The sequence below is a fragment of the Euphorbia lathyris genome, chromosome 6 (genome assembly GCF_963576675.1).
Source record: "Euphorbia lathyris chromosome 6, ddEupLath1.1, whole genome shotgun sequence".
NCBI lineage: Eukaryota > Viridiplantae > Streptophyta > Magnoliopsida > Malpighiales > Euphorbiaceae > Euphorbia > Euphorbia lathyris.
This window is the reverse complement of record NC_088915.1, coordinates 9,725,596-9,797,684: the sequence shown is the minus strand read 5'-3', so window position 1 is coordinate 9,797,684 and position 72,089 is coordinate 9,725,596. Positions and strand designations below refer to the sequence as shown.

Genomic DNA, 72,089 nt, shown 5'->3' with positions numbered 1-72,089 from the left:
TTGTTTTTATTAATTTTTTTATTATACTTTTAGCTTTTATAATTTATTTATTGAGTAATTTAAAACAGGCTAATATTAGACTTTTTACATACTAATAATAGTTCATCATAATTTTATTAATACTAATAATTAATCAGCTACTAATAAACATTAATAGACAATGAAATACAACAACAAACCACCATCAACTAACAGTTCAACCAAATAAATTCTTCATCGTGGTTACTAAAAGCGTTTTTTAGCATTTAATCTTAACTAATATTCGGATAATGTTTTCATTTTTGTTAATTTAATAAAACCTAATATACGCCAACCCTCTTAAATCTTTTAAAAACTGCAACTGACCTTTTAACTTCAAAACGTTATAACCTCTTCATGTTCTTTACTTGAGATAAATAATCCCTCAAATTGTTTATTGGAACAAATAAACTCAAAATAAAAAAAAAAACATTCAACATAACATTACAACATAAGTAAAAGATGTCCACAACATATGCTGTTACATCTACCTAATTCGCTGATACATCAAAATGAAAAAAAAAACTCCCAAAATCAAATATATTAATCTATTTGATGGATTATTTATTTCAAAGAACCAAGTTTAGGTGTTAGTTGTAATATTTTGAAGTTTAAGGGGTCAATTAATATTTTTAAACAACTTAAGGGGCTGGATTTTTTGTGAAGTATTTATGCACATAAATACGTTAACTGCTGAAAGATGTATATTATATAGTTTTTCTCATCTTGTTTCTCTCTAGTATGACTCCTAATAAAAGTGTCTAAATTATATATGTATGTTTATTTTGTCGGAATCAAATTAATATTTATAATATCAAGTGTGTTAATTATAAATGCAGTATATATGTTTATGTATGGTTTAACCCTATATACTTGTTAAAAAAAAAATCAAATGCTCTCTATATTTTAAAAATGTCGTATTTATTCCCTGAACTTGTTTAAACTGATTTACTAAATCTCTCAATTTACCGTCTAAATGTTCTAACAGTAGTCTACTGTTTCCCTAAACTTGCTTAAAGTGCTTGCACATCAACTTGTCCAAAATCTCATTTTGCTCTGCCACATGGATTTTAAAGGGTCAATGGATCACTTTCAGTAAATTGATGGAGTAAATAAAGCGATTTTAATGTGTAGGGTGCTAATTAGCTTTTCTAGACACGTACATATGAGATATGGAGAATACATGACTCATATGTGGGAGAGCCAATTTTATATCTATATAAATTTTTTTTCAATGCTATTACACTCCCAACCCCGCAGGGACAAAGAAGCTGAAACTATCTTATGCGGTTGAAGAATACTTCCACCCTAAAAGAAACTTCCAATCTGGAGATCAAATAACAAAATTTGGATTGAGAATCCTCAAAAATAAAATCAAAACAATTATACACTTGATCCAGAAAAGGGAAATGAGTAAGTGCACCGGTCCGTGGCTGGGTGGGGGGCCATAATTATCAAATGTGGCATTTCATGTAAATTTCTCTTAAAAGAATTGCAAATGAGCGTATACGAGATTTTTACGAACCAAATATTGCTTTTGTTACAGCAAGAAGCGAGTACTTAAAATGAATTAAAAACTTGTATCTCAAAATTGATAAAGGTTCAAGCTATAATTAACAAGTTTCGAAAAGCTTCCACATTTCGTTAACTACTACTCTTAGAAGCTCAAAATTCGGTTTCGAATCACGTTTCTATAATTTAAGAAAATTAGAAACGCGCTTCTAAAATAAAGCTCATTTAGAAAAGCAAACAAATGCTATTAACTAATCAATCCATCATTAGTCTTAAATCCCTAATGTTTTCAAAATCACCTCCCTCAAAGCTCAAACTATCAAAATGAGAATACATTCCTGTTTCAATTTCGGTTTTGTTAGAGTTCAATGAGAGATACCATATAAACGTAATTAAAGTCGATTGACCATGTAAATAGGAGAAAGTACATCCTCTTGATCCTGCAGAATAGGTACAGTTGAGCATATAACGAAGCTTTCGTCCATCTACGTAACCTTAGGATACTTCAATCCAGTGATAACTAAATTTGGATTCAAAATCATCAAAAATAAAATCAAAATATTAGTTCTGACACATCGTCAAAATCCCTCAAATTATCCTACAACGCTAACTCGTGATTATCATAAATCAGCAATACAGAATTCAAAAAAGAACGTACAAACGATAATCACTCCCAACTTAAACCTGCATCCACTCCGCTGGATGCAATTTTCGAATGAAACTCCCACGTTGGAACGACAACAAAATGGTCCCATGAATTTCAGATTCATAGTTTAATTGAACTGTGATAACATTGTGATATTATCTCAATGATCAAAAGTGATATTTGCTTAAAGAATGCCACGTGTTTGTCGCCTGATACAGGAATTCCGCGGCGTATCTAAGTAAAGAGATCCGACGGGCGGATCACCTAGAACTCGCCAAGAAAGACCCGCTAGCGAACCTGTGAGGCGGATCTCCATAAGCTCTCAATCCGCCATGAGAACGGCTGAGCCGACCTTGTAATAAAGACCATTAATGAGCTATCAATTAGCTAGTTATTGAGAGTTACAACTTCATGACTATATATAGCCTATGTCTCAGGCTATCAAGGTATACATTCACTTACCCTTTGTCAATTCAGTTTGCTCTCTTGTTCTTCCTTACTGACTTTGGCATCGGAGCTTCCTCCGTCGAACCCAACGACGCCCCCACAGGTACGGAAGCTAATCGGAATTTCTCCACTAGTCATCAAACTGAAAAACCGAGATAGCACAACACTGTATAAGCATAAATTTCTGAATTGAGTGAGGGAATTAAATCATACTGTAAAGGCATAGGAGGGATTCATTTCCATTTCAATTAAAATAACAAGTAAAGGCTGACTGATGACACATAGTTTAAAGAGAACCATACCATGATTGTTTCAAATTGTTATCAAAAGCAAAAGAACGAATGACACAAGTGATTTTGCCAACAAAAATAGGTAATCTTTAGCCATATCAGCTCTTGGCTTAGTTGTTCCTTTCGTTAGACTGATCAGGATGTAAGCAAAACGACTAAATAGAAGAATAATATCTTCCCCTGAAACAGATTAACTTCAACGTATTGAATAAACTCAATCGCAGAAAAATGCAACAAACAATGAAATGCACTTATCAACTAAGAGGAAGAATAACTCGCACTTCACAAAGCTCCCATTCCAATTTCAAAAAGCTGCTATACTTCAATGAAATAAAGATCAATTTCAACAAACACTAGATGCTCAAATAGCAAAAGCTATTGAACAAAGTTGTACACTTTATACACAAATATTATCATTAAGCTCAAATGTCTCTTTTACGAGCAAAAACATCCCATAAAAGAGTTGTGAATATGTACAATCAACTAGTAGCTTCACGCATTTAGTAATAAATATTCTCGTACAAATAATTTAAAATAGCAAAATAATCATTTATAAGCAAGTCTTGCATATGAAAATTTCAGCTCATCTTTCTGGCTGCTTATCCATAAACATATAAATTTACAGTAGTTTCAAGATGTCATTACTCTCTATTACTAGAGCTACTGTGGTATCATCTGCAGAGAAGCCCTTGTCACGCATTTCATGGATTAGTTGTGATGCCCTTGAAAAATCCTTGTGCCGGAGAAACCCATGGATAATGACGTTATAAGAGCAATTATCTGGTGAGATGCCATTCTCTTCCATTTTTCTGAAGACTCTGTATGCTTTATCCATTGATTTTCCGCTGCTTAGTCCATCAATTATTATATTGAATGTGTAGATATTAGGTTGCAATCCATCAGTAGAAAGCTTTACAATCAAATCCTTCCTTCTTTAAACAAGCTATCAATTAAGGTACTATATATGAATATAGAAGGCTTGAACTTGCTCATTTTCATTCTCTGAAATATGTCCAGTGCAATTTTAAGCTTTCCACATTTACAAAAACCATTTATCAAAGTTGAGTAAGTTACTACATCGGGAGGACAAACACTTGCACGCATGTATTTGAAAAGCTTTAGTGCTGCCCAAGGGTGCCCAACACTGAATAACCCATGGATAAGAGAATTATAAGTATGATGGTTGGGAATTATACCCTTATCAAGCATTTCTTCGAGAAGTTCCACTGCTGCATCTATCCTTTTATGCTTACAAAACCAATTAATCAAGATACTATAAGTCTGAACATTGGGCTTACAATCCTTCTTTACCATCACATGGAACACTTTGTTTGCTCTAAACATTAGTCCATGTAAGCCATACCCGTCTATTATAGAACTATAAGTTACGACATCAGGCACTATGCCGGTTTCAATCATCCTGCTGAGCATACATTGAGCCTTCAATATCATTCCTTCTTTAAAGAGTTCATCGACCAATATGTTGAAAGTAACAACTTTTGGAGCTACATTTGTATCCAACATTCTATTGAACAACATACTAAAGTTAGGTACCAAACTTTGAATTAGGATAAAATTTAGGTAGCATTGGTGTAATTTACTCATCAAATCAAATGACTAACCGATAAAATATACTAAATTGTCCTGTTATCGTTAATTATATTTTTGGATACCAAAATATAAATTAGGGTAAATATGAGTTTAATCCCATCTTAATAGAATAATGAGAAAACAATATATTTAGATTACACTTGAGGCAATTTTTATTCAAGGTGATCGTAATTTTGTAAATCTTTTTTAACAAATATATATGGGATAAACTGTAAAATACCCTAATGTTTACAGTTAGAAGTAAATTTATTCATAACGTTTTAAATGATGCAATTTTACCCATAATATTGGTAGCCAAGAGCAATTACTTCTAACGTCGACAAGTTGGGTCAATTTGAGAAATAATTCATCAAACGATCTTTTCGATCATAAATCTTGTCCTCTATACTTCATATGTGCGTCATTTGATTACTAATTAGTAACAGATAATAAACATATGATTGGATTGGATGTGAAACTAAAAAAAAAATACTGTTTTTGTACAAATTGAACAAAACTAATTCATATATTAATTTTTTTTTTAGAATCAACGGATATGTAATTGGTGTGTTTTATAATAATGTCTAAGATTGACACAATTAACTAATATTATGGATAAAATTGCTTTTTGATGCCAATATTAGGAGTAAAATTGCATCATTTTAGATGTTAAGGATAAAATTGCTTCTGGTTATAAACGTTAGAAGTACTTTTGTATCGTCTCCCAATATATATTTTATCGTGATGTTTTTAGATTAATGAATCAAATTGGAAACAAAACTGCGACAAATATCTATTAGGAAAAGAAAAACCTAACCTACTAGGATTTGGATTTAAATTCAATATCCAATTAGGATTTCTATTCGGATATATAATATTATTCTCAGATTAATTAGAGTCAAGATATTCCATACTTTTAATTCCAAAACAAGACTGCGTAAAGATATGGATGTTTTATGATCATGTGTTGTAACATTTGAGATTAAGAAGAAAAATTGCCCCGTTTGTCGGAGTTCGGTTCGCATAAATAGTATTAAGCAGGGTACTCGCAGTCGCTGTGATCTCAACGTTTAATTGACTTTCTTTTCATCATCAATCAGTAATGGATTAAGGATTTTCAGAGAGGGAATGTTTATTGTGTTTTATGGATGATAAATTGATGTTTTTTTTAGTGTTTTTAATAAATAAAAAATTTAAAAAATTCGGCATCAAGTAATGGCTTCTTTAGAAGAAAAGGTGTCCAATTTGTCGGAGTTCGGTTTTTGCTATTTTTATTATAAACGTAATTCTCCACCACCACCTTCGATAAGGCAGCCAAATATTTTTTCAGCAGTAGATGGCCAGACAGCCGATATTGGGAAATCCAAGTCGTGGTGGGAGTTGTATTTGGTACAAATAAACAGTACATTACTATAATGATTATGTAATATGTTTAATTCCTTATGTATCCACATATTAAGTCTATATTGAAAAAAAATTAAATTAATTATCACATCTATATGTCAAATATAAAAAATTGTGTAATGTGAAAAAAAAATCGATTAGTTTTAATTAAAAATGGGTTAAATGCAGGTTTTGAAAATCGGATGGACCTGCCGGTTCGACCGTGAACCGGCTATCAGTCCAGTCCGGCTATAAGTATTATGGTTTAACAATGTTAAATCGGAATGAACCAGTGTCAAACCGGGAACCAGTATCAAACCGACATCAAACGTAATTGACCATGGGCTTTTTGAAGATTTTTTTTAAAAATGGAAAAAACATAAAATTATAACTGATTAATGATAAAAAAAGATTAAATCTTAAATTAAAAATAAGAATAATGTATGTTGATTAACTTCAACTTTAATATTTATAAATCGTAAATTATGAATGATTTGTGTTAGTTAACTTCAACTTTAATATTTTTGTTGAGGTAAATTACACTCATTTCACATTGTGACTAATGAATTTCAATTCTTAACGGTATGATCACTAAATTTTATATTTTATAATATTAGTGGCCACCGGTATTAAAAAAGTGAAAAATTTAGTGGTTATACCGTTTAAAATTGAAGTTCAGTGATTATAATGTTAAAATAGATAATGCTTAATAGCCATAAATATAATTCGTGCATTTATGTTGTGTAAATCTTTTTTAACAAACATATATCGTGATATCTTTATATTAATGAATCAAATAGGAAAGACAAATATCTAGGGTAAATCATACCCATGGCTACTGACCTTTAACCATTTTAATATTGTGGCTACTAAACTTTAATTTTTAACGGTATGATTGTTGAATCTCTCATGAGGACTGTTGACAGTCTCAAAATAAATGATTTACAGAGTTAATGATATTCTAAGAAACTTTAATTCTTAAAAAAATCGTTTTGAGACCAGATAGTGAATTTTTAGAGAGAAAAAGCTCCAAAATGTGATTTTGGAAAATAAAAAATGCGGTTCATGGTAAATGTCATTCTGGACAACTTTAATTTTTGAATATTTTCATTTTGAGGTCGTTAACGGTCATTTTGTAGAGTTAGTTAAAGTTGAGTGACCATCAATGTTAAAAAATATAAAGTTCAGTGTTCATAACCGTTAAGAATTAAAATTTAATGTCTTTAATATTCAAATGGGTAAAGTTCAGGGCCCTGGATGTAATTTACCCAAATATAGTAATGATAATTAAAAAAGAAAAACCTAACCTACTAGGGTTTGGATTTAAATTCAATATCATAGGATTTCTATTGGACTCTCCCCTTCTCTTATATAAATTATTCTGAAGGATATTTCATAGTTTTAATTCCAAAACAAGACTGCCTACAGATATGAATATTTTATTACCATGTGTTGTAACATTTGAGATTTTTGCTTTTATTTTTCTTAATTTTCGTAGTTTGTTATTTTTGTTATAAATATAATTTTCCCCCACCACCTCAGATAAGGCAGCCAAATATTCCGTCAACAACAGATGGCTGGACAGCCGATCGGAAAATCCAAGGCATGACGAAAGTTGTATTTGGCACAAATAAACAGTACATGGATAACGTTTGCGCAATCTGCTTAGAAGAATTCGAAAGTAAGATAAAGGGTAAATTACACCCATGGCCACTGAATTTTATCTATTTTCACATTATGGCCACTGAACTTAATTTCTTCCCGGTATGGCCACTGAACTTCATACTTTTTAACATCGGTGGCCACTTAATTTTAACTAACTTCTCAAAATCACTTTAACGATCGTTAACGACCTCAAAATGAAAATATTCAAATTAAAGTTGTTCAGAATGACATTTACCATGAAATCACATTTTTTATTTTCGAAAATCACATTTTTTGGAGTTTTCTCTCTCTAAAAATTCATTTTCTCTCTCCTAACCAAACAACACTCAAATGACCTCAAAATGAAAACTTTCAAGAATTAAAGTTCCTTAGAATATCATTAACGCTTTGGATTTTTTATTTTTAACCATCAACGGCCGTTTTGAGACGTTAAGTGGCCACCGGTATTAAAAAGTGTAAAGTTCAGTGACCATACCGGGAAGAAATGAAGTTCAGTGGCCATAATGTGAAAATGGATAAAGTTCAGTGACTATGGGTGTAATTTACTCTAAAGATAAATATAGAGTTTTAAGTAGCTGCAAACATATTTTTCTTTCATCTTGTATCAAACAATTACTTCTTAAGAAGAAAAATTGCCCAGTTTGTCAGAGTTCGGTTTGCATAAATAGTATTAAGGGTGCTCGTAGTCGCGATGATCTCAACGTTTAATTGACTTTCTTTTCATCATCAATCAGTAATGGATTAAAGATTTTCGGAAAAAAGAATGCTTATTGTGATTTATGAATGATAGATTGATGTTTTTTTTAGTGTTTTTATATAAAAAAGAAATGGCAAAAAACATAATTAAGCTCCTGAACTTTACATGTTTTAAGAATCAAGTCCTTAACGAAAAAGTTAAATAAGGGCTTAATTCATAATAGAATCAATGATCAATGACTTAATGTCTAAAAATAAATTATCAATGGCTTAATCCTTAAAACGGTCAAAGTTCACGATCTTAATTATGGTTTTTGCCAAATGAAACTAACATCAAACAATAATGGCTTCTTAAGAAGAAAAAATGTCCAATTCGTCAGAGTTCGGTTTTTGCTATTTTTATTATAAACGTAATTCTCCACCACCACCTCCGACAAGGCAGTCAAATATTCCGTCAATAGCAGATGGTTGGACAGCCGATCGGGAAATCCAAATTGTGGTGGAAGTTGTATTTGGTACAAATAAACAATACATTGCTAATGATTGTGCAATCTGTTGGAAAATTTTGAATAAAATTATATATTAATTTAAATATCAATAAACACTTTCTTTCATAAACAGTTGTGACCGTCGTGAACATTCGTATTCGTACGTGAACATCGTGTCCGTCGTGAATAGTCGTGTTCGTTTGTAAATAGTCATGTCTATCCATGAACAATCGTGTTCATTCGTGAACAGACATAGATATAAATAAGGTGTTAGGTGTCTTGGGTTAGTTTTTGGTGTCGTTTCGTGCGCGTTTGGATAAGCCGGGTGGACCGAACGAAATCCTAAAACTAAGTTCTAGGGATGGGTCTCAGCGATACGGGTTTAGGACTCGTCGAGACCTACACAAAATAAATTTTTTGTTTTTTCTTTTCTTTTAATTTTTCTTTCATTTATTTAATTAAAACTTAATTCTAAAATTAAATATAAGTTATTATTTATATAATAAATAAAATTATTTTATTTAAATTAACAGTTAGGTGTCCTCTACGATTACTTTGTTTTTTACAAAGTACTGTTACTTGGTGTGGTTTTCACCATTGGATTGGAGTAAAATGCTATTGAATAAAAAGGGTAAAGTACACCCATGGACACTCAACTTTACCTATTTTTACATTATAGCCACTGATTCCGGTATGGCCACTGAACTTTATACTTTTTAACATCAGTGGTCACTTAACGTCTCAAAACGACCATTGACGGCTAAAAATAAAAAATCCAATGAGTTACTGATATTTTAAGGAACTTTAATTCTTGAAAATTTTCGATTTGAGGTCATTTAAGTGTTGTTTTGTTAGAAGAGATAAAGTGAATTTTTAGAGAGAGAAAGCTCCAAAAAATGTGATTTTCTAAAATAAAAAGAGTGGTTTTATGGGAAATATCGTTCTGAACAACTTTAATTCTTGAATGTTTTAATTTTGAGGTCGTTAACGGTAAGTTAGTTAAAAATGAGTAGCCACCAGTATTAAAAAGTGTAAAGTTCAGTGGTCATACCGGAAAAAATAAAGTTCAGTGGTCATAATATGAAAATGTATAAGGTTCAGTGACCATGAGTGTAATTTACCCTGAAACAAAAGCACAAAAGCACCCTATAGATGGCTTAATATATATACAAATTAGGGTTAAGGTGCAAAAATACCCCTAACGTTTTAGGTTAGGAGCAATTTTACCCCTAACGTCTAAAATGGTGCAATTTTACCCCTAATGTTTGTAGTCAGGAGCAATTTTACCCCTAACGTTGATAAATTGGGTCAATTTCAGAAATAATTCATCAAACTGTCTTCTCGGTCATAAATCTTATCATCTACACTTCACATGTGCGTCATTTTATCAATAACAAATCATAAACATATGTCGGGATGTGAAAAAAAAAATAAAAAAATAATAAAAAATATACTGTCTTTTGTACGAAGTAGACAAAAAAATTCAAAAAATTCACCGAATTTATAAATATTAATCTCAAATTCTATTATTAAATTACAAAAGACATGAAATCCTTTTTTTAGAATGAATTGATATGCAATTGGTGCAAAATAATAAACAAAAACATCTGTGTTTTATAATAGTGTCTGAAATTGACCCAAATTACCAATGTTAGGGGTAAAATTGCTCTTGGCTACAAACGTTAGGAGCAAAATTGCACCATTTTAAACGTTAGGGGTAAAATTGCTCCTGACCCAAAACATTAGGGGTATTTTTGCACCTTAACCCTACAAATTATATGGAAAACAAATAAATGCGGTAAATAAATGTGAAAAACATTTGGTAAATTACACCCATGGTCACTCGACTTTATCCATTTTAACATTATGACCACTGAACTTCAATTCTTAACAATATATGGCCACCGAACTTTACACTTTTAACACCGATGGCAATCCAATTTTAACTAGCTCCTCAAAATGACTGTTAACGATTTCAAAATAAAAATATTCAAGAATTAAAATTGTTCAAAACGACATTTATCATGAAACCATATATTTTATTTTCCAAGATCACATTTTTTGGAGATTTCTCTCTCTAATAATTTGTTCTCTCTCCTAACAAAACAACACGTAAATGATCTCAAAACAAAAAAATTCAATAAATTAAAGTTCCTTATATTATCATTAACGTTTTGAATTTTTATTTTTAGACCGTCAACGGTCGTTTTGAGGCGTTGAGTGGCCACCGATGTAAAAAAAATTGTAATATTCAATATCCATACTGTTAAGAATTGAAGTTCAATGACCATAATATTAAACGGGTAAAGTTCAATCAAAATTACTTATAAAGTTTAATTCTTATTTCTCGATGACGAGAAATCGGCCTTTCATTCCTAGAATCGCAGCATATTGTCCGGAAAAAGAGTGAGCGTGATACGACCTTGGCGGTGGTGGCGCAACCATAAGTGGCTGATCAACAATCTGAACTGAACTCAGATAATCAATTTTCTGGCAAGGAATATAAATAAACAACTTCTCATTAGAACAACTCCTTTTCTTAGAATAAAAAAGCTGCACACGACCTCTTCCGATCTCTGCTCCGGCAAGCCATAAATGCAGTTAAATCTAAGATCAAGTCTCTTCCGGTGAATCAACTCCGACATTCAGCTCTGATCTGAGTGTAATATTAAAATGGAAAAAATTCAGTGGCCATGGATGTAATTTACCCCCAAATACCGTAATGATAATTGGAAAAGAAAAACCTAACCTACTAGGATTTGGATTTACATCCATATCAATTAGGATTTCTATTGGGACTCTCCCCTTCTCTATATATATTATTCTCGGAAAGATATTCCATAGTTAAAACGAGACTGTATAAAGATATGAATGTTTTATTATAATGTGTCGTAACATTTGAGATTTTGCTTTTATTTTTCTTAATTTTCGTAGTTTGTTATTTTTGTTATAAATATAATTTTCTCCCACCACCTCCGATAAGGCAGCCAAATATTCCGTCAACAGAAGTTGATCGGAAAATCCAAAGCATGGTGGAAGTTGTATTTGATACAAATAAACAGTACATTGCTAATGATTGCGTAATCTGCTTAGAAGAATTCGAAAGTAAAGATAAATGTGGAGTTTTAAGTAGCTGCAAACATATTTTTCATTTATCTTGCATCAAACAATGGCTTCTTAAGAAGAAAAATTGCCCCGTTTGTCGGAGTTCAGTTCGCAGTCGCAGTGATCTGAACGTTTAATTAACTTTCTTTTCGTCATCAATCGGTAGTGGATTAAGGATTATCGGAGAGGGAATGCTTGTTGTGATAGCTCGGGGTTAGGCATAGGTATAAGTAGGGTGTTAGGTGTTGCGGGTTAGTTTTTGGTGTCGTTCGGTGTGCGTTTGGAGAAGCTGGGTGGACCGAACGAATGGGTAGGTCTCAGCGAGACGGTGAAATTATTATTTTTTTCTTTGTATACTTTTAATTTTTCTGTTATTTATTTAATTGAAACTTTATAATAAAATTAAGGCAAAAAGCATTATTAGGCTCTTTATCTTTCATTTTTTGGTTCTTTAAACCCATGATCTTTTATTTGGATACATTAGGCCCCTGGTCATTTATTTTTGGTCTCATTAAGCCATTGAAAACCAAATTAGTAAGTTGTGAACATCTAATTCTGTTAAAAATACGTTATTAACTTCATCCGTATTTGAAATTATTAAAAAAATATATTTTACAGGTTGAATTAAGATTTTTGCAGTTTTTCTATAGCCACATTACACATCTAACCCTGCTTTCAAAGTAGTAAAAGAATACAAATTTCGAATGCATGTGCAATGAATAACAGTCTGTTAATCGAATTTTATGTTCAAAATTACTTTTTTTTATCATCAACGACTTAGGTTCAAAATTACTTTTTTTTTGTCAAAATTACATTCATTCATTAATACTTTTTGCCTAAAATTAAATATAAGCTAGTATTATTTACATAAATAAATAAAATTTATTTACTTAGACTAACAGTTATATTTCCTGCTATTTGGAGTGAAATGCTAAATTTTTTTCCGAAAAATTGAAACAAACACACATTATACATGACTTAATATATATACAAATTATATGGAAAGCAAATAAATGCAATAAATAAATAAATGCGAAAAACATTTACTAAGCATATAATGCAAACAAAATTACTTAGGCTTAATATATATATATATATATATATATATATATATATATATATATTTAAAATCAACTATAGGTGTGCAATAGGTTTTTAAAGCCAACTATAGGTAAGCAATAGGTTATTTTAAAAGTTCAGAATGTCAATAGACAAAACGAGGCAAGTTGAAGGATGTAAATATACATTTCTATCCTAGAAGCGCAACATATTGTCCGGAAAAAGAGGGTGATACGACCCCGTAGCCTAAAAACGCAACATATTTTTATTATATCTCACTTACATTACCTTATTTTAATTACACTTCATCCAAACAAGGCCTTAACTACCTATAAAACTAATAATTATCCGGATGAAATGTAGAAAAGAGAATAATTGCAATCCAAAATCAGCAAAGTCTCAAAGTAAAGGTAAAAACTATAGAAAATTGACTTATCCATAAAATATAGAAAATTAACTAATTTTAACATTTTCATACAGTTCTATCTACTAAAATACACCACATTGATGATAAAAGGACATTCATTCTTTAAACCGACAATTAGTATTTCTTTTGTTACGCTATCTCCAAATTGATAAGGTTCAACCTAGATTTCAAAGAGTTTGCACGTTTCGATAACTACTATTCTTAGAAACTCGTATTCAGTTTCGAGTCGGATTTTTATACCCAAACATCAAAATTTCTCAAAGTATCCAAACATTTGCCGATAATCCTTAAATGCAGAGTTCAAAATATGTCTATCTCTGCTATAAAATACACCACATTGATGATAAAAAAAGGGACATTATCAGTATTCAAGGTAGGTAAAACTCAATCAAAAACATAAAACAAAAAAAACACCTTATTCTTTTCGTTGATAACATTCTAACCCAGACCCAGCTCAAAGTTATCCGAGAACTTATCAGATATTGACCTGCTAACTAAAATCCTTCACCCCTCGACTATTATATCACTTAAGAATTAAAAGAATCCATTTAAAAAAAACGCAGCAGCAGCAACAATCGGTCTTAATTAGAAGAGTGCTGAGTGCTGAAAAAAAGAAAGATATGTACCTGTAGGCTTTAAAGCGTGTTCATATTTCTCTCTATCTCTGTATCTCTAAAAACAGAAAATATGGGTAAACTGAATCGTGAAAGCAGAAATGGATAAAAAATCGGAAAAACGCAACACTCCTTCCAATTTTAACACGGACAAGTACTTAAATGACCTGAAAACTTGTATCTCCAAATTGATAAGGTTTAACCTATAATTAGCTAAAACTTTGATTTCGAACAGTTTGCAGGCTTCGATAACTTAAGAAAATTAGAAATCAGTTTTTAAAATAAATAGCAGTTATAAAAGCAAACAAATGCTATTAACTAATCAATCCATTATTCGTCTTATGTAAAAAGATAATAGATGCATCCTTAAAATTATAAAATTTAATAAACTACATTCCTATATTTTTATTATTTACATATTTCTTTGGGGAATACATTGCTGTTTCAATTTCTGTTTTCGTAGAGTTCAATGAGAGAGACCACGTAATGTAATTAAACTCGATTAAAAATTAAGTTCTTACGATTGATCTGGAGTCCATAATGGAAGCAACCAAGTCCTCTTCAGCGTGCAGATTAGGTACAGAGCACATAACATGTGTAGAGTCTACACATACAAAAACAAGTATGTTAGCTTGCCTATATAATGAACATACATACAGGTTAGTTCACAAATTGATAAGAATCACCTGCACTTCACGAAGCCGAGCCTCAATCTTCTCCCTATAGCTCAACGAATCACCACATGACCCTGCTCCTTTTTCCGTCTAAAACATACTCACAGAACCTTAGGCCCATTATGGGACTGCTCCTTATCATCAGACTTAACAGAAAACACTAGATGCTCAAATAGCATCAAATCCAATATACCAATAGCAGAAGCCATAGACAAAGTTGTACAAGTAAGACACATTCTTAAAAGAAAAAGATTATAATTAAGCTCAAAAGTCTCTTTTACGAGCAAAAACATCCTATAAAGAGTTGTGAATATATACAATCAACTAGTGGCTTTACGTACTTCGTAATAAATATTAAAGTACAAATAATTTACAATAGCAAAACATTCACGCACTTCTTAATAAACATTAAAGCACAAATAATTTACAATAGCAAAACAATCATTTGTAAGCAGGTCTTGAATATGAAATTTCAGCTCATCTTTCTCAGCTCATATAAATTTACAGTAGTTTCACGATGTCATTATTCTCTATTACCAGAGCTACTGTGGTATTATCTGCAGAGAAGCCATTGTCACGCATTTCATGGATTAGTTGTGATGCCCTTGAAAAATCCTTGTGCCGGAGAAACCCATGGATAATGACGTTATAAGAGCAATTATCCGGTGAGATGCCATTCTCTTCCATTTTTCTGAAGACTCTGTATGCTTTATCCATCGATTTTCCTCTGCTTAGTCCATCAATTATTATATTGAATGTGTAGATATTGGGTTGCAATCCATCAGTAGAAAGACTTGAAATCAAATCCTTTGCATCTTCAACCCTTCCATCTTTAAACAAGCTATCAATTAAGGTATTATATATGAATATACAAGGCTTGAACTTGCTCATTTTCATTCTTTGAAATATGCCCAGTGCAATTCTAAGCTGTCCACATTTACAAAAACCATTTATCAAAGTTGCGTAAGTTACTATATTCGGAGGACAAACACTTGTATGCATGTAGTTGAAAAGCTTTAGTGCTGCCCAAGGGTACCCAACACTGCATAACCCATGGATAAGAGAACTATAAGTATGATTGTTGGGAATTACACCTTTATCAAGCATTTCTTCCAGAAGTTCCACTGCCGCATCTATCCTTTTATGCTTACAAAACCAATTAATCAAGATACTATAAGTCCGAATATTGGGTTTACAATCCTTCTTCGCCATCACATGAAACACTTTGTTTGCTCTATACATTAGTCCATGTAAACCATACCCATCTATCAAACAATTATAAGTTACAACATCAGGCACTATGCCCCTTCCAATCATCATGCTGACCATACATTGAGCCTTCACTATCATTCCTTCTTTAAAGAGTTCATCGACCAATATGCTGAAAGTAACAACGTTTGGAGCTACATTTGTATCCAACATTCTATTGAACAACACGAAACCTTCTTTCCAATTATTGGACCAGCACAGACTTTGAATTAGAGAATTGTAGGTAATAACATCGGGAGCTACACTTCTATCCAGCATATCATTGAACAACACTAAAGCCTTTTTCCACTTGCTAATACAGCATAGACCATGAATTAAAGAATTATAAGTGATAACATCTGGCGAAATACCTCGACTCCTAAGCTTCATAAAGATGTCAAATGCTTCTGTAATTAAGTTATGCTTGCAAAGACCATCAATTATAGTGTTATAAGTGACCACATTAGGCTCGCAGCCTCTCTCATTCATTCTCTTCAGCAAGGAAATTGCAGCATACATATTACCAATTTTACTCAGCCCTTTGACAATAATATTGTATGTATATAAATTGGGTTGATAACCTAAAGCAGATATCTTATCAAACAAATCTACTGCATCACGGACTTTACCATCCATACATAACCCATTGATCAAAGTATTGAAGGTTATGATGTCAGGTTGAAAACCAAGCTTTAGCGCTTTAGCCAATACAGAGAACCCACAATTAAGGCGCTCTAAATGGCAGAAGCAATTAATTAGGATGTTAAAAGTATAAAGGTCAGGCTTAATTCTCACCGATTCCATCTGCTTCGACAACAAAATGGCAGACTGAAAATCTTTCATTCTAAAGAGTGCAGACAACAATTTGGTGAATTCAATGACAGAAGGTCGGGGCTTCATACGAAGAAGCTGATGAAAGGAAGCGATAACTTCAGTGGAGGCAGCTGTTGAATTGTGAGTATGAAGAGGAGAAATAAGAAAGCGTCTTGAGATGGAAGTGAGCATGGTGGCTGGAGTTGATGATCTGAGACTGAGGGACCAATTGGGATAGCAACGGCGGCGATCCGAAAGTGAAACCTAATATGACTGCAATGAAGGTTTGGTTTTGCAATGGGAGAACCAATAAATCGTTTTAAATTTAGGATAAATAATTATAAGGTCTTGTGTTTTTACCCTGTAGTTTTAGAAATGATTATATAGTCCTTCAGTTTTTATTTCGTCAACTCTTTAGTCCTTATATTTGAGTGAATGGTCAAATTAGACTAAATAATGTTTAAAGTATCAAAATTACCCTTTACTATATGTTTTAATAATAAATATCCGTTTTTTTCCTATTTTATATTGTTTTCATAATAATAATCTCTCCAATATTAGTTAATTGTTTTATTAATTTTCATATAACTATAAATTTTAATTTAGCAGTGTAAAATTTATTCATTAAAAAATAAATGATAAATATTATCAAAGTGCATTTTTTGTGAAAAAAAAAACCCTCATTGTCTTGATTCCTAAGGTTGTTAAGTCTTCCTCCTTCCTCCAGATGAGACCCATCAGTCTTTGTAATGTTTTGTATAAAGCTATTACTAAGATTGTGGCTAATAGAATCCGGAAGATCCTTCCGGATATAATTAGCCAGAACCAAGGGAGCTTTGTTCCTGGTAGACAATTGATGGATAACGTTGTTATTGCCCAGGAGGTTGTCCATTCTATGAAGATTAAGAAAGGTAAGAAAGGGATTGTGGCCCTCAAACTGGATCTGGAGAAAGCCTATGATAGATTGAACTGGAGCTTTCTTCTGGATAGTTTAGCCAAAGCTGGCATCCCGGAGAACTGGAGGATTTTGATTGAGAAGTGTATCTCCTCTCCTGTTTTCCAGGTCATGATCAATGGGGACATGTCGGATGAGTTTTCTCCCTTCAGAGGAATTCGTCAAGGAGATCCTATGAGTCCCTTCCTCTTTGTTATTGTCATGGAAAGACTGTCTCACCTGATCCAAGAGGCGGTGTGCAAAGGGACTCTCCACCCTGTTTCTATCAACAGACATTGCCCCCCTATTACCCATTTACTCTTTGCTGATGACGTCATGCTTTTCGTTTAGGGTAATGAGGAGCAAATTAAAACAGTTATGGATATCCTTGATTGTTTTTGCGAGGCTTCTGGCCAGAAGGTTAACATCCAAAAGTCCTGTATGCTTTGTTCCAAAAATATGGACAATAGCTTGTGTAGAAGACTGAGTGAGCTCTCTGGCATACCTCTGACGAACTCTTTGGGGAAGTATCTTGGGGTTCCTCTTCACAGTGACAGGGTTTCCAAAGCCTCTTTCAAGGATATTTTGGACAAAACTAATGGTTTGTGTGCTAGCTGGAAAGCTAATTCTCTTTCCCTTGCAGGTCGCCTTACCTTGATCCAGTCAGTTAACTGCGCTGCTCCGAACCACATCATGCAGGCCTGTAAGCTTCCTGAGCCTGTCCTTAGTGACCTGGATAAGATAAATCGGCGTTTCCTGTGGGGTGAGTCTGGAGATGGGAGAAAGGTTCACCTGGTCCCGTGGAAGGAAGCTTGCCAGCCTAAAAACAGGGGGGTCTTGGTATTAGGCAGGCAAAGGACAATAATAAAGTCCTGTTAATGAAACTTCTTTGGAGAATGTGGCAATGCCCCTCCTCTTTTTGGGTCCGTCTCTTGTGCGGGAAGTATCGGAAAGATAGAATCTTTGGTGGCCCGAAGGAGAGGGTTGTTAGCCGTTCCTTCCTCTGGAAAGGGCTCAGTGCCGTGTTTGCTGAATTCTGTACGGGGATTGGCCTGGAGGTGGGTAATGGTAGATCTATTAGCTTCTGGTATGACACCTGGATTGCTGATAAACCGCTGATTGATGTGTGTAATGCCCCTCCGTCGGCTGATCTCCTTTCCTGAAAAATTGCTGATGTGGTGGACTCGGAGGGAGACTGGATCTGGTCAAAGTTCGACTCTTTCTTTAGTCTGGAGACCCTTCTTAACATTAGAGGAGTGAAGATTAGCAATCAAGAGGAGGATAAGGATAGACATTGTTGGGCCTTGACGAATAATGGTACTTATTCTTGTAAATCGGCCTATGAAGCTTTTACCCCTAATAGGGCTGATCCTCCCTTGGAGATTTGGAAGTCCATATGGTCCCTCAAGATCCCTTACCGTATCAGGAGCTTCCTTTGGCTGGGTATCAAAGACAGGCTCCTTACGAATGCGGATAGGCACAGAAGGCACTTGACTGAGTCTAGTGCCTGTAGTAGATGCAGAGGCAATGTGGAAACCTTGTGCCATGCCTTGAGGGATTGCCCAAATAGTAAGAAGATCTGGGAAGGGATCCTCCCTCATCACATCCTCCCTTCCTTCATGGCCTTTTCTGAAGGGGACTGGTTCTCTCAAGGAGCCAAGGGGAACTTGCTGGCCAACATGGAGCACGGTGCCATCCTCTTTGCTATTACTTGTCACCAAATCTGGAAGTGGAGGAATGAAGAATTATTTGCGGGTAAGGCTGTCCTTATTCCTTATTTACTGTTTTTCTTCTCGAAGAAGCTCTTTGTTATTACTAAAAGCTTTGAAAGAGATTCCCTTGTTCGCCCCTCCCCGGATAAAGAGATCCTGCTAGTTGGCTGGAGTAAGCCTAGAGAAGGGTTTGCTAAGTTGAATACTGATGGCTCCTGCCTTAGCAATGGCAGAATTGCTGCTGGAGGAGTTCTTCGGGATGCTGGTGGCAATTGGATGGCGGGGTTTACCCATAACTTGGGGACGGGCTCCTCCTTTTCTGCGGAGCTCTGGGGTATCTTGTCAAGTATTAAACTCGCCATTCGCATGGGTGTTAAAAAGCTCTCGGTGAAATCTGATAATCTGGAGGCTATTAACAGGATTTCAGATAGCCAGGCTGTTTGTCTGAAGAGCCAGAATCTCATCAAAGCTATTTTGAGGCTTCGTCCTGCCTTTGAGTATCTTAATTTCTCCCATATTTTTAGGGAGCAAAACCGCGTGGCGGATCGCTTAGCAGCTGCTGGGCATGGGAGAATGTTAGGTGTTTCTACCCTATCTGTTCCTCCTTCTTTTCTTTTGCCTTCTCTCCTAGAGGATAGGATTGGAGTCAGCCTTCCTAGACTGATCCCGGTGTAGGTTTTTTATTGGTTTTGTTTTTTTCCTTTCCTTTCTTACAAAAAAAAATCAAAGTGCATTTTTTAAGAGAATAAGAAATATAATTGGGCTTACAATCCTTCTTTACCATCACATGGAACACTTTGTTTGCTCTAAACATAAGTCCATGTAAGCCATACCCATCTATTAAAGAACTATAAGTTACAACGTTAGGCACTATGCCCCTTCCAATCATCATGCTGACCATACATTCAGCCTTCACCATCATTCCTTCTTTAAAGAGTTCATCGGCCAATATGTTCAAAGTAACTACATTTGGAGCTACATTTGTATCCAACATTCTATTAAACAACATGAAAGCTTCTTTCCAATTGTTGGACCATCACAGACCGTGAATTAGAGAATTGTAGGTAACAACATCCGGAGCTACATTCCTATCCAACATATCATTGAACAACACTAAAGCCTTCTTCCACTTGCTAATACAGCATAAGCCTTGAATTAAACAATTATAGGTGATAACATTTGGCGAAATACCTCGACTCTTAAGCTTCAAGAAGATGTCATGCTTCTATAACTAAGTTATGCTTGCAAAGGCCATCAACTATAGTATTATAAGTGACCACATCAGGCTCACAGCCTCTCTCCTTCATTCTCTTTAGCAAAGAAATAGCAGCATACATATTACCAATTTTAATGAGCCCTTTTACAATAACATTATATGTATATAAAGTTGGTTGATAACCTAAAGCAGATACCTTATCAAACAAATCTACTGCATCATCGACTTTACCATCAATACATAACCCATTAATCAAAGTATTGAAGGTTATGATGCTAGGTTGAAAACCAAGCTTTAGAGCTTTAGCCAATGCAGAGAACCCACAATTAAGACGCTCTAATTGGCAGAAGCAATTAATTAGGATGTTAAAAGTATAAAGATCAGGCTTAATTCTCATGGATTCCATCTGCTTTGACAACAAAATGGGAGACTGAAAATCTTTCATTCTGACGAGTGCAGACAACAATTTGTTGAATTCAATGACAGAAGGTCGGGGCTTCATACGAAGAAGCTGATGAAAGTAAGCGATAACTTCAGTGGAGGCGGCCCTTGAATTATGAGTATGAAACGGAGAAATAGAACCCAAAATATGATGAAAGAAAGGAGGGAGAGGGGAATGTGAAGACGGAGAAAGAAGAAAGCGTCTTGAGATGGAAGTGAGCATGGTGGCAGGAGTTGATCGGAGACCGAGTGACAAATTTGGATAGCGGCGGCGGAAGGGAAATCCCAAATGTGGAGTTGAGGGTTTGGTTTGGTATTGTTGCAATTGGAGAATTAACTGAAAAGGTAAACAAGCTATTTTTGTTTGATAATAAAAATAAAGGCTTAATAGGCATCAACCCCTAAACTTGCAACTTTTTTTTTATCTGATCCCCTCAACTTAGGTGACAACCTCTGAACCCCTTCAACTCTCTAAAAACATCACATATAACCTATAATCTGTATATTCAAAACAACACTTGTCTAAAAATTGTCATTCAATATAGTTTTAACTCCTATTTACAGTACTCAATGTCGCCTCATAATCAGATTGGGTATTCTGGTCAAATTGGAGTGTTACGAATTGATTCGAGTTGGGATTCTGGCATAAGAATTCTGATCAAAATTCATCTCTGGTAGTTGCTCGTCGAGCACAAATGGGCTTGTTCGCCGAGCAGGGGTCTCATATTTTTGCTTACATGGAAAAATTTAATGAAAAAAATGACACGTGGCACTGGTGTGATCAACAGTCAAGCGCATTTTCTATATGGGTCAATATTTTGACCGAACATAGAGGTGTAAGGGGTTGTATGTAATATTTTTGGAGAGTTGATGGGGTTGAGAGGTTGTCCCCTAAGTTAAGGGATGCAAATGAAAAAAAGTTACAAGTTTAGGGGGTTGGGTGCCTATTAAACCAAATTTGTTAAACTTAGCCCTTGTTTCTCACACTTAGTCTAGAGGAAATGACGAGACTGTCCTTACTGTTTTGAGGGAGCAAAAATTAAATTTTTTTTCTCTACGGAACGCGGTCGTGTAAACATCAAACCTCACCACGTGGTATAAAGTACAAAAAATAATGGGAAAAAGTACAAAAAATACCTCTATTTTACCTTTAATGTATAAAATAATGCAATTTTACTCCTAACCTTGTCAAGTTGGGTTAATTTGAGAAATAATTTACCAAACAGTCTTATCGGTCATGAATGTTATCATCTACATTTCACATATGAGTCACTTTATCACTTATTAGTAACAGATTATAAGTATATGATTAGACACGATAAAGAATTAATTTTTTAACAAATATACTGTCTTTTGTATGAGTTTGACAAAAAAAAAATCACTGAATTTATAAATATTAATCTCTAATTTTATTATTAAATAACAAAAAATATGAAATTTTTTCTTAAAACAAACTCGTATGCAATTGGTGCAGAATAATGAACAAAATACATGTATACTTTTTTTTTTTTGAACAGGTAGACTTATGGAGTTAATCATGTCATTTTAAGAAAGTTCATGTGACTCACAAAACACTTTGTAAGAACATCTCTAATGCAGTACGCTACGGATTGTAATAGGTAGAGTATCTACAGGTAATGTTAATGTCAAACTCTTAACCCCTTTATTTTTAAATTACATGTATCCCTCATTACCCTAATGGGTATACTTCCTGAATCGCATACTCGTTTCATTTAAATCACGGGTATCCTTACCTTATCCGATAAAAAACAACACGTAAAATAAATAAATTATAAATCTAACAAAATATAAATTTAATAAACCATCCACAAATTTAAAAAACATTTAAATACAAATATTCTAAATCACTCAAATTATCAAGAAATTAAAATACACCAAAAATAAAAATAAAGATAAAAGGTTCATTTTTTATACAATGATAAGATTCACTTATTTCTCTATTGGTTGTCTACATTCATGAACCATAAAATAAAATAAAATTTAAGGGTCAACGAGCTTTTTATTAACCCTTCATTGAAGATCCTCTAGATTTGGGGTACTAATAAGTTTTTTGGGTCAAGTTCAATGTACTTCTAACGTATTTAAGTTAAATATTTTAATTTTATAAAAGTTTCATATATCTTTTTTTTATTATTACATAAATGTTTAGGTAAGGATAGGTCTACCCACTCCCAAGATCAGGAAAAACCATAGACCTCGATGAAGGTTTACAGTGAAAAAAAGTTTCATGTATCTAGTACCTTGATTTGGTAAAAAAACAAAACAAAAAAATAAATAAATTGGCTTGTAACTAATAATTTTTATTCAGTTATTTAAGTTGTTTTTATTAATTTTTCAATTATATTTTTTGTTTTTATAATATATTTGTTGATTAATTTAAAGTATGTTAATATTAGACATTTTATATACTAATAACAGTTTATTGTAATTTTATCAACATTAATAATTAATCAGTTAATAACAAACAGTAGAAAGCAATGAACTGCAACAACAAACCGTTACCAGATAATTAAACCAATATTAAGTATAGGATCCAACGATATAATAATATTTCAAAAAAAAATGAATGCCCAGCATTTAATTTAACTAATATTCACATAATATTTCCATTAATTTTGTTAATTTAATAAGACCTGATACACCCCAGTCCCCTTAAGTCTTCTAAAAATTACAACTAACTTCAAAACATTAAAAGTAACTCCCTCAATTTTTTTTATTTGGGCTAAATAACCCCTCAAATTGCTTATTTGGAACAAATAAACTCTAAACCAAAAAAAAAACATTCAACATAACGTTACAGCATAAATAACCCCAGTCCACAATATATGTTGTTACATCTAACTAATCTACTGATACATTAACAAAAGTGCAAAAACTACCAAAATCAAATATATTAATCTATTTTGGAAATAAGTAAATTGAGAGGGTTAGTTGTAATATTATGTAGTTTAAGGAGTTAATTGCAGTTTTTAAACAATTTGAAGGACTGAAAATGTATTAATTCATTTAATTGTTGGAAGATGTATATTATATAGTTCTTCTCATCTCGTTTCTCTTTGACATGACTCATAATAAAAATGTCTAAATTAAATGTTTGTATATTTTGTGTGAATCAAATTAATATTTACAATATCAAGTGTGTTAATTATAAATGCAGTATATATGTTTATGTATGACTTAATATATTTAACACTCTATATACTTGTTGAAAAAAAAAAATCAAATGTTCTCTATATTTTGAAAATGCCGTATTTACTAACTGAACTTGTTCAAATTAATCTACTAAATCTCTCAATTTTCTTACTTACCGCCTAAACATTTTTACAGGAGTCTATTGTTTCCCTAAACTTGCTTAAAGTGTATACACGTCAAGTTGTCCAAAATCTCATTTTGCTCTGTCACGTGGATTTTAAAGAGTCAATGGGTCACTTTTATTAAATTCATGGAGTAAATGAGACGATTTTAAAGTATAACAAATTTTTTTGGGGGACAAGAAGGCTGAAACTATGTGATGTGGTTGAAGAATACTTCGAACCTAAATAAAACTTCCAACCTGAAGATAACAAAATTTGGATTCAGAATCCTCAAAAATAAAATCAAAACATTGTACACTTGATACATAAAAGTGAAATGAGTAAGTGCACCAGTTTGTGGGTGGGTGGGTGAGGGATAATAATCATCCGACGTGATGTTTCATGTAAATTTTCTTTAAAAGAATTGCAAATGAGCGTATACGAGATTCTTACGAACCAAATATTGCTTTTGTTACAGTAACAAGCTAGTACTTAAAATGAAGGTTTAATATCTTCCCAACCCCCTCAAGTTATCACAAGATTGCAATTGACACCCAAACTTAGACTTGTGACAACTAACCCCTCAACTTGCTTATTTGGAACAAATAACCCTTCAAAAACTTCTATCTCCAAATTGATAAAGCTCAAGCTTCGAAGAGCTTCCACTCTTAGAAACTCGAAATTCGTTTCTTTAGTTTAAGAAAATTAGAAACTCATTTTTTCAAAATAAAGCTCATTTACAAAAGTAAACAAATGCTATTAACTAATCAATTCATTATTAGTCTTTAAATCCCTAATGTTTTCTAAATCATATTAACTAATCTATCAAAATGAGAATACATTGTTGTTTCAATTTCAGTTTTCTTAGAGTTCAATGAGAGAAACCATGTCAATGTGATTAAAGTCGATTGACCATGTAAATGTAATTAAAGTCTACTACAAAATAAGTTCTTATGATTGATCTGGAGTCGAGTTGACAATTAGAATAGAAACTACATCCTCTTGATCCTGCAGAATAGGTAAATGTGCAATACAAGAAAGTGGATCGACAATCACTCCCAACTTAAACCTGCATCCACTCTGCTGGATGCAATTTTCGGATGAAACTCCCACGTTGGAACAGAAACAAAATGGTCTCATGAATTTCAGATTCATACTTCAAATTCCCATGATGCGATTCACATGAATCTGTCTTCTAGCACACTGAAATTAGAGTAGTATCGTATACGGTTCAAAATATACCTCTCTCTGATGATAAAAAGGACATTCATTCCTTAAAAAGACAGATCAGTATTCAAGATAAACTCAAGCAAAAACATAAAACAAAATAAGCACCTTATTCTTTTCGTTGATATAACATTCTGACCCGGACCCAGCTCAAAGTTAACCGAGAACTTGTCAGATGTGCACCTGCTAACTAAAATCCATTTAAAACATACACATAAACTGAAATTAAATTGTAAGAAACAAAGAAAATGATCTCACATTGATCTTCGTTTAATTGAACTGAAAAACTGAGATAGCAAAACTCCGACAAAAAAAAAAAAGCAGCAGCAGCAGCAATAGGACTTAATTAGAACAGCTACATAGTGCTGATAAATATGGGTTATTGATAAAATTATTAAAAGAAATTGACTTGTTGCTTCAATTTCTGTTCTCTTGGAATCCAATGGGAGAGACCATGTAAATGTAATTAAAGTTGATTAAAAATTAACTTCTTACGATTGATCTAGATTCGAGTTGACAGTTGGAATAGCAGCAATAATTGTTTTCCATTATAGGTAGCCAAATCAATATTCATGAAGGTCCACAAACATGGAAAAACTTATAGGAGACATGGAACAACAAAGAAACTTTTGCTAAAATGAGTAAATCAGTTGAATACGGAAGCAAAACAACTCAAATACCTGTATCAAAAAGCCTAACATTTCGATTGGCCAAATCTTCTTAGATCTGCACACAACAAACGGAAGTAAAGTGGATCGAACAATGTTAAACTAACCCATAAACCTTTAAAAAAAAGCAAATAAAATAAGACATTACCTTGAAGCCAGAAAACAACCGAATGGAAATGAATATTTAACAAAAATCCATCAAAAGAAGAAAGAAAAAAACAGTGCAAGAAAAATATGACAGAAGTAAATGAACCTAGATCTGAAGACAATGAATGGAAATGAAGTGGATCGACATTCAGGAAAGGAAGGGAAATGAAAATAATGACCCAAGGAGACAAAAAGAATGACCCAAAACCATGACTACCCACTTTTGACCTGAGAAAGTAAAAATTCACTTGATGTTTGCAACATAACATTCATGATTGAAATAAACATACAGGTATAATGAACCTAAAATAGAAAAGTAACATCTGCCTATTCAATTCCAAAGATTGGTTCAACATATTGAATAACCTCAATTGCAGAAAATGCAACAACCAATGAAATGCACTTATCAACTAAAAGGAAGATTGTCGAATTCTTCTCCAATAGCCCAACCAGTTGTTGCCACATGACCCTGCTCCTTTTTTCATCTACAACATACTCTCGCCTACTAGAGGACTGATCACAGTCACCCTCTTCATCATCAGACTTGGAAGAAAACACTAGACCCTCAAATAGCATCAAATCCAATACATAAATGACACTACCAATAGCAGAAGCCATTGAACAAAGTTGTACAAGTTATACACAAAGATTATCATTAAGCTCAAATGTCTCTTTTACGAGGAATAACATCCTACAAAGAGTTGTGAATATGTACAATCAACTAGTGGCTTCACGCACTTAGTAATAAATATTAAAGTACAAATAATTTACAATAGCAACACAATCATTTATAAGCAGGTCTCACATATGAAAATTTCAGCTCAATTTTCCAGCTTCTTATCCATAAAAATAAAATTTACAGTAGTTTCAAAAAGTCATTATTCTCTATTACCAGAGCTACTGTGGTATTATCTGCAGAGAAGCCCTTGTCACGCATTTCATGGATTAGTTGTGATGCCCTTGAAAAATCTTTGTGCCGGAGAAACCCATGGATAATGACGTTATAAGTGCAATTATTTGGTGAAATGCCATCCTCTTCCATTTTTCTGAAGACTTCGTATGCTTTATCCATCGATCTTCCTCTGCTTAGTTCATCAATTATTATACTAAACGTGTAAATATCGGGCCGCAATCCATCAATAGAAAGCCTTGAAATCAAATCCTTTGCATCTTCAACCCTTCCATCTTTAACCCTTCCATCTTTAAACAAGCTATCGATTAAGGTATTATATATGAATATACAAGGCTTGAACTTGCTCATTTTCATCCTTTGAAATATGTCCAGTGCAATTTTAAGCTTTCCACATTTACAAAAACCATTTATCAAAGTTGAGTAAGTTATTACATCCGGAGGACAAGCACTTGCACGCATGTATTTGAAAAGCTTTAGTGCTGCCCAACACTGAATAACCCATGGATAAGAGAACTATAAGTATGATGGTTAGGAATTACACCTTTATCAAGCATTTCTTCCAGAAGTTCCACTGCTGCATCTATCCTTTTATGCTTACAAAACCAATTAATCAAGATACTATAAGTCCGAACATTGGGCTTACAATTCTTCTTTACCATGAAATGAAACACTTTGTTTGCTCTACGCATTAGTCCATGTAAACCATATCCATCTATTAAAGAACTATAAGTTACAACATTAGGCACTATACCCCTTCCAATCATCATGCTGACCAAACACTGAGCCTTCACTATCATTCCTTCTTTAAAGAGTTCATCGACCAATATGCTGAAAGTAACTACATCTGGAGCTACATTTGTATCCAACATTCTATTGAACAACATGAAAGCTTCTTTCCAATTGTTGGACCAGCACAGACCGTGAATTAAAGAATTGTAGGTAATAACATTTGGAGCTACATTCCTATCCAACATATCATTGAACAACACTAAAGCCTTTTTCCACTTGCTAATACAGCACAGACCATGAATTAAAGAACTGTAAGTGATAACATCGGGCGAAATACCTCGACTCCTAAGATTCATAAAGATGTCAAATGCTTCTGTAACTAAGTTATGCTTGCAAAAGTATTATAAGTGACCACATCAGGCTCACAGCCTCTCTCGTTCATTCTCTTCAGCAAGGAAATTGCAGCATACATATTACCAATTTTACTCAGCCCTTTGACAATAACATTATATGTATATAAATCTGGTTGATAACCTAAAGCAGATACCTTATCAAACAAATCTACTGCATCATCAACTTGACCATCCATACATAACCCATTGATCAAGGTAGTAAACGTTATAATGGTCGGCTCGAAACCAAGCTTGAAAATTTTGGCCAACAGAGATAACCCAAAATTAACGCACCCTAAATGACAGAAGCAATTAATTATGATGGTAAAAGTATGTAGATCAGGCTTAATTCTCACCGATTCCATCTGTTTGGACAACAAAATGGCAGACTGAAAATCTTTCATTCTAACGAGCTTCGACAACAATTTGGTGAATTCAACGACAGAAGCTCGGGGCTTCATACGAAGAAGCTGGTGGAAGGAAGCGATAACTTCAGTGGAGGCAGTGCTTGAATTGTGAGTATGAAACGGAGAAATAGAACCCAAAATATGATAAAAGAAAGGAGGGAGAGGGGAATGTGAAGACGGAGAAAGAAGAAAGCGTCTTGAGATGGAAGTGAGCATGGTGGCTGGAGTTGATCGGAGACCGAGTGACAAATTTGGATAGCGGCGGCGGAAGGGAAATCCCAAATGTGGAGTTGAGGGTTTGGTTTGGTATTGTTGCAATTGGAGAATTAACGGAAAAGGTAAACGAGCTATTTTTGTTTGATAATAAAAACCGTACCCCTTATTTGGGAGGAGGTTAATGAGCTTAAATGGAAGTAATGGAATGTTAATTATTAAATTAATTTTATTTCGGAGTTACTTTTTTAGAGTAAACGAAGGTTAATGGGGTTAAATGTTAACTCCCTCTAACCTCCAAACTCTAACCTCCAAATTGGGGGTTAATGGGAGTAAGGTAAATTTTTTTAAAATTTCTTGTCTCTGCAGAGTAAATTTAACCTTCCTTCCTCTCCATATTTAAACTCTCAAACAAGGTTAAATATTTAACCTCATTTACATCCTATAAACTCTCAAACAAGATTAATTTTTAACTTTCATTTCCATCATTTTCTTTCCCTTTCCATTACCTACTTTAACTCCCAACTCCATTAACCTCCAAACTCCCAAACAAAGGCTTAATTCTTCACTTGTCCAAATTGGTTATTTTACCATTCCAACTCATCGAATGTTCTATTTATCCTCTTAATTCCATAAAAAAATAGTATTTCTCACCCTCTTAACTTGTCCAAATTTATCATTTTACCCATTCTCAACTCATCGAATATCCTATGTACTCCCTAACTCTATAAAAGTGGTATTTCTCACAACTTATGATCTTATTTACCCTCTTAACTCCATAAAAATGGTATTTCTTATCCCTTTATAGTAGTAAAAAAAGTTGAAAAGAGAAAAAACGAATAAAAAATACAAATAACAAGAACATTAATATAAACAAGTTAAATACATTATATGTAGGGATAATGTACCAACATAGGCCTATGATTTTTAGGAAAGTATCAATTTAGGTTCCACTTATAAAATAGCATAAATATAGGTTTAGCGTTTAAAAAAAGTTATCAATTTAGGCTTCGATAACGGATTGTAATGGGTGAAAAATACCACTTTTATGGAGTTAAGGGGATAAATAAAACATTCTATAAGTTGGGGGGATAAATGGACAAGTTGAGGGGTGAGAAATACCACTTTTATGGAGTTAAGGGGTAAATAAAACATTCGATGAGTTGATATGGTAAAATGACGAATTTGGACAAGTTAAAGGGGTTGGGGAAGCATTAGGTCATAATAAAAATAAATTTATAATTAAATAATAGGATAAAGTACAAAAATATCTCTATTTTACCTTTAATGTCTAAAATGGTGAAATTTTTCTTTTAAGGTTGGCAGCCAAGAATAATTTTACTCTAATATTGTAAGTTTTGTCAATTTGAAAAATAATTTAGGGTTAAAGTGCAAAAATATCAACACAATCATTTATAAGCAGGTCTCACATATGAAAATTTCAACTCATTTTTTCAGCTTCTTATCCATAAAAATAAAATTTACAGTAGTTTCAAAAAAGTCATTATTCTCTATTACCAGAGCTACTGTGGTATTGCCCTTGTCATGCATTTCATGGATTAGTTCTGATGCCCTTGAAAAATCCTTGTGCCGAAGAAACTCATGGATAATGACGTTATAAGTGCAATTATTTGGTGAAATGTCGTCCACTTCCATTTTTCTGAAGACTTCATATGCTTTATCCATCAATTATTATATTAAACGTGTAAATATCGGGTTGCAATCCATCAATAGAAAGCCTTGAAATCAAATCATTTGCATCTTCAACCCTTCCATCTTTAAACAAGCTATCGATTAAGGTATTATATATGAATATATAAGGCTTGAACTTGCTCATTTTCATTCTTTCAAATATGTTCAGTGCACTTCTAAGAAATGGAGATTCAATTGATCATTTTTACTTAATTCAATAATCTTATTGATGATTTTAATAGTTTGGAGTCCTAATTGACTTTAAAGCGAGAATGGAAATGGATGTAATGCCATAAAAATAATACTAATGAAAACCATTCTAGTGAACCTATAAACTAAGAAAGTAGGTCTTTGAAACCAAGAAACAGTTAATAAAACAGTGGAAATAAAAACTAAAATAAATTGAAGGATAAAATCGTAATTTTACTTTAACTTATTTGAACTAACTTATTTGAACTAACTTATTTCAGTGAATAGATCAGTTTAGTATTTATATATTTTTTTCTATTTCTAAAAAACCCGTGTTGAATGCGGATTCCTAGTTTAACCCAGGCTCAAGACGATTTAATATACTTAAAATATATCACATATAACTATACCGGACATATGATTGATTCACGATTGAACCGGTCGAACTAGCCAATCTGATCTAATTTTCAAAACATTGATTATTAGAATAGTAAATTCTTGTCCAAAAGCGTTAATTTCCCCTTATACGTTTAAAACATTCTATTTACTACCTCAACGTCTCAATTTGTGTGTTGTTAAAAATAAAAACTTCTCAATTTGTGTGTGATGGGTCATTGGAGGACCGAGTCCATGTATAAAACTCTGAAATATAAAGTATCTTCAAGAACTCTTTTTCTATGTGTAAATAATCTTTCATATTTATAGATTATAAAATGTGAAAAAACATCACATTTTATCTTCATGCATGGTTAAATTAATGGTTAAATTAAGGAAAAAGTACAGAAATAAACCATGTGGTTACATCTGTTTTCGATCGGCATCTTTGTGGTTTAAAAATTTACAAAATGGTACCTTGAAGTTCATTCCGTTAGCAAACACATATCAAATTGACTAACGGTGTTAAAAAAAGTCAAAAGCCAATTTGGTATATGTTTGTTAGACCTGTTCATGAGCCCGTTGGCTCGTCCAACCCACCCAGGCCCGCCCTTCAGGGGTTGGGCTTGAACATTCATATTTGATCTTTGGTCCGGCCCGGTCCAAGCCCGCTCAAGCCCGCACATAAAATGAGTTGGGCTTGGAATTCCTCTCAAAATCTCAAGTGAGCCCGGCCCGGCCCGATTTTATATTATATAGTAATATTTTTAATTATATATATATATATATATATATATGTGCTGTATTTTTTTTTAAAAAGTTTACTTCTGTTACTAAATTTGGTTGTGTATTCTAAAATTAAATTACTCTAAAGTCCTAAAATAATTTCATTAGAAAAAATTATTATTTTTTTAATATTAACATTTTAGATGGGCGGGTTGGGCCGGGCTTGGGAATTACTTTTTATAGTCAAGCCCAGCCCAGCCCAGCCCGGCCCGAGCCCGATATAAATATAGGTGGGCTGGGTTGGGTTGAACAAGATAATTATATGTAAAACCCGGTAAGGCCCGACCCGGCCCAACCCGTGAACAGGTCTAGTGTTTGCTAACGGAATGAACCTCAATGTACCATTTTGTAAATTTTTAAACCACAAGGGTGCCGATCGAAAACAGGTATACCCAAATTGATTTATTTTTATACTTTTCCCTTAAATTAATGAAAAAATAAAGGGTCAAAATTGTCTCTAAAATTGGCAGCTAATGTCAATTTAGGCCAAACTAGACTTTATGTACTCGAATACCAACAGCTTGACATTCCCTAACCGAAATTTTTTCAGCAATACGTTTTGAAAACGCACCACAGAAACAAAAATAATTCAAATGTCTGTGTTTACTCTGATATGACTCTTATTAACTCCTAATGATGCGTGTTCTTTTAGAAGCACGCCTTATTCCCAGGTCACAATAAACTATCACCTCAGAATGACATGTGGGCTCGCGCAAACCAACACTGTAGGCCACCATTAGCAATATCCAGGGCCGGTCTTGATAATTTATGGGCCCTAGTCGAAATAATAAACAAAGGCCCCTTTAATACAAAAATATTTTACATAAAAAATTAAAATACATTTCAATACATGATAAATAAAGCAATATTTTATTAGTAATTATACGGTATATATGTATTATTACGTTCATTAAATACAATTGTTTATAAAAAAAATGTTTCACAATTTCTTTAAATTATGAATTAAACCTATTTGACCCAAGTGGTATCCAAAATTTTATTATTTGGTTAATGTGGTATTATTTGATAATATTAACTTCTTGGAGTTTTGGCTAAAAAAAAACTAACCGATTTGTTAATTATTTGCCAATAATTTTTTTATTTTATTTTTCTATATATACTTAATACGTGGATAAATGAGAAAAAAAATTAATTCCTTATTTATCTACGTATTAAATTTATATGGTAAAAAAATTAAATCAATTGCCGTATGTATATATCGCGTGTCAAAAATTGTATCATGTGGTGAAAAAAATTCGATTAATTTTCCATCCAAAATGGGTTAAATGTCACTTATGCAACAGGAAAATGTTATGATATGATAAAATTTTGGATACTATAAAGACCAAATATGAATATAATTCTTAAATTAACCCTCAATATATATTCAAGAAATCAATTGGAACTCTTTTGAGTTTAAAATATTAATTATTTAGACCCTTTAAAACCTAAATAATTTATAAGGTTTATATGAATATTATCATTGGTTACAAAATTACAATTAAATCATTTTATCAAAATTACTTTTTAATATACCATTGTTTTTGTATATAAAAACTAAAGAATGATTTTATACTTTAATTTACAAAAATTAGTTACCAATTCATAAATCCTAAGTATATTCACTAATTTTAATATTTGTATAAATTGTTTTTAAAAAGCTTTAGATTTATCCAGCAAAGCTTTTACTAGGAATGATTTTATACTCATTGTGGGAATGTCTAAAAACAAATATGCTCTTACTAGGAATTGAACACACAAACCTTTGATTAGGACGTGGAAGCTTTACCACTAAAACACTAGTCTACTTTGATGTAAATTGTTTTCTATGCTTTATAATACTTGGCTACCTAATGAAATATTTTGGGCCCCTACGGCCTTGGGCTCTAGGCCGACGCACTCCTAGCCTAGGCCCAGGGCCGGCCCTGGCAATATCACCCACTGCAATCGATTTTTCTGTTCGGAGTGATATTGAGTCTCTGACTGCGACATTATTAATAGGATAAGTAAAGTAATAACTAACTACTTATCAATATATAATACCATATCATATTTTTATACATTAACAATATGTCCTATAAATATTGATGCAAATATAATATCATAATAAATAAAAAACCTCAGGTATACTTTCAATTAATATATTGAACTTTTATTGCTTAAATTATCATATTTAACTTTATACAAAGAAAGAATTAAAATTTTGTTTGAACTCAAATATTGTATGAATTTTAATGAAATGCCATAAAACAATATTAAATAATTAATATTAAAAGAAATCGTTCAATTTGATGCTTTTTACTTTTCTTTGTAATTAAAGTCAATCCGGAATCGAGTTGAGAGTTGGAATAGCAGCAATTGGAGCAACTACATAACCTTAATTTGGATAACTAAATTTGGATTGAAACCCCTCAAAAATAAAATCAAAATATTACTTCTCAAACATCATCAAAATCTCTCAAATTATCCAAACATCTGTTGATAATCCTACAACGCTAACTCATAATTATCATAAATGTGCAATACAGAATTCAAACAAGAACTTACAAACGATAATCACTCCGCTGGATGCAATTTTCGGATGAACTGATCCCACGTTGGAACAGAAACAAAATGGTCTCATGAATTTCAGATTCATACTTCAAATTCCCATCAAAATTCTGACCTGTTTGCTGTTTTGGTATTGCTCACCAATATACGATATCAACGAGAACTGGAAGATGCTGCGATTCCCATGAATCCGTCTTCCAACACGCTGAAAATTCTTCTCTTTTTGCTAACAATTGCATACAGTTCAAAATATGTCTCTGCTATAAAAATACACCACACTGATGATAAAAAGGATATTCAGATTAGTATTCAAGGTAGGTAAAACTCAAGCAAAAACATAAAACAAAATAAGCACCTTATTCTTTTCATTGATAACATTCTGACCCGGACCCAGCTCAAAGTTATCCGAGAACTTATCAGATATGGATCTGCTAATTAAAATCCTTAATCGCCCAACTATGTATATCAGTAAAGAAACATAAGTGTTAAGAGAATCCATTTAAACCATACGCATCAACAACAACAACAACAACATCAAAGCCTTAGTCCCGAAATGATTCGGGGTCGGCTAACATGAACCATCATATAAAACCGTGAAATCAAGTCGTGTCAGCGATTCAAATTCGCTCCCTCCACTCCGTCCTATCCACTACCATACGCATCGACTGAAATTAAATTGTAAGAAACGAAGAAAATGATCTCACATTGATTTTCATTTAATTGAACTGAAAAACCAAGATAACACAACTCTGACAAAAAAAAAAACCCGCAGCAGCAGCAGCAATCGGTCTTAATTGGAAGAGTGCTGAAAAATGGATGCAACAGTGAAAAAGAAAGATACATGCCTGTAGGCTTAATGGAGAAAGCGTGTTCGTATTTCTTCTCTATCTCTGTATCTCTAGAAACGGAAAACTAGAAAGCTTGAAGCATTTGGCTAAAATATGGGTAAACTGAATCAAGAAAGCAGAAATGGATAAAAAACCAGAAAAATAACTACTTTAGTTGTAACATTACAATGAAACGTGATGCTTCCTATGAATGAGCGTATACAGTAACAAACAAGTACTTAAATTGCCTAAAAACTTGTATCTCCAAATTGATAAGGTTCAACCTATAATTATCATAAACTTTGATTTCGTAGAGTTTCCATCATTAGTCTTAAATCCCTAACATACATAGAATCTACACATACAAAAGAACATGTTACCTTGCCTATATATCAAATACAGAGTGATATTCTTTGGACACACTAAGGTTATGCATACACATATTACATACTCCCACTTGTGACCTGAGAAAGTAAAAATTCAACCGATGCAGTAACAAACAGTCGATAATAAGAGCGGAGATAAAGGAAAAGTAGAGATAAAGGGAACAAACAGTATATAATCGCAACAGAGAACTTTGATTCTGTCCCAAGCATAAACTCGAGCCTCATTTCTTCTCCCTATAGCTCAACGAATCACCACATGACCCTGCTCCTTTTTCCATCTAAAACATACTCACCGAACCATAGGCCCATTAGAGGACTGCTCCTTATCATCAGACTTGAAAGAAAACACTAGATGCTCAAATAGCATCCAATCCAATATACCAAAGCACATTCTTAAAAGAAAACGATTATCATTAAGCTCAAAAATCTCCTTTACGAGGAAAAACGTCCTATAAAGAGTTGTCAATATGTACAATCAACTAGTGGCTTCACGCACTTAGTAATAAATATTAAAGTACAAATAATTTACAATAGCAACACAATCATTTATAAGCAGGTCTCACATATGAAAATTTCAGAGCTACTTATCCATAAAAATAAAATTTACAGTAGTTTCAAAAAGTCATTATTCTCTATTACCAGAGCTACTGTGGTATTATCTGCAGAGAAGCCCTTGTCACGCATTTCATGGATTAGTTCTGATGCCCTTGAAAAATCCTTGTGCCGGAGAAACCCATGGATAATGAGGTTATAAGAGCAATTATTTGGTGAAATGCCATCCTCTTCCATTTTTCTGAAGACTTCGTATGCTTTATCCATCGATCTTCCTCTGCTTAGTTCATCAATTATTATATTAAACGTGTAAATATCGGGCCGCAATCCATCAATAGAAAGCCTTGAAATCAAATCCTTTGCATCTTCAACCCTTCCATCTTTAAACAAGCTATCGATTAAGGTATTATATATGAATATATAAGGCTTGAACTTGCTCATTTTCATCCTTTGAAATATGTCCAGTGCAATTTTAAGCTTTCCACATTTACAAAAACCATTTATCAAAGTTGAGTAAGTTACTACATCCGGAGGACAAGCACTTGCACGCATGTATTTGAAAAGCTTTAGTGCTGCCCAAGGGTACCCAACACTGCATAACCCATGGATAAGAGAACTATAAGTATGATTGTTGGGAATTACACCTTTATCAAGCATTTCTTCCAGAAGTTCCACTGCCGCATCTATCCTTTTATGCTTACAAAACCAATTAATCAAGATACTATAAGTCCGAATATTGGGTTTACAATCCTTCTTCGCCATCACATGAAACACTTTGTTTGCTCTATACATTAGTCCATGTAAACCATACCCATCTATCAAACAATTATAAGTTACAACGTCAGGCACTATGCCCCTTCCAATCATCATGCTGACCATACATTGAGCCTTCACTATCATTCCTTCTTTAAAGAGTTCATCAACCAATATGCTTAAAGTAACTACATTTGGAGCTACATTTGTATCCAACATTCTATTGAACAACATGAAAGCTTCTTTCCAATTGTTGGACCAGCACAGACCGTGAATTAAAGAATTGTAGGTAATAACATCCGGAGCTACATTCCTATAACAACATGAAAGCTTCTTTCCAATTGTTGGACCAGCACAGACCGTGAATTAAAGAATTGTAGGTAATAACATCCGGAGCTACATTCCTATCCAACATATCATTGAACAACACTAAAGCCTTTTTCCACTTGCTAATACAGCACAGACCATGAATTAAGGAACTGTAAGTGATAACATCTGGCGAAATACCTCGACTCCTAAGCCTCATAAAGATGTCAAATGCTTCTGTAACTAAGTCATGCTTGCAAAGACCATCAATTATAGTAGTATAAGTGACCACATCAGGCTCACAGCCTCTCTCAGTCATTCTCTTCAGCAAAGAAATTGCTGCATACATATTACCAATTTTACTCAGCCCTTTGACAATAACATTATATGTATATAAATTTGGTTGATAACCTAAAGCAGATATCTTATCAAACAAATCTACTGCATCATCAACTTGACCATCCATACATAACCCATTGATCAAGGTAGTAAAAGTTATAATGGTCGGCTCCAAACCAAGCTTGAAAATTTTGGCCAAGATAGAGAACCCACAATTAAGACGCTCTAAATGTGAGAAGCAATTAATTAGGATGGTAAAAGTATAAAGATCAGGCTTAATTCTCACCGATTCCATCTGCTTCGACAGTAAAATGGCAGACTGAAAATCTTTCATTCTAACGAGTGCAGACAACAATTTGTTGAATTCAATGACAGAAGGTCGGGGCTTCATACGAAGAAGCTGATGAAAGGAAGCGATAACTTCAGTGGAGGCAGCGCTTGAATTGTGAGTATGAAACGGAGAAATAGAACCCAAAATCTGATAAAACAAAGGAGGGAGAGGGGAATGTGAAGACGGAGAAAGAAGAAAGCGTCTTGAGATGGAAGTGAGCATGGTGGCTGGATTTGATGATCTGAGACTGGATAGCGGCGACGATGTGCAAGGGAAAATCCCTAATATAACTGCAGATGAAGCCTTTGTATTGATTCCATTGGAGAACTAATAAATCATTTTGTTTGATAATAAAAGAAGGCCTAATACACAAATAAACCTTCAACTTGTTAAAATGTTCTAACTGCCCCTCTCAACTTTGAATTGTAACAATTTATCCCTTAAACTTGTTCAATTGTAAAACTTAATCCCAATTTGGAAAATTTTTTACCCTGTACTTAAAGCAACAGTAAAAGCGTTTTCCCGGATTCGTATCACGCTAAAGATCTGATTATCACACTCCACGAGCGTTACAGATTTAGCATTTCACGTGTTTCTTCAATTGCAGTTCATGTCTGCAATTTGAGGTTATATTTTACAATTGAACAAGTTTAAGAGGTAAATTGTTATAATTAGACAAGTTCGAGGGCTAAGTTGTTACAATTGAAAGTTGGAGGGGGCAGTTGTAATATTTGGACAAGTTCAGGGGTTATTTGTGTATTAAGCCATAAAAGAATAAAGGCATTAGCATTACACCCATTTAGTCCCCCATACTCAAACTTAAAGTCAATTAGAACCTTAAACTATTAAACTCATCAACTACGTCATTAAATTAAACAAAAATCATCAATTGAGTCTCTATCATATCGTAAAATTAGAAACTGTTGTTGGTCCCGTGTGATTAGTTCCAAGGGGGGGTTAGGAACTAATATACCTTTTTTTCGTTTAATTGTATGCTGACTTAGTTATTTTACTGGTTGGTAAGCTCAGCTTTTGGTCAGCTTGGCCAGATATGCTATAAGACAGCTTTGGACTGATATTGACTAAAGCTGTTTTATTTATAAGTTAGATATTGACACTCTTGGAGGTCAGCGTCTAACTCAGCACTTGAAATTACTCAGAGTTAACTTTAAACAATTTTATATGCTGAGTAAATTTCACATACAACACATGCACATATATAAGTTAAGAGAGAGTTTAGAGATTACTCAGTATCACTTATCCTGGTTCGGCCTCTCTGCCTACGTCCAGTCCCCAGAGTCCTCCGGGCTTTTAGAATCCAATACTGAGCTCTTTAAAGGTAGAGCACAAACCAATTACAAGGCAGTTGAATATGCAAGAGTACCTTCCTCTATTCGTCTACTCAACTCCTACTAAGTGCTACAACCCAGCACCTAGATTTCTCTACCACTGAATGTTTACAACCAAACACTCAGCACAGCACTCTCAATTTTACAATTGATAAACACTTGTTCTTTTCAAGTAAAGAACACTTTAGACGATTACAAATAATCACTCTAGCATTTACACAAAGAATGAAAGATGGGTGTAAGATCTATTTTTGTAACTAAGTGCTTTTGTATCTTTTCTCTCTTGTATTTTTCTCTTTTATAATTCGGCAATGATCCAAGGATTTTGATTGTCCTTATATAGGAGAAAATCTGAGATCGGATCATTTTGAAATGATGTAGCCGTTAAGGTTAAAACGGCTCTTTTAGGGGACAGATTCTGGTCAGCTTCAGACTGCTCCGGCCATTCCCTTCCTCTGCATTTCTTCAGACATCAAGCTTGTCCTCTTGCGTCCGGTTTGTCTTTTTGTGTCAGTTGTCCTTTACCAATAATCCATTGACCCATACATCTCGGAATGTGTCTTCTGCGTATTTCTAAGGATTCAATTATTGGTACAGAGGGGCGGTAATCATTGTCTTTTGGCTAACGTCTTTTTCATGCTGTCCTGAAGAATCACCCAGCTTCTACTTCGTAAAAGCTTGTCATTTACAATTTCCAATCTGAGTATAAGTTTAGTCAGCTCAGCTTCGTGAGACAGTTGTTGTGGGCGTGTATGTCTTTGTCTTTTGATGCTAAGTTTGATTCCACTCAGCTTGATACTTTAGGCTTCTATGCTGACCTCTTCCTGTCTTACTTCTTATATTTATCTTTATTTATATTTACACTCAACATTGAACAAACGGATTAGTACAATTAAAATAAAGCACATAAATTTAATTGTCTCTTAATCATGGATGATTTTGTCAAATCAAAATCTTGTGGAAAGGTGTTTCAACAACTGTGACTTTTGATATAGACTATAATATTACTGTATTGGTTCAAAATGAGTTTAAAGAAGGTGGTTTGAAATTGTTCAACTAAATGAATTTCGGTGATGCCTCAATTAATGATTTTTCTTTAGAATATGGACTCAACTAATGATTTTTGTCCAGTTTAGAGACTTAATAGATAATTTTGATAGTTAAATTTTTAATTGATTTTGAAGCCTTAGTTTGGAAGCTAAATGAATATTATTCCAAGAATAAATGTATAATTAAATAATCTTTTATAATAACTTTTTTATTTGTTATTTTGAAAAGTTTTATAATAATTTATGAAATCCTAATAGCTTCGAAGAGTAGATATTTGAATTTAATAAGTGTTTCACTAATTGTTTAAACTTTTTTTTAATAGTATAACAAATAAATATAAAATTCTATAAATTGCATTTTTATACATGAATATGAAATATACTTACTCTGATGTATAGTTTGAATTAAAAAAAGTTTTACTGTGGACTGAATGCAACAGACTAATAAAAAAAAGCACATTAATGTAAGAAAAGGAAGTATATAATTGTTATATTTCTATTAGTAAGGTCTAATGAACCATGACCATAGTAGAATTTCTCATGTATTTGAGAGATGATGACACATAAATAAAAAGTGATGTCACGGAAGAAATTGAAAATGGAAAGGTAAGAATTTCTAAAGTTGAAAACCTAAACTTTATTCATCTTCTTAATCTTCCTCGTTTTCCCCTTTCCTTTATAGTGGATTAATACCAGAGGCAGATATAGGGAGAGGTCGAGAGGACTAGGCCCTTCCGGCTGCCGGAACCATCATGATCAGGGATAGTTTCGGTCCTTCTATCTCTACAAATTTAAGCCTGTGGTGGTTCTGGTCCCCTGTCTCTAAGAAATTTTGATGGGGTGCTGAATTATCACCTCCAAAATTGGCCTAGGTTCCGTTAAGTCATTTCTAAATCCAAAATTCTTTTTTATTTAAAAATAAATCTTGTGGTTTATGTCATTTTTAAACATACACTATGTGGTTTAAAAGTTAGCAAACAGATACCTTTAAGTTGATTCCGTTAGCAAATATAGTCAAAACTGACTAACTGTGTTAAAAAAGTCAAACGTTAAAGGAAAAAGAGTTGATTTTGTCTTTATATTTATTTATTTTATAAATTAACTCTATTATTATCTAATTATTACAAATAAAGCCCAAAATTAAAAATAAAAATCAAATATATAATTTTCTCCATATCTCTCTAATCTTTTCTTTTTCTTCTTCTTTCTCTCATCTCTTAATTTATCTCTCATCACCACCACTACCATTTCTCACGGATGTCGTTAGAATCCTCCTAAAGATCGAAAAATTCATCACCTTCTAATTTCAGTTACCATATTTTAAAGTTTCGTATGTTAAAAATTTGTAATTTTGATATTGATGCTTTTTTTCAGATTCATTAAGTTTCATTAAAAAAAATAGCATGATTAATATCAGATTCATTAAATAAAGCATAAATGGGCTCTTAATGTGGGTACATTTTGGTCCCACATATTTTGCTTCAAAGATTTATAATTTAGGGTAAATTAAACAATAGTCAAAATTAACAAATTATTTACAAGTGTCTCAAATTTTTAAATAAATTTATTTAAATGTTAAATTTGGTGGGTTTTTTAAAATTATTTTTTATTCCTACAAATAATTAACTGAAAATTTGATAAAAACAAAAATAAAGTTATGATATTACGATATTTTAAAATTTAAAATCATATAATAATAAAAATACATAAAAATGATTTTTATAATTATAAATAAAAATTAAAATCTGATTTTTAATGTAATTTCCTCTATCATTTAAGCCCTGTTGAGGTATTTACTTTTATTTTCAAATAAAAATTATTATTATTATTATTTAAAATTTATACAAATTAATGGATTAATTAATTTCATAATAGCGTGGATGATCGAAGAATCTTGAGTTGGGGAAAATTTTATACAAACCAATGTCATTTTTAGTAGAATATTTTGCTACAGCAGAGAAGCATGTGAATCGAGTTCTTGTGGCTTGTATACCATTATCATATGATCACAAATTTTTAGCACATGGAACTTCATAATATGGTAACCGAAATTAGACGGTGATGAATTTTTTGGCCTTTATAGGAGTGGTGGTGGTGGTGATGAGAGATAAATTAAAAAAGAAAAGAGAGAGAAAGAAGAAAAAAAAAATAAAAGATTAGAGAGATATAAAGAAGATGGTATATTTGATTTTTATTTTTAATTTTGGGCTTTGTTTGTAATAATTAAATAATAATGGGGTTAATTTATAAACTAAATAAATATAAAGACAAAATCAACTCTTTTTCCTTTGACTTTTGACTTTTTTTTAAACATCGTTAGTCAATTTTGACTGTGTTTGCTAACGGAATCAACCTCAATGTACCTGTTTATCAACTTTTAAACCACATATGATTCGTTTGGTATATCGTAATCCAATGTAATGTAATCAAAGTTGTAATGTAATGGAATGGAATGTTGATTCCATTACCATGTTTGGTTGAGAAATTAAAATAAAATGATGAAATGTAATTGACATTACAATACTTACTGTGCCTAGTTAAATGTAATCATATAATTTTATTTACACAATTAAAATGAGCAACAAAAAAAATATGAAAACTTAAAAACAGTTCAATTAATATATAGTTTTTTGCGTTTCCATATTTTTTATTTTTCTCGTGTTTTCGGTTTTCATTTTCAACGTTTTTATCGTTTTTTTTTCTATTTTCTCATTTTTTTCACTTTTTTATTAATTTTCATGTTTTCCATTTATTTTTCTTTGATTTTTTCAATTTTTGTTTTTCACATTTTTTTTTGCGTTTTTTAGAATGACGAGATATGAGATTTGACAAATGAGAGGTTAGATGAAGCTTTGAATGTAGGAATTAAGATTACATGATTTTGACGTAAAGAGAATTCAAGTCATTTTTCTATGTAATGAGAATTACAAGAATTGTTGAACAAAATTTAGTCCATTGATTTGTCATTTCATTACAACAAAATTTTAATATACAACCGAACATGGTAATGAACTTTCAATATAATGGGCATTCCATTACAAAGTCCATTACATCTTACCAAGCGTGCCTATAGTGTTTGTTTCAAAATGAGCTAAACTACAAGGTTTATGTTTGTACTTTTCCCTCTTTTTTTTTTTTTTTGCCTGTTAGGTCATAATTTCTAATTTTTTAGTCTGTTAGGTCATTTTAAAATCTAAATTTCTAAATTTTTTTAGCCTATGATATTCTCCCTAAATCCGATTTTTTCTATTAGATACGATTTTTTTTAAATGCTAAGAATCCTAAACATAATGTAACTTAATTTTGAGAAATTTTACATTGGTACTTAAAAATTGGTTCTTGACCACTCAGATTATAATACGTATACATGCGAAAAATCTTTGAACATGTTTGATTTAGCAAAAAAAAAAAAAGGATAAGGTTCAAAAATACCCCTAACGTTTATAGTCAGGAGCAATTTTACCCCTAACGTTTAGAATGGTGCAATTTTACCCTTAACATTGGCAGTCAAGAGCAAGTTTACCTCTAACCTTCGCAAGTTGGATCAATTTCAGACATTATTATAAAACACATATATTTTGTTTCTTATTCTGCACTAATTGCATATCAGTTGGTTCTAAAAAAATAATTCATATTTTCTGTGATTAATGATAGAATTGGAGATTAATATTTATAAATGTGGCGAAATATTTGTTTTTTTTTTGTCCACTTCATACAAAAGACAAGATATTTTTTAATTTTTTTTAAATTTACGTCTAATCATATGTTTGTAATCTATTATTAATGAGTGATAAAATGGTGCACATGTGAAGCGTAAATGATAAAATTCATGATCGAGAAGACAATTTGATGAATAATTTCTCAAATTGATCCAACATGTCAATGTTATGGGTAAAATTACATCATTTTAGACGTTAGGTGTAAAGTTGCTTCTAACCGTAAACGTTAGTGGTATTTTTACACCTCACCCAAAAAAAAAAAATTACACGTAAAATCTGTTGGTCCCTTATAACGTTGCAAATATAGTTCCAAGGGGGGGTTAGGAACTATTTAAACTTTTTAAACCTTAGGGCATAATTCTTTTCTAAAGAGAAAATGATTTAACAGCGGCGCTGAGTGATCAGTAAGATACTGGCTTAGTCAACTGGTGACTAGGTCAGTTTCTTGACTTGAGTCAGGAGATAGCACTTAAAGTCTATTCCTGAGCTCAGATGTTCGATGCGCACAACTCAGCTTGACCTCTTTACTTGGTCAGTTTTTGGTTATTTAAGCAAGCAATATATATAAGGAGTTTAAGGTAAGAAATACGTTACTCAGCAGATTTATCCAGGTTCGGCTTCTTCTAAGCCTACGTCCTGTCCCCGGAACACGTTCCGAGATTTCGAATCCTCTACTGAGCTCTTTAAAGGTAGAGCCTCAAACCTTTTACAATCTTAGCAACTGAGTATAACAAGAGTACCTTCCTCTATACCTCTACTCAATCCTAATCTCTCGCTGAGTACTATAACCAAGTACTCAGCCTCTCCTTTCTAATCTCTAGAAATGATAAGTGTTTGTCCTAAACAATGATTGCTAAGACACTTTAGATGATTGAATAATCACTCTAGACTTTTACACAAATATATGAAATGTAGTGTAAGATTTCTTTGCTTCTTGCTTGCAGAACTTGCTTAGAAATTTGGTCAGCGTAATGGCTTGATCAAGTTCTGTGTGGAATGAAGCTTCTGATGGCACTATTTATAGAGACGTCTTGAGGCATTGGTCATTTCGAATTTCGAAATAACCGTTGGAGGGAAACGGCTTCCTGTCGTTGTCATCCTGACTTGCTCAGAGCTCTCGCCCAATCAGATTTGTGTATCTTCTGTCCTCGGCCAGCTTTTGGTCAGCTCAGCAGAATGTCTCTCCTTTTATGGTAAAGTCAACTAGACAGCATACTGTGTCGTCTGAACTTTACCCAAAGTGGAAATACTTTGTCTGGAAGTTTTCCTTAGCCAGCTGCTGTCTTGTACGCTTTGTCGAATCAACTCAGCAGCTTCGTTCCGAAGTTGTTCCCTGAAGGTCTTCTAGATCCTTCTCATGCTGAGTTGCGTTTTGCACACAGCGACATCGTTTTGATAAACGCGGGCCGAGTTGTCTTGAGTTGTTTGACTTGGGCTTTGACTTTCGTATTGGGCTTGGGCCTTTTAATCCTTATGTCTTATAAACAATTTTAACTCAACATTGAACAAACACATTAGTAGAATAAATCAAAGCATTTAAACTTAGTGTGTTTAGAATATGTTCATAATTATACTTAAACAATTTTGTCAAATCAAAATTATGTGGAAAGGTGTTTCAACAAACTCCCCCATTTTGATGTTGGCAAAACTATTCAGCGAGGAACTTAGTATTGAGCTCCCCCATGATAGTTGACCTATTATAACTTAGCAAACTCCCCCGTAAGAGTTGAGCTGCTGACTTAGTTTTACTCTAAACATTTAAAGGTTTAATCGAGTAAGTCTAATGTTAGATTTTCAGATATAGGTCAGCTCATGGAACATATTCTATTTTACTCAGTGTTTAAGCGGAAGGTTTTATCATTCAGAGGGCGCTGAGTAATTTGTTGTTCAATGAGTTTTATAAACATATAGGTCAGTGTCAAACATGTTATCAGCATTTAGTTCAATCAATGAATTTTATAGGCCTTAAACATAGCTGATTTAATTGAAGATACAAAATAACATAATACACAGCATCGTATATAAATAATTCATAACTCAGAGTTTGAACAGAAGATGCAAGTATTGATATTCAATATAGGTAGTCAGTGTTTACAATCAAAAGTTCAAAGATAGACATTCAGACTACATATACAAACTACTTACTTAGCTAACCTATATATCTATTTCTTTTTCTTCTGTTGGGACTGACTAGGCCCATGCTGTGTTCTCGCTTATTCTTTCTCCCCCGTTTTGTCAGCATCGGGAGGAGGAATCCGAAAGCTGTCGGTTAAGACGGCCCTGGTCAGTTCGTTGGACAGCTCTTTAAGTCTGTCAGCGCTTTCATTTACACCGTCAAAGATAGCCACACCATTGTCGGAGACCTCGGCGGGAATATTAAGCTCAGCAGCGCTGATCATGCTAACTGTGAAGGCTTGAGATTTGCCTATCCATGTAAGTGCATCGGTCAGGCCAGCAATGACTTGGTGGAATGTTTTGAGTAAGTAGGTGTCAAAGTACTGACGCTGAATATTGCTATGACGAATATGGTTGAAGGTTTGTCTGGTGATGGACAGCATTTCATTCTGTTTTATAGCGTCAGTATCCATCTCTTGCTTGTTCAGATTCAACAATCGAACAGCCTCACCAATTTGCTCAACTGAGCACTGAGAATAGGAAGCCATTTGCTCGTTGGTTTTGATTTGCTCGGTGTGAAGCTGAGCAAAGAGCATCTTGACTTCATCAGAGGTAGCGTAGCGTGTGTTCTCAGCTGACAAGGTCTGAACTTGTTGTTGTAGAGCGTTTAAGTGTTGAACAGTTGTCAGTTGGATCTCAGCCAGCTTTGCAATGGAATCCTGCTTAGCTTGATGTGTTTGATAGGAGATGATGATACTCAGCAAGTCCTTAAATCCCTTAACTTCGTTCAGAAGCTGAGTTACTTGGGAAAGCTGAGTAGTCTCTACATTAGAAGACTCAGCAGCAGGAGTAGACGATTGTTGAAGGTCTTTGATCAAGGTTTGTACTGAGTCGATGATGCGTTTGCCAGACTCAGTGACATTCATGTAGCTTAAAGAACCTTCATTCAGTTGTCCAGTTGCATCAGTATGACCGGTGGGAGGAGGAGTCAAAGGAATGACATGGTCAGTGACTGGAGTGGTGTTTTCAATCTGCATTTGGTTGATTTGAGGACAAGTTTGATCGGCAGATAGATTAATTGGAGAAGTAGAGACTCGAATACTGTCTGTACTGACGGGGGCAGATGTATTTGGAGTCAACACAATGCTTGGATGGACAGCATTGACAGTAGTCGTCTCAACCTGACTTGTTGAGTTGGCAGAAGCATGTAAGTCGGCATGTTCCTGTTGGGAAGAAACAGAGACTTGCTTTTCGATGGATGCCGATGGAGTAGAAGGAGGTTGTCGTTTGAAAAATTTTAGCTTAACTGCAGAAGGGTCCTGGGTTGGCTTTTGAATAACGAAGTCAGGAAGAGTTGGTGGTTGTATAGGAGGCTCACTGACTGTCTTTTCACTTGCTCTAACCAATCTTCTTCTGCGAGGAGGAATGTCAGCTTGAATAGATTCTCCTGAGTGAGATGGAGAAGATTCTTCTTGCTCAGTATTTAGCTGGTCAGCTTGCTCTTGGACTTGATCAACATTGTGTTGGTCAAGTTCTTGTTCTTCTCCAGCAGCCAACACAGTATTGGCTTGCTCAGCTGCAACCTCACTGGTTGTTTCCTCATTATCCTCAGCGTCATCCTGACCGCTGGCCTCTTCTTCTTCGTCATCTTCTGAACTATCACCATCTAGTTCTTCCTCAACTTGTGCAATAAACTGGTCGTCCAGATGCACCTCTTCTTCTTGTTCCTCAGACACAGTTCCTAAACACTGTGTGTAGTGAGAGTCACCAGGCACAACAATGTCAGTAGGGATAGCATCGAGGGGAGTCAGTGTAGAAGACTTCTGCTTCTTTTGAGGTTGCTCATTAGTTGCCTCAGTTTCAGGCTCAACGTGCCTCCCCCTTTTCTCAGCTGACTTAGGTCTCTCCTGACCCTTAGTACCAGCTGACTTTTGCCTCTTAGCTGGAGACTCAGTATCATGTGAAGGAGGCTCAATAGCTTTCCTCTTACGAGAAGCTGGGGCCTTAGTTCTTTTCCCTTTCTGTGGAACAACTGTTTCCTCAGCTTGTCCAGCAGCAGCAGCAGCTTTTCCTTTCTTCAGAGGCTGGCCGAACTTCAATGCTCTCAGCGAAGCTGCTGTGATCTCAGATCCTTTAGCTTTTACTTCATCAGTCAGGTCTATCTGATGATCAATGAGGATCTTGGTGATGAGCGATCCTAGCCTTAGAGTTCCGGTACTCCTTAGGAAGCCAGCAATGAGGAATACTGGCATGTTGATCGGCTTATACGTCAGCATATGCCAGATGAAGCATTGCTCGAAGTTTATTGCTGAGGTGGTGCAGTTAATCTTGGGATAGATAAAATAACTCAGCAGATAATGAGCCATCTTCTGGTGCTTGATAGGGGTCAAAAACCCCTATCTTTGGGTACGGTTTTAGGACGGGTTTTAGAGTTATTTAGTTAATAAGCGAGCAATTCTCGCATTTAAATGCTTTTGTGTGAGTTAGTTAGAAATTGGAAACGTTCTATTTACTTTTCGTCGTTTAGGCTCGTTTTATGATCAATTTAGGCTAATACGGCCGAAATAGCATGCATAGTATAATTCCGTTATCTTTTGAAGCTAATTGGTCTGTCAAAAGTCGCACCAAACGAAGCGTTTGCTCAAAATAAGTGATTGACGGATCAATTTAGCTTTTGGACTAATGTTATCTGGAGTTTCTATACGTGCGCAGGTGTAAGTCGGGCGAAAAAGAACATCAAGGACATTCGGCAAGCGTCGAGAGCATACCGGGCGAAAACGCTCGACGAGCAGGGCCCCGTGGGCCATTTCTGCTCGCCGAGCAGGCCCCTGGAGGCCTGCTCGCCGAACAGGTCATACCTGCTCGGCGAGCAGGCCGCCAGGCGCCTGCTCGACGAGCAGGGGGCTGCTCGTCGTGAGCAGCCCTATTCGCCGAGCAGCCCTGCGGGAATTGGTCAAAAAGACCAATTCCGCCCCCACGAAGCCACTATTGACCCCACGTCTTCCTACACCAATAAGGACACGAAAATAGGTCAGCGTCTATAAATAGGATTTTTCCATTGTAATTTAGATATCTTTTTCCTTTGTAATTTTCTTAGCTTTTCACCTTGAGAAATCCTCTCCACCTCCTCCATATCCTTCAAACCTCCATTGAAGACACCTCCGAAGCTCCATTCACCGAGGATTGCTCAAGCTTCATCCTTAAATCCTAGAAAGACGCCTGCATTGGTAGACAGGTTCCCTGAAAGGTATTTTTCTTCTTTTACATTCTGTCTAGCCTCTGATACATGCTATGAATTCTAGGTTTATTGTAACTTCGTGACAATGTTTCCATCTTTGATATATATTATAGTTCTTGTTTATTCAATTGTTTTGATGTTTTAATCTTTGTCTTACGCTTTGTCTGATTGGTTTAACTCATTCGATAATCCCAAAATTAGGTTGGCACATATTGCGAGCTGAATCTGACCTAGTCAGTGCCTATAGGATTGACGACCCTATAGAAGATTAAGCCCAAATTACTGAGCCTTAGAGCTAGTTTCGGCCTTACAAGGGAATCACGAACTAGGGACTTTAGGAGGATAGGTCGGGTTAATCGCCTTGGACACAAGTGACTTAGGTTTCAATTCAATTGTTTAAACATCCTATTTTCATTATCATCGTATCCCTTCATGTTCCTTCGGTTAATTGCATTGGTAAAAGATCACTTAGGAGTAGTTTAACTTAATTAGGGGTAGAGTAACTTAATTAGGCGTAGAATAACTTAGTTAGAATCAGATAACTTAGCTAGGAATAGCGTAATTCAACCTAGGAGTAGATTAATTTAATCAAACCAACTCAAAACCCCCTAAGCCTAGATAACACCTGAAACCGAGTAGCTCGATACTTGCAGAAATAAATCCTGTGGACGATAACCTGGACTTAAACCAGAAATTTATTACTTGATAACGACGGGGTACACTTATCCCTTAGTGAGTCCTCATCTCTAACTTAGGTGAGGGCGCATCAAGTTTTTGGCGCCGTTGCCGGGGATTTATTTCTTCTGCAATATCGAACCAAAGGTCGATTTGTTAGTTTAGGCATTCTTTGTGAATATTCCTTGTTAATATCATTTATACTTGTATACTTGTTAATAACATCTATACCTGCCTATAACTTATACTTGTATACACAAATACTCGTTGATATACTATTACTTAAATTCTGTAACATTACTTGTACTTATAAAATCGTTCTTCCAGCAACTATGGACAACAGAGCGTCAAATCCGTCCATGAACGATCTCAACCCAAAAATGGATTTCCTTGTGGCTTCATACAGCCGTAATAACCAACCAAAGACACCATTTTGTGAGAGATGTGGCCAGAATCACCCCGGTAGGGTATGCCACATCAACTATTACATACCTAGAGGTGAGAATGTAAGTTACTTGGGTAATCATCAAAGGTATAATTCTGAACCCTCAACTTACAACTATTACGATCAGGAGCATACACGATATCCACCGGCGCCCTATATGGCACCCGTGGATACCCTTCCATGTCCCCATTCTAACTCTGATTTTTATGGCAGGCAAACAGAGTACTCAAGAGGAATAATGACCCTCTTAAGAGAGATATCCGTCCGATTGGCAGCCAACGAGGAGGCATGCAGGACCCTGAGTAACCAGCTTGCCACGATCAGACAAGAAGAAAGGGAATGCCAAGAGGCGTTCCTCTTACAAGAAGAGGCAATTCACGCCATCACCCTAAGGAGCGGCAAGGAAGTGGACACACTCGTGGCACCTCCATCGCAAACGTATCTGTCACCTCAGGTAAGTGGGGAACCGGAAGTGGTAAGCAACCCCGATCCCGCATCTGAAACTCCAGCTCCTGAAGTAGCTGTAGAAAAAGTAGTTAGGCCTTATACACCAAAACTGCCATTCCCTCAGAAGCAGAAAAAGGCCAACCTAAATAAGAAATTTGCTCGGTTCTCGGAAATCCTTAGTAGATTAGAAATAAACATTCCATTAATGGAAGCACTAGAGGAGATGCCGAACTATGCAAAATTTCTTAAAGACATGTTGTCGAAAAAGAAAAAGTTTGGGGAAAATGAGATAGTGGCTTTAACAGAACAATGCTCGGCCATAATCACCCATAAATTACCCCCCAAGCTTAAAGATCAGGGGAGCTTTACCATCCCGTGTAGGATAGGCAACATGCAGATAGATAGGGCATTATGCGATTTAGGAGCAAGTATTAATCTCATGCCTTTATCAATTTTCAGGAAATTGGGACTCGGAGAGCCTAAACCGACAAACATGACACTGCAGCTGGCGGACAGGTCGATCGCACGGCCTAGAGGCATAGTTGAAGATGTATTGGTAAAGGTGGACAAACTGATCTTCCCGGTCAATTTTATGGTCCTCGACATGGAAGAAGATGACTCCGTCCCCATTCTTCTTGGGAGACCGTTTCTTGCAACCGGTAGGACACTGATAGACGTCCATGGAGGTAAATTGGTCCTAAGGGTGTAGGACGAAGAGGTAACATTTAACGTTTATGAGTCTATGAAATTTCCTCAAGAACGCTCCAAAAGTTGTAACTTTGTAGATGCGCTAATAGATGAATGTATTGAGGAAGTTGACCTTAACATAAGAAATGCCTCTTTAGAACTCGGTCTAGGTGGTGAGGAATGTGAAAACTCGAATGAACCATTTGAAGATCTCCCACCTGAAAAATGTTATTGGGTCAAGGGTAGAAAAGAGGACCTTGATCGTGAGATCAAACCTAAACCCAAAACCTCGTTAGAGGAACCTCCAAAATTGGAGCTTAAACCCTTACCCAACAACCTGAAATATGTTTTTCTTCAACCTCCCACAGATTTACCCGTTATTATTTCTTCTTTGTTGACAGTTGAACAAGAAGAAAAATTGGTGGAGGTGCTGATGGAACATAAAGGGGCCTTTGGATGGTCAATCCACGACATCAAAGGCATCGACCCCAAAATCTGCCCGCATAGAATTTTCCTTGAGGAAGAGATCAAGCCATCTGCCCAGCCTCAACGACGGCTCAACCCTAACATGAAAGAGGTGGTAAAAGTCGAGGTTATAAAACTCCTCGACGCAGGTATCATCTTTCCGATTTCTGATAGCCAATGGGTAAGCCTGGTTTAATGCGTGCCCAAAAAAGGGGGAACAACGGTAATGGAAAATGAAAAAGGGGAATTAATCCCAACTAGAAAGGTTACGGGTTGGCGTGTATGCATAGATTATAGGAAATTAAACGAGGCCACCCGTAAAGACCACTTTCCCTTACCATTTATTGATCAAATGTTGGAACGGTTGGCAGGGCACGAATTTTTCTGTACTTTAGATGGGCTATCCGGCTATATGCAAATTCCTGTGGACCCTTTGGATCAAGAGAAAACCACATTCACTTGCCCCTATGGGACTTTCGCATATAGGCGGATGCCTTTCGAATTATGTAATGCCCCTGCCACATTCCAACGTTGTATGATGGCTATGTTTTCTGACATGGTCGAGGAGTTCCTAGAAATTTTCATGGATGATTTTAATGTTGTAGGACCTACTTTCGACCAATGTCTTGAAAACTTGGACCGAGTCTTAGAACGTTGTGAAGACAAGAACTTGGCACTTAATTGGGAAAAGTGCCAGTTCATGGTCCAAAATTGTATAGTATTAGGACACAAGGTGTCGGGGAAGGGGATCGAGGTCGATCCGGCAAAAATTGAGGTAATTGAAAAACTGCCACCTCCTACCAATGTGAAATTGGTTAGGAGCTTTTTAGGACATGCGGGGTTTTATAGACGGTTCATAAAAGACTTTTCAAAAATCACTAAACCCCTCACTCAATTATTACTGAAAGATGCTGATTTTAATTTCAATGAAGATTGTATGCTTGCATTTAAATTACTGAAAAAGAAATTAATTGAAGCACCCATTATGGTAAGCCCGGATTGGTCCCTTCCCTTTGAGTTAATGTGCGATGCCAGTGATCTGGCTGTAGGAGCCTGTCTTGGGCAGAGGGTAGATAAACTTTTTCGCCCAATCTTCTATGCTAGCAAAACCTTAAATGATGCACAACAGAATTATTCAATAACTGAAAAGGAATTGCTAGCCGTAGTGTTTGCCTTTGACAAATTTAGATCTTATTTGGTGCTGTCTAAGGTAATTGTTTTTACTGACCATGCAGCCTTGAGATATCTGATGAGCAAGCAGGATGCAAAACCTAGGCTGATCCGTTGGATCTTACTACTCCAAGAATTTGACATCGAGATCAGAGACAAGAAAGGGGTGGAAAACGTGATAGCGGACCACCTATCCAGGTTAGAGTCAGATCAGCAATCCTTAGAGCATGAGGCAATCAAGGAGGTATTCCCGGATGAAACGTTATATTCGGTAAAAACTCTCCCCTGGTTTGCAGACATCGCGAACTACAAAGTCGGTAACATTCTTCCTCTTGATTTAGATGCAAACAAAAGACGTAAGTTCTTGTTTGAAAGCAAACAATATTTTTGGGAAGAACCTTATTTATTTCGATTCTGCACCGATGGCATGATTAGGAGATGTATACCTGAGGAGGAGGTAGAGTCAGTGATTAACATGTGCCACTCTAGGGAACCAGGCGGCCACTTCGGGCCAGATAGGACAGTGGCAAAAATTCTCCAAAGTGGGCTTTGGTGGCCACAAATGCATAGTGATGTCAATAGTTATATTAAATACTGTGATGCATGTCAGAGAGTAGGGAATATTTCTAGGAGGAATGAGATGCTTCAACAAGGCATACTCGTCTGTGAGCTATTTGATGTTTGGGGCATAGACTTTATGGGACCTTTCCCTATGTCACACACCAACCAATACATTCTTATCGCGGTTGATTATGTCTCTAAATGGGTAGAGGCCGAAGCCTTACCCACAAACGATGCTCGAGTAGTGATAAAATTCCTAAAAAAGAATATCTTTACCAGATTTGGTACCCCCCGGACTATCATTAGTGATGGGGGATCCCATTTCTGCAATAAGCAGTTTGACACGTTGCTCCAAAAGTATGGCGTAGCCCATAGGGTCGCAACACCTTACCATCCTCAGACAAGTGGTCAGGTAGAAGTGTCAAACAGAGAGCTAAAACGCATTCTTGAGAAAACGTTGGGGAATGCTAGGAAAGATTGGAGTCTTAAACTGGACGATGCTCTTTGGGCATACCGGACAGCATTCAAGACTCCCATAGGAATGTCCCCCTACCGTTTAGTTTTCGGGAAATCTTGTCACTTGCCTGTTGAATTAGAGCACAAAGCTTATTGGGCGCTGAAATTTCTAAACTTGACCCTAAACTTTCAGGTGACCTACGGTTAACACAACTGCATGAACTAGATGAGCTCCGATATAACTCTTACGAGAATGCCAAACTATACAAAGAACGAACCAAGAGGGTGCACGATAAAAAAAGCACAGCGGAAAACCTTCCAAAAAGGCGACCAAGTTCTGCTTTACAACTCCCGATTGAGATTCTTCCCTGGCAAGCTCAAGAGTAGATGGTATGGACCATTCTCAGTTCTTGATGCACATCCCTCCGGTATGGTTGAGATTATGTTGAATGATGGAACCACCCAGAAAGTAAATGGACATCGACTCAAACTTTATCTCGGTAAAGACACATCGGGTGTCCAAATCCTCCGTCTTCAAGATGACCAGTAAGTTGTTTTCTCCACCCTAACTCTTTACACTCGTACTTCATGATTTGTGATGCAATGTTGGAACTTATTGCATATTTTTAGTGTGAGGAGGAGGGGTAGACAAACTTACAAAAATTGTATAAATTTTTAAATTTTTGTTGCGTCGTGTCTAGTTTAGTTTAGCGTTTTTGGGTTTTATTTATGTTTTTGCATGTTTAGGACCTCAAACCGTGAACCTCCTTCGAAGCTAAACTTCGTTATTTGTCCTTGAGGGCTGAAAACCGAATCTAAGATTTCATGACAACTAGTTTAGGTGCAGGACACAATCCTTGTATCTGTAAGAGCATGAGCTAAAGTTTGCATTTAGACCCTACTTTTGAAGAAATGCTAAAATCATTACTTAGGTAGATAACTTAAGAATTGAAGGCATGTGACATTAAACTTGAGTTTGGGGAAAACTAGTAAACACAAAATTGAAACCCAAAGAATTGTGAGTTGAATTTGAGCCTAAGAGCGAACATCAAAAAGCTCTTTTTCTTGACATTTTTGTGTGAATGCTTTGACTTGTGGAAGATTACAGATTTTGCACCTAATACTGTGTTGGACCTACATGCAATGATTTGAGATGATAGACGATGAATCAGCCTCATTAGAATTAACCCTTTTCTTTACCTTATTTTCTCTTTTTCATCCACTCTAGGAAGCCCCTTTGAGCCTATATTTTTGTAGTTTATAGATTTTTCTTTCGTTTTAGCCTGTTTTTGCAGACCATAACTTGGTTTGCTACTTAACCCAGATTCTTTTGCAAAGCTCAAATAAGAGCCTTTGTTTTCTTCTAGCGCTTTATCTTTGTTTATGGCATTACAGTAGCAAGCCAAAAGGCTAAGAAGTGAATGAGCATCACTATCCCAAAAAGAAAAAAAAAAGAGAAAAACAGAAAAAGAAAAAAAAAGAAAAGAAAAGAGACGAACAAAGGGAAGAACTTCATTCCCCAGTTCTTAAAAATCAAAGACGTCTCAAGAAAACATCCCAAAAAGAAAATAATAAGGGATGAATAAAAAGCTCAGTTACTTCATATTTGCTAAAGCCATTTAAACTTTGTTTTTGTAGCGCTAGAACTATTAACCCTTGTTGTACCTTTAACCCTCTAACCACATTACAACCCCAATTCGAGACTGTTTTTGATATCATCGGAGTCATATAGCATAGTAGAGGAACTCGGATGAACGTGCAAAATCAACATAATCCTAAGCAAGAACATAAGCCGAGAGTAAACACTTTAGCCACCAAAATTATGTGAATTGAGTGAACTGCCTATGGTGAGGTGTTTTACTTAGCGATCCCCTTAAGCTCGTTTAATTGAACATGTGTCCTTTTGCTTAAAACTATGACCTATGATAATTGAAATGCGGCTTTTGGATATCGTGTCTCTACTTTGTATTTCCGAATGCATGTAATTACAGATGCTCGAAATTGTGTCAAGCACCTAGTCAAACCGGGAGGTTTTCTAGCTTGCTTGTGATCGCGGGTTTAGTTTTTTTAGTTTACTTGGGGACAAGTAAAGTTTTAAGTGCGAGGAGGTTTGATAGGGGTCAAAAATCCCTATCTTTGGGTACGGTTTTAGGACGGGTTTTAGAGTTATTTAGTTAATAAGCGAGCAATTCTCGCATTTAAATGCTTTTGTGTGAGTTAGTTAGAAATTGGAAACGTTCTATTTACTTTTCGTCGTTTAGGCTCGTTTTATGATCAATTTAGGCTAATACGGCCGAAATAGCATGCATAGTATAATTCCGTTATCTTTTGAAGCTAATTGGTCCGTCAAAAGTCGCACCAAACGAAGCGTTTGCTCAAAATAAGCGATTGACGGATCAATTTAGCTTTTGGACTAATGTTATCTGGAGTTTCTATACGTGCGCAGGTGTAAGTCGGGCAAAAAAGGACATCAAGGACATTCGGCAAGCGTCGAGAGCATGCCGGGCGAAAACGCTCGACGAGCAGGGCCCCGTGGGCCATGCCTGCTCGGCGAGCAGGCCCTTGGAGGCCTACTCGCCGAGCAGGCCGCCAGGCGCCTGCTCGGTGAGCAGGGGGCTGCTCGTCGCGAGCAGTCCTGCTCGCCGAGCAGCTCACCCTGCTCGGCGAGCAGCCCTGCGGGAATTGGTCAAAAAGACCAATTCCGCCCCCACGAAGCCACGATTGACCCCACGTCTTCCTACACCAATAAGGACACGAAAATAGGTCAAAATGAGGCCCGAGCCGCGTCTATAAATAGGATTTTTCCATTGTAATTTAGATATCTTTTTCCTTTGTAATTTTCTTAGCTTTTCACCTTGAGAAATCCTCTCCACCTCCTCCATATCCTTCAAACCTCCATTGAAGACACCTCCGAAGCTCCATTCACCGAGGATTGCTCAAGCTTCATCCTTAAATCCTAGAAAGACGCCTGCATTGGTAGACAGGTTCCCTGAAAGGGATTTTTCTTCTTTTACATTCTGTCTAGCCTCTGATACATGCTATGAATTCTAGGTTTATTGTAACTTCGTGACAATGTTTCCATCTTTGATATATATTATAGTTCTTGTTTATTCAATTGTTTTGATGTTTTAATCTTTGTCTTACGCTTTGTCTGATTGGTTTAACTCATTCGATAATCCCAAAATTAGGTTGGCACATATTGCGAGCTGAATCTGACCTAGTCAGTGCCTATAGGATTGACGACCCTATAGAAGATTAAGCCCAAATTACTGAGCCTTAGAGCTAGTTTCGGCCTTACAAGGGAATCACGAACTAGGGACTTTAGGAGGATAGGTCGGGTTAATCGCCTTGGATACAAGTGACTTAGGTTTCAATTCAATTGTTTAAACATCCTATTTTCATTATCATCGTATCCCTTCATGTTCCTTCGGTTAATTGCATTGGTAAAAGATCACTTAGGAGTAGTTTAACTTAATTAGGGGTAGAGTAACTTAATTAGGCGTAGAATAACTTAGTTAGAATCAGATAACTTAGCTAGGCATAGCGTAATTCAACCTAGGAGTAGATTAATTTAATCAAACCAACTCAAAACCCCCTAAGCCTAGATAACACCTGAAATCGAGTAGCTCGATACTTGCAGAAATAAATCCTGTGGACGATAACCTGGACTTAAACCAGAAATTTATTACTTGATAACGATGGGGTACACTTATCCCTTAGTGAGTCCTCATCTCTAACTTAGGTGAGGGCACATCAGTGCTGGCCCATGGAGGAACTGGATACTTCTCTTGAGTGGCCTTCAGGCTTACAGAAGTTGACCAAGTACTCAGTTTTGTCCTGATCTCCAGATCTCCTTAGCCTTGCTCCCTCAGTTTTTAACTTGAGCAGATTTCCTAGGCAGAGAGGGTTGATGAAAATGGTTTTCTCTTTCACCACGGTTACCAGGTAGTCCTGGTTATCATCAGCAACGCGGAGGTTGTGGTAAAGCTCCTTTACAAGATCAGGATAGGTGGGATCCCTAATTGAAAACAGCTCAGTCCATCCATTCTGTGAAATCCACTCACATGAGGGTTGTTCAGATTGTACGAATGCTTCAGATACCCATCTTGAGGGCTCAACCTTCCATTCTCGTACATTTTCGAAGACCTTTGAATAGGTCCTGACTTTGTCAGGCTTTCCCTTACCAGAGGAGGTTTGGCCAGTTTTTCCTTTGCTCGGCGTAGTGACCTTGGTAGATTCCGGCACAGAGGTTTGCCTGGAAGTTTCATCGGAGCTGGGCTTAGGGTTGCCGGCACCGGAAATGTTGAATGAAACTTTAGTCATAGTTGAAGATGGGAAAGCTTAAAAGGTTTTTAGAGAGAGAGTTCTTTGTCAGGAGATTCAATAAACGTAAAGAGGAAACAATGGGGATTTACCCATTATTTATAGTGGTGGAGAATGGATCTTATCGAATCCATGTGTCAGTTTTGCCTCGGGATTGTGAACCGACAATGTTCCTGGCATTTATGACACATTCGGCGTGTACGTCATCCTAGGTGGCTATACGCGTGCTTTTGCATTTATTCTATCGGATCTAACACTCAGCGTTTAGAATACTAAGCGTTTGATATTCTGAGTGGTCAGTATTGCATAAAGGGATGATTTCTAAGTTTAAACTAACTTACTCAGTGTGCAAATTTACTCAGTATTTGCTGTTTAATCAATTTCAATGAGTACTCAGCAAAGACAATCATTCAGCATAGTAATTCACTCAGCATGCATATTCATTTAGTACAGGAATTTACTGAAGAGGATTAAACATACCAATGGCTTCTCTCAGTATGCTGAACTGTTCACGAGCCAATGGCTTTGTGAAGATATCCGCAAGTTGCTCATCCATTGGGACGTAGGTCAGCTTTATCTCACCTTTGAGTACATGGTCTCTAATGAAGTGATGCCTTATACTGACATGCTTCATTCTGCTGTGTTGAATTGGGTTCTTTGATAGATCAATTGCACTTTTGTTGTCGCATTTGACCTCAATTGTCTTTATTTGAACACCATAGTCTTCAAGCTGTTGCTTAATCCATAGGACTTGAGCAACACAGTGACCAGCAGCAATGTACTCAGCTTCAGTGGTAGACAGGGCTACTGACGCCTGCTTCTTGCTGAACCAAGATACAAGACAACTTCCTAAGAAATGACATCCTCCAGAGGTGCTTTTTCGTTCTAGCTTGTCTCGACCATAGTCAGCGTCAGTGTATCCAAAGAGTGTAAAGCTATGTGTGTTGGGATACCATAAACCTGCGTTCACTGAGCTTTGCAAGTATCTAAGGATTCTTTTTACAGTCATGTAATGAGATTCCTTAGGGTTAGATTGATATCTAGCACAGTAGCATACTGAGAACTGAATATCCGGTCTACTGGCTGTTAAGTAAAGTAGAGAGCCTATCATACCTCGATACAATTTGCTGTCTACTGACTTACCATTCTCGTCAGCACAAAGGACAGTGTCAGTGCCCATAGGAGTGGATATTGGCTTGCAATTTTCCAAGTCATATTTCTTTAATATCTCCTTGGCATATTTAGCTTGACTGATGAAGATTCCATTCTTTCCTTGTTTTATTTGAAGCCCGAGGAAGAAGTTGAGTTCTCCCATCATCGACATTTCAAACTCAGTCTGCATTTGTTTGCTAAATTCCTTGCACATTGATTCGTTAGTTGCACCAAATATTATATCATCAACATAAATTTGAGCCAGCAGGGTATCTTTACCCTTTCTCTTAATGAATAAGGTTGTATCAGCTTTGCCTCTGACATAATTTCTGGTCAGCAGGAAACTGGTCAGCCTCTCATACCAAGCACGTGGTGCTTGCTTGAGACCGTACAGAGCCTTTTTGAGTTTATAAACGTGGTTTGGGAATTTTGGATCCTCAAACCCTGGAGGTTGATTAACATAAACTTCCTCGTTTATAACTCCATTAAGAAATGCACTCTTAACATCCATTTGGAATAATTTAAAGTTCACGTAAGATGCATACGCACACAAGATCCTAATAGCTTCTAGCCTTGCCACTGGGGCAAAGGTCTCACCGTAGTCAATACCTTCTTGCTGACTGTAGTCCTGAGCTACAAGCCTTGCTTTGTTCCTGACTACATTTCCTTGCTCATCCATTTTGTTGCGGAAGACCCATCTTGTTCCAATGGTCTTCTGACTCCTTGGATGTGGCACTAGCTTCCATACATCGTTTCTTCTGAATTGGTCAAGTTCCTCTTGCATTGCGCTCATCCAGAATTCATCTTCCTCGGCATCAGCGAAGTTCTTAGGTTCCTGTACTGAGATGAAGGCTACATTGCTGAGGTACTTCCTGAGTTGATTCCTCATCATCAGGGTATTCCCAGCAGAATCAAGGATTGCACTCTCTGAGTGCCCTCTTAGAATCCTTATCTCTTTAGGTAGATTTATGTCTTGTGCTGTCTGTGTTTCAACAATCTCTGCAGAAGTAGATGGGTCAGTGAAAGTAATCTTAGGTTCACTCTTACTCTTGGTCAGCCTTTTAGTGAATGACTCAGCAGCTGGTTCTTGGTCAGCGGTTACTGAGTGTGGATCATCCTCGGTTAGCGGCTGGTATCTACCTGTAGGGTTAGTTTCGTCGAACTCAACATGTACCGACTCTTCTAAAACTTGAGTTCGTTTATTAAAAACTCTGTATGCTTTGCTGTTTGTTGAGTAGCCTAGAAAGATAGCCTCATCAGCTTTTGAATCAAACTTTGCTAAGCTATCTTTGGTATTTAAAATAAAACATTTACAGCCAAAGGCACGAAAGTATCCAATATTGGGCTTTCGTCCTTTCCAAAGTTCATAGGGGGTTTTCTTTAGTATAGGTCTAACTAGAGCCCTATTAAGAATATAGCACGCTGTGTTAACAGCCTCTCCCCAAAAATACTTTGGAAGCCTATGCTCATCCAGCATTGTCCTAGCTATTTCAACCAGAGTTCTATTCTTCCTTTCAACAACCCCATTTTGTTGAGGTGTTCTAGGAGCAGAGAAATTATGGTCGATGCCGCTGGCTTCACAGAATTCAACAAACTTTTGGTTTTTAAATTCTCCACCATTATCACTTCGGATGTGAGCCAGTTTTAGGTCTTTATCATTTTCAATTTTTCTAACCAAATTTGAAAATGTCTCAAAGGTCTCATCCTTGCTACTCAGCAAGATGACCCACGTGTACCGAGAGAAGTCATCTACAATGACCAAGGAAAATCTTCTTCCACCCAGACTCAGCGGCTGGACTGGACCGAAGAGATCCAAGTGTAGTAACTCTAACGGACGCTTAGTTGAGACAATATTTTTGCTGTGAAAAGATTGTTTGGTTTGTTTTCCAGCTTGACAAGCGTGTCATAATTGATCTTTTTCAAATTTAAGTTCAGGCAGTCCCTCAACCAATTGCTTTCTTGCTAATTTGGCCAGGAGGTCCATGCTTACATGACCAAGTCTCCTGTGCCATAGCCAGGAATTTTCTTCCTTTGATACTAAGCATACAGTTTTTGAAAACTTTTTCTCTAAGTCTAGCATAAAGACATTATCTATGCGAGGGGCAGTTAAAATTAACTCATTTGATTCACCCTCGTATATTTTACATCCAGTAGCATCAAATATAACTTTTCTCCCATTGTCACATAGCTGAGCTACGCTGAGTAAGTTATATTTGAGTCCGCTGACTAGGGAGACAGATTCAATAGTAGGATTACCTCCAATGGTTCCTGACCCTACTATCTTACCCTTCTTGTTGTCTCCAAAACTTATACTTCCTCCTCGTTTACGCTCAAACGTGATGAACTAAGTTTCATCACCAGTCATATGCCTCGAGCATGCGATGTCAATATACCACATCTTTGACTTCTCAGCACATCTCAGGCTTACCTGCATTGTAACTAGTTACTTTTAGGTACCCAATTCTTTTTGGGTCCTTGCTTGTTAGGTGCAACAGGTAAAGCATCATATTTTATTTTATGGCGACATACATGGACAGTATGGCCATTCTTTCCACAGAAGTCACAGCTGACCTTCTGTTTAGGTTGTCTCACTGACTGGTCAGCACCCCAGTGCTGAGCATGCCAGCACACCTTTGTGGTGTGACCTTTCTTCCCACAAAAGTCACACTGGACGTTCCGCTGGGGATTCCATCTCTGATGAGTACCTTGGTACTGAGTTCTTAGAGGAATGTTTCTTTTATTTGGAACCTTTAATTGGTTCTGGATAGTTGTGACGTCCTTTCTCAGTTTCTTCGAAACTGATTGGACTTCAGAGACAGACTCATGTATGATCTTCATGTTATCATGCAAAGATGAGTTGTCCTGAAGAAGGTATCTGAGGTCACTCAGCTTAACCTCTTCAACCTCATCACAACGTCTGCTGAGTGCTCTAATTTTCTTATTACACTTTTTAATAAGTGTATAGAGATCACTCAGGGCATTACCCATTTCGTTTCTAAGCAGAGAAAGTGATATTACCTCATTTGATTGCTCCTCATCGTCAGATTCAACGGAGGGGTCAGCATGCTCAGAGATGCATGGCTCAGCAAGTTCGTCAGCCATGAAGCATATCTTCGCTGACTCGGTGGCCTCAGCTTCTGTTGATGAAGACTCATCACTATCGCTCCATGTAGCCACCATTGCCTTTTTGCCATTCTTCTTATCTTTCCTCAGCGTGGGGCAGCTTGACTTTATATGGCCAGTTTGATGACATTCAAAGCATGTAATGGGCTTTGAGTTGTCTTTCTTGTATTTGCTGTCGCTGGAGTCAGCTTTATACTTATCAAACTTTCTGTAAGGCTTCTTAGAATATTTGTCATTCTTCCTGAAGAGCCTTTTCATCTTCCTTGTGAACATAGCCATCTCCTCATCATCTGTTGAGCTCCCGTCAGTGGAGTCAGCTTTCATGACAAGAGACTTCTGCTTCTTGTCTTCAGATTTTTCCTTCACCTCGAAGTTTTTCATAGATATCTCATGGGTCAGCAACGAGCCGATGAGTTCGTCATATTTGTAGGTGGTTAAATCATGAGCTTCCTCAACAGCGGTCTTCTTTGCTTGCCAGTCTTTAGGAAGACTCCTGAGTATCTTTTTGACTTGTTCTTCCTCAGTGAAGATTTTCCCAAGTCTCTTGAGCTCATTAATGATGTTGGTAAACCTTGCATTCATGTCAGATATGCCCTCATCATTGTTCATCTCGAACAGCTCGTACAGTCTCATCTGTTGGTTCACCTTGGACTCCTTTACTTTATTGGTTCCTTCGTAGGTGACCTCCAGCTTCTTCCAGATCTCTTGCGCCGACTCACAACCTGAGATTTTATTATATTCTGCAGCATCGAGCGCACAGTGAAGCATATTAATAGCCGAAGCGTGATTTTGAAGCTTCTTGAGATCATCCTCTGTCCATTTGGCCTCAGCTTTTACAACTGTTAGGCCAGCCACAACTTCGACAGGTACAAATGGGCCTTGCACTATAGATAGCCAAGCACTCATATTTGTAGCCTGAATGAAATTTTTCATCCTATTCTTCCAGAAGGTATAGTTAGACCCGAAGAATAGGGGAGGCCGAGTGATGGACAGCCCCTCAGGCAATATCTGAGTTGTTTGGTTTCCTGGGAGAAACCGAGTACTGTTTTCGCCCATGGTAGGGATCAGCTCAAGGTTGTTAGACCTTTTACAGTGAGCTTTTAAGCTCTGATACCACTTGTTGGTCCCTTATAACGTTGCAAGTATAGTTCCAAGGGGGGGTTGGGAACTATTTAAACTTTTTAAACCTTAGGGCAGAATTCTTTTCTAAAGAGAAAAGGATTTAACAGCGGCGCTGAGTGATCAGTAAGATACTGGCTTAGTCAACTGGTGACTAGGTCAGTTTCTTGACTTGAGTCAAGAGATAGCACTTAAAGTCTATTCCTGAGCTCAGATGTTCGATGCGCACAACTCAGCTTGACCTCTTTACTTGGTCAGTTTTTGGTTATTTAAGCAAGCAATATATATAAGGAGTTTAAGGTAAGAAATACGTTACTCAGCAGATTTATCCAGGTTCGGCTTCTTCTAAGCCTACGTCCTGTCCCCGGAACACGTTCCGAGATTTTGAATCCTCTACTGAGCTCTTTAAAGGTAGAGCCTCAAACCTTTTACAATCTTAGCAACTGAGTATAACAAGAGTACCTTCCTCTATACCTCTACTCAATCCTAATCTCTCGCTGAGTACTATAACCAAGTACTCAGCCTCTCCTTTCTAATCTCTAGAAATGATAAGTGTTTGTCCTAAACAATGATTGCTAAGACACTTTAGATGATTGAATAATCACTCTAGACTTTTACACAAATATATGAAATGTAGTGTAAGATTGCTTTGCTTCTTACTTGCAGAACTTGCGTAGAAATTTGGTCAGCGTAATGGCTTGATCAAGTTCTGTGTGGAATGAAGCTTCTGATGGCACTATTTATAGAGACGTCTTGAGGCATTGGTCATTTCGAATTTCGAAATAACCATTGGAGGGAAACGGCTTCCTGTCATTGTCATCCTGACTTGCTCAGAGCTCTCGGCCAATCAGATTTGTGTATCTTCTGTCCTCGGTCAGCTTTTGGTCAGCTCAGCAGAATGTCTCTCCTTTTATGGTAAAGTCAACTAGACAGCATACTGTGTCGTCTGAACTTTACCCAAAGTGGAAATACTTTGTCTGGAAGTTTTCCTTAGCCAGCTGCTGTCTTGTACGCTTTGTCGAATCAACTCAGCAGCTTCGTTCCGAAGTTGTTCCCTGAAGGTCTTCTAGATCCTTCTCATGCTGAGTTGCGTTTTGCACACAGCGACATCGTTTTGATAAACGCGGGCCGAGTTGTCTTGAGTTGTTTGACTTGGGCTTTAACTTTCGTATTGGGCTTGGGCCTTTTAATCCTTATGTCTTATAAACAATTTTAACTCAGCATTGAACAAACACATTAGTAGAATAAATCAAAGCATTTAAACTTAGTGTGTTTAGAATATGTTCATAATTATACTTAAACAATTTTGTCAAATCAAAATTATGTGGAAAAGTGTTTCAACAAAATCAACCCCACAACTGATCAATCATGTATTCGAGACATTGATTAATACTACAACTGAAAAAATGGCCAAGAAGACGTTAATGACTTGGGTGAAATGAAATCGATGTAGAGGATGTTCAAATATGAGGATGAAGTAACCACGAGGTTATGGTAGAGTGGTAAAGTCTCCTCCTCTCTTGACCAAAGGTCCAACGAAAGGGAATAGTCACTAATGTCATCGGTGGATACTCTCACGAACCAAAATAATAATAATATGAGGATGATGTGAAGAAAAGGAATAAAATTGAGAATTGTTACATATAGAAGAAACAAAAGAGGATAAGGTAAAGGAGTAAATTACATATATGGTGTACAACCTTTACCCCAAATCACACTTTGGTGTATAACCAAAATTTTGTCACGCTAAACCGTACGAACTTCAGGTGACCTAAAGTGTACAATCGGTTTTTGTGACCGGTCAACGCTGGTCAACTATGCAACATTAGCATTTTTTATTGTATAATTAAAAAAGTGGGACCCACTTTTTTTGGAATGACAAATATAGCCTCGTTCTTTATAAAATTACTAAAATACCATCATCTTCTTCATTCAACCCCTCTCTCCCATTTCTCTCTCTACATCTTCTCTCCCACTCCTCTCTCTACCATTTCTCTCTCGCTCCTCTCTCTACCATTTCTATGCATTTCCCCTAATATCTAGAATTCCTTTGCCTGTCAAATAAAAAATGAAGAGCTATGATTGTCTGATTCCAATTAGTGAGAATTGTTTCTTCAAAGAATGTAAGAAGCTTCTTAATCAGATTGTTTTTGTTGTGACTTTCAGTCATTTCCAAGTAGAAAGCAAGGCAGGTGAGAGGTATTACATTCTCAGAAGACAAAGCAGGTTCGAATCCACAACAGAATCTTCCAACAATCTCAATAATTTCAGGATCACCAGGAATATCCTGGATAAAACTAGAGAATTTTAATTGGGGATTTTCTTTGAGTTTCTTTTAATTGAGAATTTTAATTGGGGATTTTCTTTTGGGTTTCTGTTAAACCAAATTGACAGGCAAAGGAATTCTACGATATTAGGGGAAATGCATATAAATGGTATAGAGAGGAGTGAGAGAGAAATGGTAGAGAGAGGAGTGAGAGAGAAGATGTAGAGAGAGAAATGGAGGAGAGGGGTTGAAGGAAGAAGATGAGGATATTTTAGTAATTTTATAAGGAATGAGGCTATATTATGTTGGGGTTTAGTGTCATATAGACAATTGTTCTAGGATACAAACTTAATATAAATGAATTGTTCTTTATATCATCTGTTTTAATGAGATATATGTTTTATAACTATATAAAGGCAATCCCTTTTAAGCACTAAATAAAGTCTAATAAAAGGAAATTCGTAAGTTTGTTTAAAGTGATTATAAAGTGTTCATACAAGCATGAAGTGAGACAAAACTTTATAATAAACTAATAAACTTAAAACCACCCCAAGTCAAGTGATATGTTTAGGATTGATATATCACTGTTGAGACTTGCATGTAACAATGTCTTCTGTCCGACAAAAAGCTGATCTCACAAGCTTCATATATACAGATATCTGGACAGTTACATGGATCCGATGAAAAGTAGTTCATTAGGATTGGGGATCCGATTTGAGATAACAGGATGGGTAGATTCATCCTTGTCACCTGTTCATCTCATTGGTATTAATAGGTATAACTAATCCTCAGACTCAAAGGAATATTAATTGGTATTCTGGATTACGGAATGTGACGCTTTGACTCTGGTGTAACACGATCCTTAACAGAGATGACTCTGGGGTGTGAACAGTAGACATTGGGTATCACAGGAAGTGATTGTGGGATCGTTATATATTGGATTGAGCATTTATCACTCCCGTTAAATGGGAGATACATCCAAGGATCGCTTGTGGAAGACTCGACTCTAAATCCTTGCAAGGTGATAACTTAAGACTTGAAATACAGATTTCACTTAACCTATCTATTTGAGTTGACTCGGCCTGTACAAGTAAAATGAACGTCTCGCTATATGTGACTTGACATCATCCATAGTCATAAGATTCAGTTCAAGGATGTAGTTGATAAAGGATCGAATTATACTGTAACTAATACGGAAAGGTTAACGACAGAATCAACCTGTCTTCTTATAGCTCTGGGGGAATGATTACGGACTTGCTAATCACATACTCTGTACATCATTCCGTTATGCAAAGATTAAATATAATTCTTTGAAAATTATTTAATAACGTTGCATACGGCTAGAAGCAATAAGAACCTAATGGGTCACACATAAGACTTGGAACCTAAAAGAGAGATAGATGTTAATTAATTGATGGAAGCCCAATTGAGCCCAATAAGGCCCATGGACCAAGGAGGGGGGTCGAAATTCATGTAGTAAAATACATGAATAATTAATTTGATTTTGTTAATTCTAATTGGATTAGGATTATGAATTAAATTAATTAAGAGATAAATAAGTTAGGAGTTTTAATTAGATTATAATACTCATATTATTATCCAATAAGGTTATTATTATTATCCTTAATATATTAGATATATAATAAGATAATAATTAGGAATTCTATTTCGAATTGAATTCCTATTCAGTAACCTAATTCTATCTAACCCTTAGGATTTTCGAAATCCAAGAGTGCAAACCCTAGAGAGATTTTCGAAATCCCCTATAGTGCAAGTGAGAGAAAATTTCGACACCCCAGTTCGAGGACGAGATTTTTCACGGCTTCCTTCCGATCAATTGATTTCATCTATTTCTTTTATCCTTGATCTTGTGTTGATTAATTAGAGACAATCTACTTTGGTTGCTATTCAACGGTTGATTCTAACTTAATCTTCCCGTGTTTTATTTCGTGCTTGGGAACTCGAAGAAGAGTTGTGGGCACTTCATTAACAACGGTAGATTGATCATCAAAAGGTAATTCTTCTTATCCCTCTTTATATGAAATAACGATTAACGGATCCTAGGGTTAATGGAAATAGGTTAAAAATTTTATATTTCCGCTGCTATACCTTAGCCTAATTTCCAACATATTAGTCATCCCATAAAAAGTGGATCTCACTTTTTTTAATTCTACAATAGAAAATGCTGATATGGCATAGTTGACCAGCGTTGACCGGTTACAAAAACCGACTGTACACTTTAGTGTGACAAAATTTTGGTTGTACACTAAAGTGTGATTTGAGGTAAAGGTTGTATACCACATATGTAATTTACCCTAAGGTAAAGAAGATGAAACAAAGAAACACAATTTGTTTTTTTTTTAAAAATAAGATGGAAGGTCCAAAAAGACGCTAATGCCCTTGGTGGTTAATGGATATTCGCATAAAAAATGGTTAATTAAAAAAAACGTTGTTTCAAAGTGGTTTGCACTGTTAACAAAATCAAAGATTTTTTTTCTAACATCGTTAGATTACTAACGTGACAATGGGCATTATTCTAAAAAAATGATTTCGAAAAGTTAAAAAACACATTTTGTCTCTCCATTATTCTTCTTATGTGAATGATTGATTTTGAAAAGTTAAATACACACTCTCTCCCTTCTTCTTCTTACGCGAATACTTGACAACATTCTCCATCAACTGAAAGAAGAAGAAGAATCTTTGATTTTTATAACGGTGCAAACCACAAGGTTATTTTGTGAACAAAAAATATAGGTACGCTACAAAAACGTGAAATCACATAGTTTTTTTGAAACTAACTAAAAAAAAATTCTCCACAAACCTTACTTTATTTCAAACGCATGCGATTTTCCACGAGATGACACATTGGATTTTGTTATACTATATAAGAAAGTTTAGAGAGCTGATGAAACACTCGTTAAGTTAAGGGAGCTGCTGAGGTATTAGGCCATTTATGAAAATTATAAAATGCAAACAAAAAATATTTTAATTTTATAAAGACTTAATATACGAGGAAGGCCTCTAAATTTACAGAGTATCTCACGCTTTCTAAACTTGTTTTAAGTGACATATTTAGCACCTGAACTTATTTAAAGTAACTAATTGGCCTCCTAAACTTACTTATATTGATCTATTGACGCTCCTGAACTTACTTATAGTAACATATTGGTCCATTGGACTTGTATAAATAATATACATTTCATTTTATCCAAATTATCTCCTGTTAATTTGGATGGTTAATCATGTCACTTGAAGCAAATTCATGAGGCTAACGAGACACTTTGTAAGTTTAGCAGGGTAATCGATTTTTTTGGACCAAGTTTAGGGAACTCTTGATCTTCTTATAAAAGTTTGATTATTATCCAATACATTTTTAGCCCCTTATACTTGTCCAAAAAAAAAAGTTAATTACCCCATATACTTTGAAAACATTTTATTCACTACCTCAACTTGTTTAAAGTGACCTATTGACCCCTACAATCTACATGACAGAACAAAGGTAGTGTTGAAACACCTTTCCACATGATTTTGATTTGACAAAATTATTTAAGTAAAATTAAATATATTCTAAACACACTAAGTTTAAATGCTTTGATTTATTATACTAATGTGTTTGTTCAATGTTGAGTTAAAATTGTTTATAAGACATAAAGAATAAAAAGCCCAAGGCCCATATGGAAGTCAAGGCCCAAGTCAAACAGATCAAGACAACTCGGCCCGCGTGTGCAAAACGCTGTCGTTATGATCAAAACGCAACTCAGCAAGAGAAGGATCTAGAAGACCTTCGTTGAACAACTTCGGAGTGAAGCCACTGAGTTGAATCGACAAAGAGTACAAGACAGTAGCTGAGCAAGAACAACTTCCAGACAACGTGTTTCCACTTTGGGTAAAGTTCAGAAGACACAGAACGCTGTCTAGTTGACCTTACCATAAATGGAGAGACATTCTGTCGAGCTAACTAAAAGCTGCTCAACACTGACCAATGACAGAAGATACTCAAATCTGATTGGCCGAGAGCTCTGAGCAAGACTGAGTGACAACGACAGGAAGCCGTTTCCCTCCAACGGTTATTTCGAAATTCAAAATGACCGATGTCTCAGACGTCTCTATAAATAGTGCCCTTCAGTTGCTTCATTCTACACAGAACTTGATCAAGCCATTACGCTGACCAAAATTCTACTCAAAGTTGTGCAAGAAAAAGCAAAGCAAATTCTTACAACAAATTTCATATCTTTCGTGTAAAAGTCTAGAGTGATTATTCAATCATCTAAGGTGTCTTAGCAATCGTTGTTTAGGACAAATCTTTATCATTTCTAGAGATTAGAAAGGAGAGGCTGAGTACTCGGTTATAGTACTCAGCGTGAGATTAGGAGTGAGTTGAGGTATAGAGGAAGGTACTCTTGTTATACTCAGCTTCTAAGTTGTAAAAGGTTTGATGCTCTACCGTTAAAGAGCTCAGTAGAGAATTCGAAATCTCGGAACGTGTTCCGGGGACAGGACGTAGGCTTGGAGGCCGAACCTGGATAAATCTGCTGAGTAATATCCTTCTAACCTTAAACTCCTTAATATATATATTGCTTGTTTAATCAAAACTGGCCAAGTAAAGAGGTCAAGCTGAGTTGTGTGTATTGAGTGTCTGAGTTCAGGAATAGACTCAAAGTGCTATCTCCTGACTCAACGAAAGAAGCTGACTTAGTCACCAGTTGACTAAGCTAGTGTCTTATTTACTCAGCGCGCTGTGTAATCCTTTTTCAAAGAAAAAGAAGGCAGCCTTAACGTATTAAAATTTTAAATAGTTCATATCCCCCCCTTGGAACTAACTTATTACGTTATAAGGGACCAACAAGTGGTATCAGAGCTCTAAAAGCTCACTGTTAAAGGTTTAACTACCTTGAGCTGATCCCCACTATGGCTGAAAACAGTACTCGGTTTCTCCCAGGAAACCAAACAACTCAGATCTTACCTGAGGGGCTGTCCATTAGTCGGTCTCCCCTATTCTTCGGGTCTAACTATACCTTCTGGAAGAATAGGATGAAAAACTTTATTCAGGTAACAAACATGAGTGCATGGCTTTCAATAGTCCAAGGCCTATTTGTTCCTGTTGAAGTTGTGGCTGGCCAAACAGTTGTCAAAGCTGAGGCCAAATGGACAGAGGATGATCTCAAGAAGCTACAAAATCACGCTTCGGCTATAAATATGCTTCACTGTGCGCTTGATGCTGCAGAATATAATAAGATATCAGGTTGTGAGTCGGTGTAAGAGATCTGGAAGAAGCTGGAAGTCACCTACGAAGGAACCAACAAACTGAAGGAGTCCAAGGTGAACCAGCAGATGAGACTATACGAGCTGTTCGAAATGAACGATGATGAAGGAATATCTGACATGAATGCAAGGTTTACAAACATCATCAACGAGCTCAAGAGACTTGGGAAGATCTTCACCGAGGAAGAACAAGTCAAGAAGATTCTTAGGAGTCTTCCTAAAAACTGGCAAGCAAAGAAGACAGCTGTTGAGGAAGCTCAAGACTTAACCACCTATAAATATGATGAACTCATCGGCTCGCTGCTGACCCATGAGATCTCGATGAAGAATTTCGAGGTGAAGGAAAAGTCTGAAGACAAGAAGCAAAAGTCTATTGTCATGAAAGCTGACTCCA

The 72,089-nt window shown here is 35.6% G+C and overlaps 1 protein-coding gene, 1 long non-coding RNA gene and 1 pseudogene across 4 annotated transcripts; all 3 read right to left on the bottom strand.

Annotated features, from left to right (window-relative positions):
* Nucleotides 1–14,851: 14,851 nt before the first annotated feature.
* Nucleotides 14,852–16,985, bottom strand: LOC136232906 (pentatricopeptide repeat-containing protein At1g63330-like). The gene has a single exon (XM_066022384.1). The coding sequence runs from the start codon at nt 16,865–16,867 to the stop codon at nt 15,116–15,118; it is 1,752 nt and encodes a 583-aa protein (XP_065878456.1). The 5' UTR covers nt 16,868–16,985; the 3' UTR covers nt 14,852–15,115.
* Nucleotides 16,986–25,113: 8,128 nt separating this feature from the next.
* Nucleotides 25,114–29,122, bottom strand: LOC136233360 (uncharacterized). 3 transcript variants are annotated; one of them, XR_010690800.1, is made up of 4 exons: nt 27,227–29,119; nt 26,200–26,245; nt 25,628–25,709; nt 25,114–25,495 (listed from the first exon to the last, which is right to left on the bottom strand). It is a non-coding gene; the product is annotated as an uncharacterized lncRNA (long non-coding RNA). The 3 variants fall into 3 exon arrangements; XR_010690799.1 differs by having other exon boundaries at nt 25,628–25,702; XR_010690798.1 differs by having other exon boundaries at nt 25,628–26,245; nt 27,227–29,122.
* Nucleotides 29,123–36,183: 7,061 nt separating this feature from the next.
* Nucleotides 36,184–38,375, bottom strand: LOC136233883 (pentatricopeptide repeat-containing protein At1g63330-like; annotated as a pseudogene).
* Nucleotides 38,376–72,089: the final 33,714 nt, after the last annotated feature.

Coding starts and splice junctions, on each gene's coding strand:
- LOC136232906 (XM_066022384.1), bottom strand. CDS start 16,867: ATGCTCACTTCCATCTCAAGACGCTTTCTTATTTCTCCTCTTCATACT.